The sequence below is a fragment of the Gigantopelta aegis genome, chromosome 3 (assembly GCF_016097555.1).
Source record: "Gigantopelta aegis isolate Gae_Host chromosome 3, Gae_host_genome, whole genome shotgun sequence".
Classification (NCBI taxonomy): Eukaryota; Metazoa; Mollusca; class Gastropoda; order Neomphalida; family Peltospiridae; genus Gigantopelta; species Gigantopelta aegis.
The window spans coordinates 10,790,998-10,863,086 of NC_054701.1; the positions used below are offsets into that span (position 1 = coordinate 10,790,998).

The 72,089-nt window shown below is 38.2% G+C and overlaps 2 protein-coding genes across 5 annotated transcripts in view; one reads left to right on the forward strand and one right to left on the reverse strand.

The window, feature by feature from the left end:
- Positions 1–21,506: 21,506 nt before the first annotated feature.
- LOC121367512 (39S ribosomal protein L18, mitochondrial-like) lies at positions 21,507–38,758 on the reverse strand (the record flags this gene model as incomplete). Its single annotated transcript, XM_041491732.1, has 6 exons — positions 21,507–21,766; positions 22,886–23,003; positions 24,426–24,539; positions 26,543–26,620; positions 27,822–27,918; positions 38,704–38,758. Coding segments are annotated over 6 exons (612 nt in total), but the record flags the coding sequence as incomplete, so codon positions are not given.
- A 9,390-nt stretch (positions 38,759–48,148) lies between these two features.
- The window catches only part of LOC121367514 (solute carrier family 13 member 5-like), a 35,174-nt gene continuing 11,233 nt past the window's right edge, over positions 48,149–72,089 (forward strand). Inside the window, exons 1-8 of one of the 4 annotated variants that reach the window (XM_041491736.1) lie at positions 48,463–48,561; positions 51,434–51,456; positions 60,238–60,387; positions 64,183–64,298; positions 64,963–65,099; positions 68,537–68,798; positions 69,927–70,085; positions 70,740–70,868. In XM_041491736.1, the coding sequence (XP_041347670.1) occupies positions 60,268–60,387; positions 64,183–64,298; positions 64,963–65,099; positions 68,537–68,798; positions 69,927–70,085; positions 70,740–70,868 (923 nt within the window). In that variant the 5' untranslated portion in view covers positions 48,463–48,561; positions 51,434–51,456; positions 60,238–60,267. Of the gene's footprint in view, positions 48,562–51,433; positions 51,457–60,237; positions 60,388–64,182; positions 64,299–64,962; positions 65,100–68,536; positions 68,799–69,926; positions 70,086–70,739; positions 70,869–72,089 lie in introns of all 4 variants that reach the window. The other 3 variants (XM_041491735.1, XM_041491733.1, XM_041491734.1) reach the window with 3 other exon arrangements.

A 72,089-nucleotide genomic window follows, 5' to 3' on the forward strand; every position in this document is an offset into this window, starting at 1 on the left:
TTAAATAGGTCAGTGACGTAGATACGCCTATGTCTGACAATGACGTAGTATTCAGCAAAATGCCGCGAAAAGTTATTTTGAAAAATTTGGCTATTGTCAATTATTTTATTATAATTTCATTGTGTATATATAAAACTGTTAAATTAGTATTAAATTGTTTAAATAGCTACAATCGTTCTGTCCGCTTTTAACCTAGTTTCAGAAAGCATAGATAACCTCCAAGGTGTATTGACAAACCGATTATCAGCTGAGTGATTGACATGTACATATATTCATACGTCATAACAAATTGTTACGTCCGAGCATTGGGGTTTTGTTTATTAATCATTTAAGTGAAAAATAAACAAAATTGACAGTGATATGATAAATAGAATTCGTCACTCGTATTTTTTAATATGGTAAATATCAACCTCGGCCTATTAATCTGTATTTGTCTCGCCAAAGGCTCGACAAATACAGATTAACGAAGCCTCGGTTGATATTTCCCATATTAAAAAATACTCGTGACGAATCCTCTCTCTCTATATATATATATAATATATAATATATATACAAACAAAATGAGCTAAGATTCGCCAAAGCAGGCACGGCGGACGAAAGTAGACATATTGGGGTTGGGGTGGGTGACAGATCGAAGACGCAATTCGCTCGAGTTTCTAGGGGGTTCAGGAGCAGTATTTGGCTAGGGTTAGGTTAGTATGCCTTTAGATTTACTACCAATAATATAATATACAAATGTGTAACAGGTAAACATGAATACAATATGAATGGAATGAAATGTTTATTTGTTTGTTTTTGTTTTGTTTGTTTTTGTTTTGTTTGTTGTTTGCTTTTTTTTAGAAACCGTCCATTTAGAGAGGGAAAATTCACAAGCGCATCCTCAAAAACTGTGAGCCAAATTTACAAAGCCTGTTTTAGACTTACACGTGTGTAACTACATTTATAATGCTTAAACACCTGTTTATGTCTTACACGTGTGTAACTACATACATTTATAATGCTTAAACACCTGTTTATGCCTTACACGCGTGTAACTACGTACATTTACAATGCTTAAACACCTGTTTATGTCTTACACGCGTGTAACTACAGACATTTACAATGCTTAAACACCTGTCTTACACGTGTGTAACTACATACATTTACAATGCTTAAACACCTGTTAATGTCTTACACGTGTGTAACTACTTACATTTACAATGCTTAAACACCAGTTTATGTCTTACACGTGTGCAACTACATACATTTACAATGCTTAAACACCTGTTAATGTCTTACACGTGTGTAACTACATACATTTACAATGCTTAAACACCTGTTTATGTCTTACACGCGTGTAACTACGTACACTTACAGCTTAAACACCTGTTTATGTCTTACACGCGTGTAACTACGTACACTTACAATGCTTAAACACCAGTTTATGTCTTACACGCGTGTAACTACGTACACTTACAATGCTTAAACACCAGTTTATGTCTTACACGCGTGTAACTACATACACTTACAATGCTTAAACACCCGCGTTTAAGACAAACAGGCTTCGTATATTCGGCCCTCTATATTTAACAATCACACGTAAAGACTAGTTACTGAGATAAAAACTACAACAATGGAACATTTTATTTACAGTTACATGGCGTCGGACATATGGTTATGGACCACACAGATATTGAGAGAGGAAACCTGCTGTCGCTACTTCATGGGCTACTCTTGTCGATTAGCAGCAAGGGATCTTTTATATGCACCATCCCACAGACAGGATAGTAGGGGAGACTGGGGCTGGTTGTCACACCTTTTATGTCGTTACATTTTTACAATTTATAAAATCTTATTGTCAACTGATTTTCTTGTAAAGTTGAATGAATGAATGAATGAATTTTTAACGACACCCCAGCACAAAAATACACATCGGCTATTGGGTGTTACAAATTTTAAGTATATGAAAATATTATTTATATATATTTATGTAAAACCACAGTGTAATGAACTGTGGGTGAAAGGTATAATACAATACATAAAATCAAGGTAAGTATATTTTAAAACTTTGTATAGAAGTCAAAGTGTTGTAAAAACTTGAAAATTAATTCTGGATGGAATTTAAAACATTTCAAAACATTTCTGTTGCCAAATATATCATTTCTCGTCGGCTTGAGATGATCACACTCCACCAAAATGTGGCGCACAGTCAGTGTACACTGACAATGTTCACATTGAGGAGGAGGGTCCTTCTTTAAAATAAATTAATGTGTCAAATATGTATGGCCGATGCGGGCACGGCACAAGACTACTTCATCCTTCCTGCATCGCCTGTAGGATGACTGCCACTCTCCCAGGACTGCCTGGACAGAATGAAGCGTGTTCGCAACCGCAGCGTCCCAATCGTTTTGCCAAGTCGAAAAGATATATTGGTTAATACGAAATTTAAAATCACTGTAAGGGACACCAACATGGACACGGGGCAAGTTCAAAGCAGATTTGGTAGCAACATCTGCCTTTTAGTTACCCAAAATGCCAACATGGCTGGGTACCCAACAAAATATAACATCTTTATTGGCAATTGATAAAAAGACACTTTCGTATCACCATCCCAACTAAGGGATGCTCCAATTTCATGTACTGTAGAGTTTGGAGACACAAAAGTGAGTCTGTAAAAATAATATATTTGGATGCACATGAATCCTTAATCTGTCCCAGGGCTTTAATGATTGCCCAAATTTCAGCAGTAAAGATTGATGCTGAATCGGGCAATCTCATGGAAATTATTGCATCTGATGGAAAAACTGTAGCACAAGCCACATAATTCCCATCCCGTGATCCGTCTGTGTAAAGAGGAATGTAATCACAATACCTCTCTTGGATTTCCATGAAATGTTGTTTATAAATAACTGCATCTGTGCGATCTTTCTTTAGATGCACAAGATCGAATACAACTTTTGGTGGTTTGATACACCAAGGTGGCAAAATAAAATATGAAGGCGTTTCCAAAATGTCTGTTAAATCAATGTTGGAAACTGATAAAAACTGCTTAATGCGAAGACCAAATGTTCGAATCGCATTCGGTTTCGCATCAAATAACTTCATATATTTGTTATCAAACACCGCATTATGTGCAGGATGTTTTGGCATTGATTTTATCTTTGCAGCATACTGCAGAGAAAGCTTTGCATGTCTAGCACCCAAACTATTCGTGTGCATCAACGTACAAGCTCTCCACGGGAGATGTTTTGAAAGCACCAAGACAAAGCCTAAGTCCCTGGTTGTGTATAGGATCTAGCATTTGCAAGTAAGACTTACATGCCGACCCATACACAATGCACCCATAATCAAGTTTACACCGAACTAAAGATCTATAAAGTTAGAGCATAACCTTTCGATCTGCTCCCCATTCAGTCTTGCCAATAACTTTTAAGATATTGAGGGCCTTTAAGCCCTTCTTTTTTACATACTGTAAATGAGGAACAAAAGATAGCCTCCTGTCAAAAATAACCCCCAGAAATTTGGTCTCCTCCACAACTGGAAATGGATTTTTGTCCAGAAGCAGCTGAGGATCTAAATGGTGACCTCTTTTCTGGCAGATATGCATACAGACGGTTTTTGACTTTGAGAATCGAAATCCATTGTCAGTTGCCCATTGTTGAACTTTATTCAAACAAAGCTGCAACTGACGTTCAATGATACTCATACTGGACGACCTGTAGCAAATCTGAAAATCGTCGACATATAACGAGCTATCAACGCCAGGTTTTAAACACTGGGTGATGCTGTTAATTTTCACGGAAAATAAAGTTACTGACAGGATGCTACCTTGAGGCACACCCATCTCTTGGGAGTGAGAATCGGATAACGTAGATCCCACTCGTACCTTGAAAGACCTATTCTGTAAGAAATTTGAGATAAAGTCAGGCATACGGCCTCTTAGGCCCATGCCATGGAGGTCTTTCAAAATCCCATACTTCCACGTGGTATCATAAGCTTTCTCGAGGCCAAAACAGACCGATACCAAATGTTGGTTATGGATGAAAGCATCCCTACAAAACGTTTCAAATCTAACAAGATGATCGACCGTGCTACGTCTAGACCTGAACCCACATTGCACATTAGTAAGCAATTTGTGGGACTCAAGATACCAAACAAGTCTACGGTTGATCATTCTTTCCATGGTTTTACAAATGCAACTTGTCAAAGCAATAGGGCGATAACTGGTAGGATTTGTTGGATCCTTACCAGGCTTAGGAATAGGAATGACAATGGCTTTTCTCCAATCAGAAGGAAAGTCACCAGAAATCCAGATTTTGTTAAAGATATTTATTAGAACCATCATGGATTATTCAGGTAAGTGTTTTAAGAGTTGATAATGTATTTCATCTGGTCCTACTGAAGTATCATGGGCTCTACGTAGAGCGTCCTGCAACCCCTCCGAAGAGAAGTGCCTGTTGTATACTTCAGCATTTGCAGATGAAAAGTTAATAGATTGCTTTTCAGCTTTATTTCTGACAGATGTAAAAGCATCTGTACTGAAAGAAGAAGAAGAGTTATGAGAGAAATTGTCTGCCAAAGCATTGGCAATGTCACGATGAGACGTCACATCCGTGTCATTGACAGACAAATGGCGAACTGTATTATTGGATTCTTTTCCCTTGATTTTACGTATCCTATTCCAGACAGATTTCACAGATGTTTGAGAACTCAACTTGGAGACATAATTTCTCCAAGATGATTTCTTACTCTGTCTGATAGCTTTACGAGCCTTTGCCCGAGCAATGTAATAACTATTCAGGTTATCCCCGGTAGGTTCGCGTTTGAACATCTCGAGGGTCCTGTTTCGCTCTTTGATTGCATCTTTGCATGTCTCATTGAACCATGGTTTATTGAAACGCTTCGGTACTGCCGAAGTCTTAGGAATAGTTTCCTCTGCAGTATCTTTCAAGATGGAGGTGAACAAAGACATGATCATCGGCACCAGTCATAGCAGTTTGTTGCAGTCGAGTGCTGCATAGATGCCGAAATTTCAAGTGATGGAGGTCCATCATTTTCCAAAATAATTGGAAAGTGGTCACTACCACAAGGGTCTGGACAAACCTTCCAGAAGAAATCAAGACACAGTGGCGGACTACAAAGGGTTAAATCAATGGATGTGAAAGAACCACTTGCAGGATGAAAGTATGTATGACTTTTATCATTAAGTGATATTAAGTCATTTTTGAGAATTAAGTCTTCTAATTGTTTACCTCTAGTATTTATGTCATCGCATCCCCACAAAGTGTGGTGAGCATTAAAATCTCCCATGATAATAAAGGGAGTAGGGAGTTCATCAAGAAGGCCTTGAAAGTCCCTAGGGTTAAAATTGTAATTGTTTCGAGGGGGTAAATAAACTGAACACAGAGTAATAGTTTTATGGGATGTGACCATTACAGCCACAGCTTGTAAATTTGATTTTAATATGACTTTATTCTGGGGAATTTTGGGCCTGCCTATGGCAATTTTTTTTAAAGTGACATTTGCAGCAAATAAACCTGACTGAAAGGCTATCTTGTTATATGTAGACATCTTTTAAATGTGCAAATGTTAATTATTGGCAAATAATGTACACCAGGGGTATACATTTCGCCATTGTTGAGGAGCTTTACCGACGGCACAAAAGTGCCATCGGTGATGCTCTCTACCTACGGCAATTTATATCTCAACGACGGCAATTGCCGTCGGTGCCGCCGTTAAGTTCGAGCCCTGCAATTATACTATATATATATAATGTATACTGCAATGACCAGGGAGGTGGAAATTTGAGGTCTCAGGGGTCCTTCATCTGTTACGGGAGATCTAGATGTAAGAAAAGGCTTCCCAAAGACAAATTTAGAATTGCAAGTGTTCAAATTCCGACATTTCCAGCCTTCTGCGCATAATGACGGGGGAAAGTGGGTGGGTGGGGTGGCCCCGTCCTTCCCCGTTCCGCGGCCTCTGAACCACGCTTCTAACAGGTTGGCCGATATGCAATGTATGTGGTTTAGTATGGGCTACACGGGGAATGTGTTGAAGGGGTGCGCACCCCTCCCGGAATTTCAAGCGCCCCGAAAAATCAAGTGGTTAACAGATGCATTTATTGTTTAGCGGGGATCTGTATTGATATTTCTGTGGAAAATTACTACGTATATAGGTATGCCTAATAGACGTCAGTGTACTTTTGTATACTGTAGATCTTTATAAACGTTGCATCCCCTCCTACAACTAAATTCTGTATCCGCCTTTGTAATATTGTTACTTAAATTATCGCGTGTGGATCAGTTTTCCTATAGCATTTATAACGGTTTATAAATACCATCCTTGTAACGATTCAGACGTTTAATAACTACGTTTCACTGGTACTGTTACAGTAATGACGGTTTCATAGCCGTTTGTTCCATCATTAACACGGCAGAATACTTCATTTACGCACAATGATTTTATAACTTATTTATGTAAACGGTCGCACAATGACATTTTACTTGTATAGATTGGGTTATAAACATGAGATAGTTCGAATCTCAGTCACGCTATGACGCAGTTAACATTGTCAAGAAGATATGTCACAGTTATTAATTAACAATATTTTTTCTTTATTTATGCATATATTCAGGATCAGATTCAAAGGGGTAGGAGTTGTTCTCTTTTGTCTTTGTGGCACTCGCACTCAACGAATATCGTGGCTCGTTCGTAAATAAAGGTGTTTTTTTTCCCAATAATATGACTTAATAAGATAATTTCTTAAATTATTATATAATGGACAGGTCAATATAAAATGAAATTCGTCTTCAATGTCATTATACCTCTTGAATTTTTATATTGATGTTGTTCATCACTTAATGTTTGCATTTACCATAGTTTGACACACAATAACCGATGTATTTTTCGTGCTGGGGTGTCATTAACCATTCATTCATTCAATCAATGTTATTAGCACATACACAACATATTATTTTCGTTTTATCAATATTTTCTTATCTGCCAGTTTCGCTGGCTAGACTGTGGGTTGACAATCGGTCTTTAGATATATTTATTCTAAAATCAAGGGGTCCAACCTAAACCTTATGACACATGCTTGAACTTCATAAGCCACTACCAAAATGGCGGATAAAGCTCGCTTCGCTACACGACAGTGAGTACATTTTGTCTTACAGCAGTATGCTAAATGTCTTTCTGATTAAAATAATATTGCGATACGGCTCTAGAAAGAATATTCTATACATCTGTTTACTTAATTCCCGATTTTGTTCAACCGAAAAAAAGCTACTGAAGAACAACCGCGTTGTTTTGACGGCCAAAACAAACACGATCAAATTTTTGTGTGTTATTTGAACGAAATGAGTTATATTTATATACTTGAAAAGTGTCATGATGAAAGTTTGTATACCATGGAAGCTAAATTATGCAAATACGTTTTGGAAAGTCACTCTATAATTATCCATCCAAGAATTTTCTTATAGTTTAGGCACATCTTCGTCTGCTCCCCCAGGTTTAGGACACCTAATCGTATGTTCCAATCTTTTATTTTTAGGTCAGTTTGTGAAGACTGCGGCCAACTATACTCTGGAAGGTCTGCCGTCCTCAAACATGTGGTTGTCCATCACGGCAGACCAGGCGGGCACCAGGACACTGCGTTTTCAGATTCATTGGAATGAATGATCTAGTTTTTATATATTGTTTAATAAATCGACATTATAATGCCATGTAGTATTAGTTTGTTATTAGTCCCCCACGGGACACCCAAAACACCAATCCTAATATATAGATACATGCCGTCTATCTCGAATAGGTCACTGTGACCTTGACTCTGACCCTTGACCTACATCTGGGGGTTTCAAATGTGTTTAGACAAAAATTAATGACAATATGACGTAAGTTGTATTGTGTACATAAAGGTTCCACAAAGAGTGACGGTTGATTATTGTATTTATTTTACTCTCGTTAATTAAGACATGGGCTTTAGTCTTAGGTGACGTTTTGTAAATTAACTAACGTGAGTGACATAAGTAAGATAGTCAACCGTCACGAATTGAGAAACCTATTGTATAAATGAGGCCGTCAAGGGACGGTTCATCTAAAACTTACACTCTGAGATGCGAATGACAAATTCTTCTTAAATCGCTTTTCTCCTTTTGTGATGATCTCTGTTGTGGTGGTATTGGAATTTTTTTGTTGAATGTAGGACTTACATCTATAGGTGTTGATATGGAAGATGATTTCTTAAATGGACTCGAGGAAACACATTTATTTGTGCAATTTGTAAAGTCTGAGGTACGACAATTACACAGCCTTTTGCCAGAACTGGATATCCTAGGTGTCAGACGGGAAACAACTTTCCTCTTTCGTGATTGGTAAAGGCCTAACTTAACTGGCCTCTTTTTGTATCTCCTCATTACTGAAAACAAAACACACACCTTAAGTTGAAATATATAATCATGATATTTTAGGGGTACAAATACAAATATAAATTTTTGAAGTAAACGAAATCTTGGCTTAAACCCGGGGCAGCAGACGAAGATGTGCCTAAACTATAAGAAATGTCTTGGATGAACAATTATAAAATGACTTTCTGAAACGTATTTACTTAATTTAGCTCTCGGGGTATACAAGCTTTCATCATGACACTTTCAAAGTATATAAATATAACTTGTTTCGTTAAAATAACACCAACAATTTTGATTATGTTTGTTTTGACCGTCAAAACAACGAGTTATTTCTTCAATAGCTTTTTTTCGGTTGAACAAAATCGAGAATTATGTAAACAGATGGATAGAGTATTCATTCTAGAGCCGTATCGCAATATTATTTTAATCAGAAAGGCATTTAGTATGCTGCTTAAGACAAAATTTACTCACCGTCGTGTATCGAAGAGAGCTTTATCCGCCATTTTGGTAGAGGTATACGAAGTTCAAGCACGTGTCATACGGTTTAGATTGGACCCCTTGAAAATGTACAGGAAAATATTTACTAATATCTATTAGGCCTATATATACTCTTCAAAAAAGTAGGGGAACTCTAATAAGAATTTACAACTGACAAAATTGTAAGGTATATTAGCTGTGGGGAATGGTTATATGATAATAGTGAATTAATTGGGCAAACATTACAACCGGTAGTTCAATATTACAGTAGGTTTTATGACCACCAAAGATCTTGGAGGACGATTGGGGTCAGAAGTGAAATTTGAAAGTTGATGGTTTTTGTCAGTAAATCGCAAATTCAAACAATAAAAATGACTAAAGACAAAAGAAAACAATAAAAATGTATGATCAACAGAATTAAAAAGATTGACAGAAATAATGTTCCACAGTGATTAATGGACCTTCTTGGAAATTGTCAAAATCGTGAATGACATCCCACGCACGTGTACGGGGCAACTGCATAATGCATGTGCAAACTATGGCATGTGTTTCGGTGTGTTGATAAACAGACCTGAACGTTCTTTACTAGGATGTCTGTGGTCTAGTTGATATTAATATTTCAGGTTCCCCTACGTTTTTTGAAGAGTATATATAGTAATCTTCCACAATTAAAGAAACCAGACAAAGATGTTCCTAGATATTTTTATCCGAGTTCGAAACACGAGCAGATACTCCATTGTAAAGTTCGTCTAGACATCAGCGATCTTAGTGGCCACAAATTATTTCGATATATCGGAGATGATCAAGTGTGGTCTTGTGCGCATCCTATTGAAGATACAGAGCATTTCCCGTCAAATTATTTACATCTAAATTATAAAAATATATGGGGAATCCAGAATTTAGTGAACAAGAAAATGAAATTATTAAATCAACTTTAAAATTCATTATTGCTACTAAATGGTTTTGCTAAAATTAAGACTTAAAAATTATAGGCCGAAGTTAAAGCCTGTTTATGTCTTACACACATGTCACTACACACATGTACAGTGCTTGAACCCCAAAACACGCTTTTTGGGGACGAGACGTAGCCTAGTGATAAAGCGCTCGCTTGATGCGCGGTCGGTCTGGGATCGATCCCAGTCAGTGGGCCCATTGGGCTATTTTTCGCTCCATCCAGTGCACCATGACTGGTAAATCCCGTCTGAGGGATGGTGCATATAAAAGATCCCTTGCAGCTAATCGAAAAGAGTAGCCCATGAAGTGGTGACAGCGGGTTTCCTCTTATTTTAAAATGTCCTTCCTTCCCAACACACGCTTCGTAAATTCGGCCCTCTATGTTTGGAATTATCCCAATCATTGCACAAGTTCTGACGTTTCCTATTCACTATATCCCCTCCTGTACTTCTTCACCCCCGTCTCTTTCTCTTCCCTTTTCTACCAGTATATTATGTAGGTATAACAATAATGTTATGTGTTCATATCTTGTAATGTGACCGCTTGTAAAATGTAGGCTAGTGAGTGATTTTAATATATACTGAAACACAATGAAAACGCAAAAACAACTTTTCATTGCAAATAACGACAAACTATTAATGAATTGATGGATAATGTAATATGACATTAATGACTGGTATTCATGAGATACATTCACATGGAAACATGGCCAGTTCGTAATCGAAAAGTTCAACACCCCCCCCCCCCCCCCCCCCACCCCCATCAAGGTCAGTATCTGGTGTGTCCACCATTGGCCCGTGAGCATACGTGAAGACGACGGGGAAAGGATTGGCACAAACATCTCAAATAAGCCACAGGAATGTTCCTCCACTCCTCCTGCAACGCCTGTGCAAGCTCAGCGACGTTACGCGATGGTGGCTGGCGGTGACGTACACGACGTCCCAACTCATCCCACATGTGTTCAATTGGGTTCAAATCCGGTGAAACAGCGAGCCAGTTCATAACGGTGACACCGACTTGTTGCAGGAATGCCTGGGTAATTCTTGCAGTATGTAGACGGGCATTGTCTTGTTGAAACAGAAGGGGACCTCCTAGTCTTCGGTGACGGCGCAAAAGTGGCTGGAGAACTGGTCTTAGAATAACGTCAACATAACACTGGGCTGTAAGGGCATCGTGGACAATGATGAGATCACTCCTGAAATCACAGTTGATTGCCCCCCACACCATCAGACAACCGCCGCCAAACCGATCACGTTCCCTCACACATCCGTCAGCGTACCGTTCATGGAGTCTCCTGTACACACGTGCTCTTCCATCGGCAAAGCAGACAGAGAAACGTGACTCATCTGAGAAAACAATGCTCCGGTAAAAGGCTGGTGGATGATTACCATTCTGGAGATCAAACTGTAGTCTCGCAGCACGATGTCGTGGTGTCATGATGTTACTGTTGTACGGGCGTCTGCATCTGAGTCCAGCCGTTCTGAATCGACATCGGATGGATAGGCCTTCCATGACGTCCTATCGTGTTGATTATCGTCGCAGTTCTGAACCGGTCACGGAGGTGGTGTCGTCGAATCTGCCGATCTTGGCATGGGGTCGTAACGGGACGTTGACCAGATCGAGGTCGATCACGGACACTCCCGGTCTGTTGGTGACTTTCAACAAGTCGTCCAATAGTTGATGGATGGACTCTGAAGGTCCTAGCAACTTGGCTTTGCGAAGTCCCCCCTTGAACCATGCCCAGCGCTCGCTCCCTTTGTTCTTCTCCAAGTCGTGGCATTCTTAATGTGATGAGGAATATGACACCGTTATGTGACCACATACTGGCATTTCACGTGCATTGCATGCAGCATGATTGAGCATGTAATGAATGCATTTCACACCATTTTGTGTGTTTCTGCTATTGTATGTGTAACGAGAACAAAACCAGGATTAAAACCCAGACAAAAGTACCAATCAATGGCTTCCTCTCATAAATTGTTATTTTAAGTCCAATAAATATATTTTTCATTAATCACAACAAAATATTGAAAAATATCAGTTTTGCATTTTCATTGTGTGTCTGTATAGGTCAAGCCCGTTGATCAATCCCATTGTAATGTCTTGTTGAATAAATATTGTTTAAACCTGTACACTGATGTATGATTTTGTTTGTTTGTTTTGTTTAACGATACCACTGGAGCACATCGATTAATTAATCATCGGCTATTGGATGTCAAACATTTGGTAATTCTGACTCGTAGTCATCAGAGAAAAACCGCTACATTTTGTTTTAATGCAGCAAGGGATCTTTTAATCTTTTATATGCACTTTCCAACAGACAGGAAAGCACAAACCACGGCCTCTGTCCAGTTGTGGTGTACTGGTTGGGACGAGAAAAAAATCAGCTGAATGGATCCACCGAGATGGTTCGATCCTGCGACGCAAGCACCTCAAGCGAGCACTCAACTGACTGAGTTAAATCCCGCCCCACTGCTGTATGACCTACGAACTTGAATGGGTCCGGCAGACAAAATGTCAAATGATTTTGACGTCTGGGTCTGTAGTTTTTCCGCATTATCGATGTATTATACTAACAACGTTAATATCTTTAGATATTTTTTTTTCTACTATAAACACTACCAACAATAATTATGAGAATCTCACATTTCTTAATATACATCTTTCCTCATATATGTTACCACCCCCCCCCCCCCAAAAAAAAAAATAATATATATATATATAAAAAAAATATAAAATAATTAATTAATTTAAAAAATCGAACATTGTGCAGCCGTTAAATATATATATCGTCTGTTGCCAGTGTATTTCATTTCAACTTATTTTCGTGCTTATATCCAATTAATTTAAGCACGCTGTCCTGGGTACACACCTCTGCTATCTGGGTTGTCTGTCCAGGCCAGAGGATTAGTTGTTAGTGGTTAGTTAAAAGATAGTAACGCAAAACAGGATCACAGTCGAACGATTTGGGGGGTCTTCATTTAAAAATATATATATATATTACACTTCAAACAGGATGCTTATGGTTTTACAATATCAATAAAGCTATTAAAGGAATGCTTAAGCAAAGCTTTTGGACTGGTATGCATATTCAGCGATATATAATGCACATTATTGCTTAATATCAACAAGTATAATCTTATATATAATTAATAAAACGGTTAAATGTGATGGCTATTATATATAACGGACGCAGCCATTTTGTACCATCCCAGTGAATACGCTCTCTGGCGAGCCGGTGGTTAAGTAATACTTAACGTGTCAAGTCAAGAATTAATCTTAGAACTAAAGAAACATGCGTACCTGATTTCTGCGGATGCATCGCAATGTTCTGTAATAAAATCCATCCCAGTAAGCCAGCAATAAGCATATATTATTTTTCAATACAAAATAAACCACCATTATCAAAGTGGCTACACAAGTCGAAATAATTGTACCATGTTTTGTCCATGCATTAACCTACGAACTGAAATGATACACGGAGTGTTTCTTAGTTAATTGGTATATTATGTTAGGTTCCTCTACCTGTGATTCCTGATTGGCAGGTGTATATGTGATAGGTAACCAGACGAGCCGATTAATTACCGCTGTCTAGACACATAAAATACATACCGGTATTGTGTAATAACCTGTCGCCCCTAAAATGGTAATGTACATGGTTTATTACTGTAAATAGTTCTGTAGAACTATTGATTAAGTAGACTTTCCCACCTAAAATCACAGAACTGACCAATTACGTAGTCCCACAGAAAAGAAAATTATCACTTGGGTATCGTGGGTTGTTGTTTTTGCTCCAAGGTAGCATACCAATAGGTCTAATAGTGTACATTTTCCCTTTCGATTACTTAACATAGAAAAATACTATAACCCTATTTCGTTCCGTTACGGCAACTTGAAATATATTTAGTTAAATAGTTTATTATATCATCACGTCATTTATGTTCTTGTACAAGTCAGGTTGATCAAAGAGATGCGCTTTGTCGTAAATTACTGATTTTGTTTACACTGCGCATACAGGAGTTGGTCGGAGCTGACGTCACTTTGCCCCAAGCTAGAGTACCGGACGCATCAAAAACAAAAGAAAATGGCTGCCCCCAGTTAGCAGGAATAATCACGTTTTTTTTTTTTTTATTAACTCTAAAGTACGAGTTTTTCAATTGTTAAAGTGTCAGTATGTGTTGGTGATCCGGGTATGCATCTTTCCAACACATGTTTGAGTTTACCCTTTAAAGATAGCATTAATGTCTATGTTTTAGGGGTAGATAACATTATTTGATAGGAAATCATGATTTTGTCAGTAATTTTATTAGTTTTGACATAAATGTGTAAAAAGGTGTCGTCAAAACAAATCTCTAATTATAGAGTGTACGCATGAATATATGCTAATTAACACAAACATGTGCTGATTCTGTCAACTTTACAGTTCAAGTTCTAATATTATTTATAGTGAATCTGGTGTTAACTCTCCATAACCAAATTGTTAGAACGCAACACAGCCCCACAGATTTAACGCAAATAAAATGATTTTAAAACCAGACGTTTCCATAGTGTTGTATAGAGAACACTTTTATTTATTTGTTCCACTCATTCCTTTTTTTTCTTTTGCATAAAAAAATTAGATTTTTGTAAAGATTTTTCCCTAAAACAAATAGCCAGAACTGGTATGTCAAAGAACATGGTATGTGATATTCTGATGCAAATAAAATATCCCTAGCTACAAATGGAAATAAGTAGCGGGTTCCCCCTCTAAGACTATAGGTTAAAATTACCAAATATTTCACATCCAATAGCCGGTGATTAATAAATCAGTGCTCTAGTAGTGTCTTTAAAAAACCCAAATTAAATTAAAAGGAGTATGAAGTAATATTTACAGGCTGTATTCTATCATTCGTAGGGCTTGTGTTGGGGTTGATGTCTCATTCGCAGAGTGCATATGGATTAAAACTATTTATTATCCAACAGTCACAGTGTACCAGTGGCAGAATTCCTTTATGAGGCATTCTAAACCGTTGTATCCAGTGCGCGGGTGTTAGAGTGGAGCAACCCCTTCATCTCTCAAATGCCTCTATATTTTTTTCTTCTTTCATTGGGAGATGTCTCTTGGGAAGATTCTCATACAAAATAATGAATCATTTTGAGAGTACTGCTAAAGCAATACATGTCCCCTACCTGACCCAACAGTTTTTCGTATCTCTTAATTTCAAGAGCCAAACCTCTGTAAAAAGTGAGTGAATCAGTATGAAGTCAAACTTGATCTGCAGCATTACAAGATAAAAAGCTATACACAAAATATTCAGGTTAATATCTCAAGGCCTTCTGAAAAAAAAAAAGTGTTCGGAAAACAAATTTCCACATCGCCTAAGTTCAAGGGCCATAATCTTGAAAGTCAAACTTGATATGTAACTGTACACAATAAAGTTGGACCGTTAGGGGACTAATAATGTGGGTGCCCTTGTTACAAGTTGGATACCCAACCTAGAAACATTCTGTATCTGCCCCCGAGTGGACTAAAACGGCCAGGGAAAACGGCCTGACGACGGACCGTGCTTGGTTTTTCACTGTTGAATAAAAAAAACACTGCTATATTGTCATATTAAAGTGCACGCAAGCAGTTAGGCTACGGGAGGTTCGAAGATCACATAATTTTACGTGTACTTCACGGGCACACGTAGACTTGCGACTACTTCGTGAATACTACACCAATCGTTAAGTGGTGCTTATGAGGAGCTTGCGTCCACGTCAACAGCTACGTGTGCTTTATGAATAACGCGGTCCATATGAAATAAAGGCGGGTGAGGTGTGGGGAGAACACTGTCTAGACGAGGGGCACAAGTCATGTTATCACCCGTTATATTTAAAATGGGGCAGGAAAAAAACCCCAACAAAAAAACAAAAAGTTCATTTTCGTCAAGAGGAGGGAGGAGGGTACAGCTCCACTCCTGGACCCGGTAACACACAGCACTCATAACACTTACGTCAGACGTACACCACACGTTATGTATGGTATAGGCCTACGTCTGACGTTACTGTTACGAGTGCTTTATGCTACCGGGCCCTGGTCTTACAGGTCTGGGAATAGCTAATCATGTGTGTGGTGGCAGTGCATTTTCCCCAGCTGTCCCGTGTAGAAATATCCATATGTTGACACCAAATAACCGGTTTAATATGGGCCCATGTGTTTTAACAAACGTTACTTTCCTTTAGTTACATGGTTACAACCAAAACAGTTTAAACTACATAGAAATATACTTTCACAAACATAGAACATGTCTTAATTCCTTATTGGGTTGAATCACGCTTTCAAAGATGAACATCCAATGGGTCCAATTAACCTGTAATTTGATTCATTATTAGACCGATTGCCTGGTCAAGGAATAACAACAGACCTACGTTAATGTTCATTAAGAACTGCCATCTAGAGTTCTATTAGGTTTAACACCATCGATAAGGATTAAGCTGTGTTATAGGACATTTCCACAAGGGATTTTCGACTCTACAAAATCAAGATATCTATTAAAGACGGGAATGCTTTTGATAGTAACAAAGGGGAAGTTAAAGGGACAGACCCTAGTTTTTAAACACTAAGATATATTTTTCATTATTAGAGCCGTTTATTAGGCCTATTACTGAAATCAAACTTTACTTGTATTTTATTGTTTAGATTATCCATTTCTGTACAATCGAAGTGTTCCTGGTCATCCTGGTGTTTCTAATAGCACAAAATGCAGTTTTATATTTTTAAAAACTCATGTGCGAAGTAACAGTAATGGAGTCGAGTTTTAGTCTTATTTTTAACGGTATTTCAACGTTTCAACTTCACAGATTCTTGTAACGTTATCCAAATGTGTTACAGTTTTGTAACTTAATCAAATTTAGTGTCCATTTTTACGGGTTGAAACTAGGGTCTGCCCCTTTAACACTCTCAACAAATTTTAAACAGAAATATATTCACCTACAAATGTACCACATAAGCACTTTCTAGAATTTGGATAACAAAAGTTTATTTTGTTTAACGACACCACTAGAGCACAGATTTATTCATCATCGCCTTTTGACAGTCATAGAGAAGGAACACACTACATTTTTCCATTAATAGCAAGGGATCTTTTAATATGCACCATCCCACAGACAGGATAGCACATACCATGGCCTTTGATATGCCATTTGTGGTGCATTGGCTGGAACAAGAAATAGCCAATGGGTCCTGGGCAGGGATCAATCCCAGACCGAGTGTGCATGCACTTTACCACTGGGCTATGTCCCGCCCCCTAATTTGGATCATGTTAAAACTCAAACAATCTCCATAGCCTCCATTTAGTTGTGGTTATCTATATTCTCAGATTGACCAGGTATATTCATGTTTTGTTTAATGACACCACTAGAGCACATTGATCTATTAATCATTGGCTATTGGATGTGAAACATTTGACAATTTTTGTCTACAGGAAACCTACTAGGGCAAGGCTAGCTGTGGCACTCAACAAATTCACCATGTTGATCTCAGGCTGTCCAGCACACCATTATGAACAAGAGTACCGGTGACGTACATGATACGCCCATCAGGAGTTTGATGGAAAACCATATCTATATTAAAGAATATGTTATGGGTAAGATTCAATTGTAACTCTGCGAAATTGCATTGGGATGGATGAACAGTTTGTTTTGGACCAATCACCATCTCAAATTGTTCCTACATGTGGTATGATGGTCCTGTAGGCATCTGTATTCAAGATATGATCTGGACAAGGATTTACTGTTATGTGCAGTAGACCGTGAAAAGTAAGTCACAGTGACCTAGTAATAGTATGTGACACACCACCATCCCAAGTTGTTCCTACATGTGAGGTTTGATGGTCCTGTATGTAAGATATGGTCCGAACATACATTTACTGTTATGTGTAGTAGACCGTAAAAAGTAGGTCGCAGTGACCTACAAATAGTACGCGACACACCGCCATCCCAAGTTGTTCCTACATGTGAGGTTTGATAGTCCTGTATGCATGTGTGTGCAAGATATGGTCCGGACAAGAAGAAGTTAACAGATGTACATATGGACAGACAGACAACCCCATACAATAAAACGACCCATAAATGGACGTATAAAATGTAGGATAAAAGTAGGAATGAAAATATATAAAAAAATAGGAAAATAGAAGGAAAAAGTAGGACTGAAACAGTATATGTAGCAACATTAATCATGCTCATACTGGGAAAACGAATGTGTTAAATCCAAAAAGTGGTATTACTGAGAACACATAAAAATATTTTTATGTTTAGCTCCTATTTTCAATTATATACAAAATAACATGAAAGTTATGTAACAGTCAGGTTACAGTTATTTGAAATATCTCAGATGGATGGATGGAGATGAAACCTGTTGTCTGAAATCCGTGACCTTTTGACCTTTGATGACCTACTTATTGACCCCAATTGAATACATCACTGGTGTGCGTGTACCTCTCCCCAATATCAATATGTGGAATGTCAGCTTGCTAGTAATATGCCCATTTTTATTCCCCCTTAGCTACAGCTACATTTTTGTTAACGTTAAAAATACGACCTTTTTCCATTTGTTACGCAAACACTACTTTGCAAAATAAATGAACACTAATACTTCGGATTTGTTACAAGCTATGTCCCCTACAGTTTTCAAGTTGTTAACACAAAAAAGAATTGATTATTAAGAGAATACTAATCAAATAAATGCTTATATTTAAGATTTTAAGCATTGCCTGACATCCGTGACCTTTTGACCTCTGATGACCTACCCATTGACCCCAATTGAATCTTTCACTGGTATGTGTGTACCTCTCCCCAATATCAATATGTTGACTGTCAGCTTGCTAAAGTGCTGTCGGAAATATAATAAATAGATTTTCGTCGATTATTTCTTACATATTAAACAGACAAGTAAATATTTTGTAAATATCTATTTAATTATTGTCTAAGTAATTTATCATTTACTTGTTTTGGCTCTCATTGATGTACAAGGTGGTGTTTACTCTTGAAATTAAAAGAAATAAGTCAGTAAACAGGTGATTTGTGCACTTTGTTGGAACAGACTATAACAAAGTTTGGTCAACATATGTCAATGTCATTGCTGTTACTATATGTGAGGGACTGTTTCTGATGATGGTTTACCCCTATTCCTCTCCTAAACTAAATATTTGTAGACATTTATAAGTAACTTTTGAGCAAAACTGTCAAGAACCATTTTGATTTTGTGACCTATTTTCCAGTATTAAAGGTGCTATCTCAAAGTTGCATAATGACAGCTATTACAAATCATGTTTTTATTAAATTTCACTTTAACATTTAAAGACTACACCTTTAACTATATGCCCATAAATGATTATAGGAAATGATTTTATCTACTAGTAGAAAATACATTTTAATTGGAGAATCTTTATCACAAACAGATGCTCATATATAACTTCTGATATAGCACCTTTAAGTGGTTGCAAGATGTGTAAATATAAATTTATATTCATTAAATATGCTGGTCAAAATTAATAATTTATGCTGCAATTCAAAATAACCAGTTATTTTGCAGTTTTAAATTAAAAGTTTGTTTAAGGGTAAATGAAATTGACACATATCCATCAAAATGTGTCATAGTCTGTTCCAATAAAGGTCACAATCTCCTGTTGACTAACATCTTTATTTTAATTTCAAGAGTAAACACCACCTTGTACATCAATGAGAGCCCAAACAAGTAAATGCTAAATTAGGTAGAGTATCATTAAATAGGTATTTACAAAATATTTACTTGTTAGTTTAATATGAAAGAAATAATTGACGAAAATCATTTTAATTCTATTTCCGACACTACTTTAGTAAACACTGATCTGGTTTAGAGATATGACCATTTTTGTTAACGTTAAAAATACGACCTTTTCCCCATTTGACCGGCCTCGGTGGCGTCGTGGTAGGCCGTCGGTCTACAGGCTGGTAGGTACTGGGTTCGGATCCCAGTCGAGGCATGGGATTTTTAATCCAGATACCGACTCCAAACCCCGAGTGAGTGCTCCGCAAGGCTCAATGGGTAGGTGTAAACCACTTGCACCGACCAGTGATCCATAACTGGTTCAACAAAGGCCATGGTTTGTGCTATCCTGCCTGTGGAAAGCGCAAATAAAAGATCCCTTGCTGCTCATCGGAAAGAGTAGCCCATGTAGTGGCGACAGCGGGTTTCCTCTCAAAATCTGTGTGGTCCTTAACCATATGTCTGACGCCATATAACCGTAAATAAAATGTGTTGAGTGCGTCGTTAAATAAAACATTTCTTTCTTTCTTTCTTTTTTCCCATTTGTCATGCAAAAACTACTTTGCAAAATAAATTAACACTAACACTTTGGATTTGTTGCAAGATGTGTCCCCTACAGCTTTCAAGTTGTTAACACCAAAATAATTGAATATTAAGAGAGTACTAATCAAATATATGCTTATATGCAAGGTGGGCCCCTTCAGCCCACGGACTAAAATAAAATCTAAAATAAAATCTCATCATAGAAAAAAATACCAAAAGCACAAATAATTCCCATAACTGTTGACTTACAATAACACACGGAATATGTACACTTTAGCAGCAATTGGCATTATTTTATAACAAAAAAGTAGGAAAAACTTAAGTATTTTGAAGAAAAAAAGACCAAAAAGTAGGAAAAAGACAAAAAAAGTAGAAAAAAACAACAAAAAGTAGGAAAAAGACCAAAAAAGTCGGATTGCTGATCAGCCTATCATCTACAACAGCAGAGAGGGCGGGATTTAGCTCAGTCGGTTGAGTGCTCACTTGAGGTGCTTGCATCGAACCACCTCAATGGATCCATTCAGCTCATCGGGTTTTTTCTCATTCCAACCAGTGCACCACAACTGGACAAAGGCTGTGGTATGTGTTTTCCTGTCTGTGGGAAAGTGCATATAAAAGATCCCTTCCTGCATTAGAAAATATGTAACAGGTTTACCAAAATTCAGAATTACCAAATGTTTGACATCCAATAGCCGATGATTAATGAATCAATATGCTCCAGTGGTGTCGTTAAACAAAACAAACTTCTTCTTCTACAGGACTAGCTCTGGAACTTGCCAAATTCGCCAATTGCGAATTTTATTTTAATTTGGCGAAATAATTTCATGTAATAATTGAATTTTGTGACCCTCCCTTTACAAAACCCTGGATCCACCCCTGTACGTATATGAAGTTAGTTTTCATCTGCAATTTCGTTTTTTGGTCTAAACATGTTTACTGTACATTTTAATACCAATACTGTATATGCAGTTTGTTATGACTGAAAAATTTATCGTTTGTAATGTTATGTTTATGTTCATTTTAATTTAGACAGTAGGTAACAGAATCTATGTACAGCTATGTATACAGACCTACCCACGCCGTTTGCCAATCCATGTCATTTACTGAATAAATATTGTTTAAAAATTCAACTTTAAGTTTCTTTTGTTCATACTAAATCTATTGCTGATAACAATCTAGCATATTTCAATCATTCCATGTTACAAAATGGAAACTAAATTGGTTCAAATAAATCTTATCATTTACAACATTAAATAAATTATTTAAAATAAACAACTAGAACAAAATCATTTCTGACATGAGGATTAGCACTGACTTGCTAAAATACTTGAAATGCTTATTATTCTGAATGTCTTAGTCTGAGTTAGCAACGACACAAAAAGTTCTTAAAATGTTTTATTTTTCTGAATGTCTGATCTAGGTTAGTCTGGGTCAGCACTGACACACACAAAACGTTCTTGAAATGTTTATTATTCTGAATGTCTGATCTAGGTTAGTCTGGCTGATAATCTTCCTTCCAACGTTTCTCTTCTGCGTAGCGATTCTTTCGGTCATAGTCTATCCCAGGCTGGTACTCCGGAATGATCTGTTCAGGTTCTTCAAGAGTTACCCCCTCTTGAAAAGCATCTAAGAATGCCTGCAGCTGTAATTTGTAAATAAAAATATCCCAATTAATAATCCAATATGGAATTATTAGAGCATACTTTAGTCCGATTGTATGAAAAGGGAACTAATGAATTGGCATATAAATATACATCAAATAATGCTAGGACTTGCATAAAAATATATCATAAAGTTTGAAACCATTACCAACTGTTTAAAACGGCAACAAAACATAACTGCCACAGTGGGCTAGACTTTCTGATTAGCAGAGATTTTTTTATAAGCATCATCCCACAGACAGGATGGTATATACCACAACATTTTGATACACCAGTTGTGGTGCACTGGTTGGAATGAGAAATAGCCCAATGGGGTTCGATTCTAGACCGACAGAACATCAGCCGAATGCTTTACATCCTGCAACCATTGACAACCTCAGCACACTGTTTAATTGCCAGTACAATTAACTATTGATCATACAGTATTTGTCAAACATGGTGTAGATAACAACATCAGCTATGGTCTGTTTGTATCAAAAAGAAACTGATAAATTGGCACGTCACTTTGCAATGAATAATGTTTAAACTGATATAAAACCATATTTATCACTGTTGGATAAAAGTGTGTGGTAAATCTCTATTTTAAATCCTACCTCTCACTGAGCTAAATTCCCTTATTGCATCAAACAACACCACTTAGGGGAGTAGTACTAGTCAGTTACCACATACAGGTAAGCTTATGATTTACGTAACATACTTTGCAAAAGATCTCAGTATAATAAAAAATGTTCTTAACAAATTTCTATCTTCATGTTAAAACTTCTTTTTTGATGAGGCCAACTGATGGAAAAACCAAGATAATGACCAGGTTCGAACTTAAAGACTTTTACTTCAAATTGTCATGGATGAAGAATATCAAGATATTCCTACACTCAACGACATGTTGAGGTGGAGCTCAGGCACTTCATACGCCTGTATATACACATGTATATATAAACCCATAATATTATAACAGTAGGCTTCCTCTCTCATTATCGGTGTTGCTCACAACCATGACACCATATAACCGTAATTCAATTTGCTTTGCATGTGTGTTGTTAAATAAAATATTTCTTCCTTCCTTCCTGCACCATCAGAGGTCTGAAAATATTTAATCTCACCCGTTCTGACTCATCACTTTCTTCAGCGTCGTCGTGGAATACGCGAGTTATTCCACACTCCTGACAGCGTCGTGCCAACACACGGCCGATGTTTTCAGCTGCACACACATCTCGAGTACTACAACAGTAGAAGAAACATGATTATAACAAGCATTCTGACAATACTACTAAAGCAATATATGACCATATTGGTCCAAAAAACATTTCATATATCCCAAGTTTAAGGGTCACAACTGTTTCAAAAATGGGTATATAACAATGGAAGTCAAACTTCATCTGTATATAATATGGCTACATGTATACACAAAAATGGGTATATAACAATGGAAGTCAAACTTGATCTGTACATAATATGGCTACATGTATACACAAAAATGGGTATAACAATGGAAGTCAAACTTGATCTGTATCTGTACATAATATGGCTACATGTATACACAAAAATGGGTGTATAACAATGGAAGTCAAACTTGATCTGTATCTGTACATAATATGGCTACATGTATACACAAAAATGGGTGTATAACAATGGAAGTCAAACTTGATCTGTATCTGTACATAATATGGCTACATGTATACACAAAAATGGGTATAACAATGGAAGTCAAACTTGATCTGTATCTGTACATAATATGGCTACATGTATACACAAAAATGGGTATAACAATGGAAGTCAAACTTGATCTGTATCTGTACATAATATGGCTACATGTATACACAAAAATGGGTGTATAACAATGGAAGTCAAACTTGATCTGTATCTGTACATAATATGGCTACATGTATACACAAAAATGGGTATAACAATGGAAGTCAAACTTATCTGTATCTGTACATAATATGGCTACATGTATACACAAAAATGGGTATAACAATAGAAGTCAAACTTGATCTGTATCTGTACATAATATAGCTACACAAAATTTCAGCTCAATATTTTGAGGCACTGCGGGAAAAAGTCCGAAAAACTATGTGTGGAACAGAAAGATAGACAGAAGGGTGGTGATGAAACCTATAATCCCCTCCACTTGGACTGGTAGGGGACTGAAAAAAGAAAGAGGTTTTGTATAACGAAACCACTAGAGCACATTCATTAATTAATAACACTGGCTATTGGATGTCAAATATTTGATAATTGTGATATACAATCTTCAGAGGAAACTTGCTATATATTTCCATTACCAGCAAAGTATCTTTTATATACAGTTTCCCACAGAAAGGGCAGCAGGGCTAGCCCAAAATGTTTTACTACATTGCAGCGCCAAGATAGCTTTGAAAATATGGGCCCTCATAACTAAGAAATCATTTGGTCCAGAGCCCTGTCAGTTTGGTCATATAATTACATAAAAGGACTGATGATGGATTTCAGACCAGCCTACATGTATTTTTAAACCATTGTACACCTGGGCCCTGTTCCGCGAAGCCATCTTAACACTAAGATCATCTTACGTGCATTAGGTAATTAGGCATTTAAGGTGATCTTAGCTCTAAGATCGCTTCCTGGAACGGGGCCCTGTATTGTAACCGATGAAGCCCATACCTGTAGAGATGTTCTTTAATGGCCCACTCAGTAGTGGATGCAGAAACCACCACAGACCCGGTCCAATGTTCAACCCAGGCCGATGTATTCCGGTGACTCTTCTTCAACACAACTCTGTAATTCACAATAAAAATACTCTGAACGTACACTGTGTATTAAGTTGATTATCAAAGCCTACTGTGTGAGTATGCATCACAAATGTATCACCTAATACATTTCAAATCTGTGATTTTATTTTGTAAAAAACGTACATTTCAAAGCAGGCCTAGCTCTGGCACTCTCCAAATTCGGCAAATTTTATTTCAATTTGCCGAAAACATTTCATGTAATAATTGACATTTTATATACAATAACTGTCGATTTGTGCAATTTTTCAAGTTTCATAGACAATTTGGAAAAATATTTTGCTCACCCAGAACTAGCCCTGCAAACTGTAATATTGCTCAGAAATATTCTGTAACAATGCTAGAACATACAAACTATATACATCTATGAAGAGTTAACTAGATTAGAATATATATGTTTATGAAAATTAGATTAGAACAGGGTTCATACACTTTATCACTAACCAAATTCCATGACTATTTCAAGGCATTTTCCATGACCTTTTCAAGGATATTTTTTACAATCCTCGTTTAAATCTATGGATTTTTTTTTTTAAAGAGAATAACTAAGTTTATTACATACCTATTCAATCTTACTATATAGTGATAAAGACATTTTGAAACTGTGTAATAAATTTATTTTGTATTGCACATTTGTGCAATATGGAACTGAACTTTTAAATGGAGAATTCCCTTTTTCTTTTTACTGCCTTTTATTTACTGACATCATATATGTTTACAAATGAGGTCACATAATAGATTTAACAAAGTGTTGTTATGACGTTAAATTAAAAACCGTTTTAATAAAACAAAAGAAGGTATGTAATAAATACAGAACTTCACTACGTTGTTTTCACTTCCTATTTATTGTACTTGTTTGTTTTGCGAAAGACATACCACTCAACCACTACACAGTCTCGTGGTATATATTCTTATGCAAAATAAACTTGTGCAATAAATAAGAAACGAAAATAACGTATGTGAAGTTCTGTATATGTATTAAGCATATATATAATACTTACCATGTGTGTATAACTTTTTTGTAATTGTCTTTTAATGTTCAGAAAGCTGTCTCCGAGTATAACAACTAAATGAACAAAACCACAGTGTTTTGAGGGGGATCAGGTGGATTAGCATTTTTTTATTATTACATTACTTTAAAATTTAAAGTAGCAAAAAATAAAGGATGTAAAGAGATTTTAATTTTCCATGACTTTCCATGATCAAAAGCAAAATTCCATGACCCGTACGAACCCTGTATAATAGATGTTTCACGACACCCCAGCTCGAAAAATACATCTGCTATTGGGTGTCAAACTAAGGTAAAGTTTATGAAGAAGTCTACAAATACAATGAAACAACAAAACCCTAAACAAAACTAGATCTCACCATGAAATGAAACTAGCGGAGTGATTAATATCTCCTCTAACTCAGCATCAATATTTAATCCTTATGTACTATATATTTTACTAAATTCACATGCTACGGGGAGCTAAAAATTACTCTCACTGAAACTGTCTCAGTGGAGGGGTGTGTGTGTGTGTGTGTGTGTGTGACAGCTCCACTTAAATGGTGAGGCCTGTCTTGTAAACACACCTGTATGTACAATATCAGGGCTCACCCTGCTCACTGCCAAATTAACCACTCGATAAATATTACACTTGTAAAGTGGTTACAACATTTACTTTTTGGCTAATAAAATGGTTTAAACAAATACCCTATATCACAAAATATTATACAAAGTGGTTACAACATTCAGTTTGTGGATAATAAAATGTTGCTGAAATGAGGTTTCTTTGAATAATTCTCATACAAATGCCCTGCAGCGTATCTCAAACTTTACTCAAACAAATTTCTTGTCAGTGAGACCCAGGGCTCATATTTTCAAAGCTATCTTACTGCTACAAACTCGCAAAACAATTGATGGTTGTGATGTCACAGTTTAAGATGGTTTTACGATTTCGAAGGTGAAGATTGCTTCCAAAATATGGCCCCAGACTGGTAAATACTTACTTGTTGTAGTAGTCTTTTCGCGGACTTTGCAAAGGCCATCCATCACGCTTTCGGGCTAAACCCAGAGTTTCTAGATTTCTGTTTTAAAAATATCAAAAATAAAATTAGTGTTTAATACAAACAGGGAGTAATGAAAGATATAAAAGCAGTAAGATCACAAATGGATAAACAGGTCTGATTTCACCATCCTAATACACACAGCACAAAGCTGTGCAGGCATCGAAATAAGCATTGTGTCATGTAACCCATTTACAGGTTACCACAAAATATAACCTGGTAACCTATAGGTTACCACAACTATATGAAAGTTAGAATTTAATTCCTGTTACTACTACTTTTAAAGCGAACGTTCTGAAATTGCATTGTTGCGCATAAACATCGGTCCGAGAAACAAAATCCGGAAGTAAATTTATCTAGTGGGCGCTGCTTAAATGCAGATTGCTGCAATTGCACAAGTGCGCACGAACATTGGTGCAATTTCGTACGAGAAAACAAAATGTGGAGGTAAATTGATTTTGTGGACTCTGCTTAAATGCGGAATGACTATAATTGCTTGAAATTGCATGCGAACATCGAATTCGATGCAATTCCTTACGAGAAAATGAAACACAGAAGTCTGGAATGCATTGCCTGGTTTACGTTCGGAAAAAAAACCCTCAAATTTTTGTCAAGAATGAAACACCGTTCTCAACTTTTCTTACATATGGTAACCTCCCAGTAACCTGAAAGACCGTTCTCAACTTATTTCGATGCCTGCCGTGATGCACTGGTAGCACCCAGAGCATCCAATATTCCCCGATGGTCAACCAGCCAAATGTAACCAGTGTTGCTAAATCAACCAGACACTTGTTAACAATAAACAATCTTTCTTTGACTACTATCTGCAATCATTAATATCAATCATTAGAAATCTACTTGTATAATGTGAAAAGCACAAAATTAATTTAATTGCAAGTGGGTGTTATTAACATGTTTAGCAGTGAACAATAAGAATGTTAGTTTTGTTTAACGACACCACTAGAGTACATATTTATTAATCATTGGCTATTGGATGTCAACCATTTGGTAATTTTAACATAGTCTTAGAGAGGAAACCATGTTAAATTTTTCCATTAGTAGCAGGAAATCTTTTATATACAATATCCCACAGACAGGAGAGCACATACCACGGCCTTTGATATACCAGTCATGATGCAATGGCTAGAATAAAAAATAAGAATTTCTAATTAGTTAACGTACTAGTATTACTTACTAGTTTGTAAGGTCATTATGGGATTACCTTGGATTCCTGTTTATGAACACAGGGCTGACAGTAACATCACTGTTGGGGCTGCCTTGATCTTGTTGGTACGTCTGTGGCGAGGTCCACAAGGAAGCTACAAAATATCAGTTGAAAACAATACAATACAGGAATGAAACTTTAATAGGGTAATAGCAACACTTATTCACTTTCACAATAAAAATGGATCAATAGTTGAGTATTTGAAAGAAAACAATAAAAATATTTAGTTATTGATGCAAAATGGTGAGTTGGCATGCCAAGTGTAGCATAAATACTATGTGACCAACTTACCAACAAATTCAGTTTAATTTGATGTATCGGACTAATATGATTATTAATGGATCATCTGAATGTAATGAGTTTGCATTATTACTTTTTTCATAAAAATAAATGGTCATTTATTAAGAAAGAAAGAAATGTTTTATTTAACAATGCTTGTTATTTACACAGTTGTGAACTGTAGAGAATAATATGTTGGAGATGACTCATCTTACAAGTGCTTTTCAAACTGATTATAACAAATTGTATATCATATATGTCTCTACATGTAATTAATACTGTACAATTTTTTTTAAAGGACATAATGATAATCAGGTGTGATGCAATGTACTCGCCAAAAACTGACAGACCTTTGGACGGTAATGATCACTATCTGCTGCCAGAGATAACTGTATATAGCAAAAATACTAAATGGCTGTCTACCACATGGTATGCAAAGATTCCCGCTCTGATACAACACAAATACTATGTTTGACACTAAATACCGTTACTTGATCACCAATAACAAATATTTCACATAGTAACCACTAATTAACACACTACAGGTATTTAGCATCAAGCATAGGATTTTTGTTGTATTAGAGCAGAAATCTTTGCGGAAGTTTGCCTAACCGTACCTAACGTGTGGCAGTCATTCCTATTTGCCCTACATCTCTGGCGACAGAGCGCGATCATAATCATCCAAATGTTCATCTAGGTCTCGAATGGCGGAGGGGTAGGAGTGCACATGCCAAACTTTTATATAATTTTATGCAGTACCAGAGTTCGACAAATCTGCTAGCCCGACGCCCATGGCTAGTGGTTTTTAAGTTCGGGCTAGTGAGAAATGCAAAACCACTAGCCCCCCTCACCTCGTCATCGTGGGTTTTTTTTCTCTCTTTCTTTCTTTTTCTCTCGGCTGAAATTTCGTTTAATAAATTTGATTATGACGTTTATCATCGAATAATATCAACAACGCAATCAGTATATAATAATAATCCACTTGAGCTAGGTTTGCAAACTGCAGTAACATGCTATCTCTACATCGTCACAGTTACAGCATGCATTGTTTACCTTTCCCTTTCAAGTTTCTGGCACAGGAAATAAAGTCTAAAGACATGCGTGTTTTGATTGGTTAGACACATCACGTGGTAGTTAATCTCGCACATGTTTTAGGCTAAGAACTTGGAAATCACCAACGCGACGACAGGTTAATCTCAATCAAGTAAACCCCAGCCATGCTTTGAATTTCAGTGTTTGTTTTATTTACCTATTGTTTTCTAATTTAACACTTCGCTAACATGTGGTTATCGGCAATCAGGAAAACAATTTACTTTAATGGTAACCGCATATGCAATGACTCGGCTTAGCCTATTACGTGTAGCGGTTTGGATAATACGTCACAGCTGCCGATACAAGATAATACCTTTTTTGTTCATCAATTAACAACAGATTAGATGTCGCCGTTATATTCTTTTGATATCGGTCTGACACGGGATAATGCCCTGTATTTGGCATCACCGTTCCTGGCGACATAAATAGTAGGCCCTAAATATATAACCAACTACCAAATACACTGAACCATCTATTACCGTGTGTCACACTGTCGACCCTCATTTAAATTTAATTATTTTGATAGTGTGTTTAGATACCAACCAAGAGTTTGCTCAATTATTTTTCCCCGGGGGAAGGGCAAAAAACGAAAACGGGACAATGACGATGGATCACACTTGACAAAAGTCAAAATGTACGACACGACAAAAAACTGAAAGTTACAACATGATTTAAGTGTTTGTTTTATTTTGCTGTTATACTCGTAAATGTGTAATGTTACAAAATTTATATAAAAATCCAGTTATAATTGATTAGGAATTTGGGCTAGTGCTTTATCTTGGTGGGCTAGTGGTTTTCAAAATACTTGTCATACTCTGGCAGTACTGAGTAGATGTCTGTGCCCTATCCCCTACCACGCCGCACGGCCAACTAACACCAGTGTGCAGTGACAGTGTCGTGGGTAACCGTCAGCATCAGGTTCCTACGGCGCTACATCAACTATATTATGCATCTTCAATGACAATACGTCAAAATTATTTACCTACACTTCTGTTACCATAAATGAAAAATACATTGCACGAAAAAGAACGCGTGTCGAGTAGCGCTGGAAAAATTCTACGGGAAAGTGAACGTGCTAACATTTTTCCAACATAGGTCGTCTAAACGGAAACGGAAGTATTTTATGTAAATCGTATCATATTTTCTGGTCACAAGCCAACAATCTCAGGACCATACTGAAGTTATTAGGTCTTGGCATACTATTATCTGAACAAGAACAAAGTTGTTGTGGAATATTAGGGAGGGGTATACCCACGCGTACCGAGTTTTCGTGGCATTAACGAAGAATTGGTTACTATTATAAACAAAGGAAACATACAGCTAATATTTTTTCACTTAGTTAAAATTCACTTACCCTACTATACTTTGCTACATAAAATCAATTCATCCCCGATGGAAATTGCCGACACATGATCACCGTCGAGGCCTCTGGAAAACCCGTCTGCATAATGACGTACCTATCAATTCGGGGTATACGTCATTCAGTCAATCTATGGCAGGCCAGTGATGGCAACCAAGTGGGAATTTCCGTAAAGAATCGAAGCACAAAATATGTTAGTCATTGTTATAATATAACTTATATTTAACATGTATCCAAACACACAAACGTCCAACGTAAATGTAACATATTTACAGGTCTGGTTTCTTCACACCTGCTCAAAGATACATGTATGTTTATTCTTCCTGCTTGCATGGCAAGCCATGACACGGGCAGAAAAACACGTCATGTCGTCGTAGACATCGTACATCACAGCAGTATTTTAAATGAACCCAGTGATTACAGTTTTGGAACATGCACTGTCCCCACATAGTAAATACCAGTGAAGTGCATCTTTTTAATTCAACTGGTTGAAAAAGCCCACAAACACAACACTTTTCGTCATCTTCAGTTTCCGATTCCGAGAAGTTGTCACTTGATATCAGCCCGTTATCAACTCCTGAAGGCCCTGGCTGCGGTGAATTAGATTTTTTTGATTGGTGCTACGGCTTTTGTTTTTCTTGAAGAAACAACTTTGGGTTTTTTAGAGGAAGAGACATATTCATACAGTTGGGATGATACATCTGGCTCTGTAATTGGTTTTCCACCAACAACCTTGTGAACTGAACGCCTGGGTTTAGACTGACTGGGTTTATCGTGGTGTACAACTGGCAGGTGACTTGAAAAGAAATTGTTAACAGTGTTTCTGTCTTGTGGTTGAGAAATATCGGCATTGTTACTCGCAGTTTCTGTAGATTGTTCAGCTCTTCTCTTTTTGGCATACTGAACAGGTTTCAACAGAGATGAATCAATTGCTTTTGGGTTAAATGGATAAATCCCACTCTTCCTGAAAGCACTCTGAAGATTCCTGGGAGTCAGCGAGATGTCGTAAGCTCGACATGCAATAGAGCAGACATTGTAGCGGGTGAGAGTTCCAGAATGAGAACGTTGCCATTTTCGAGATTCATCACTGAAAACTTTAGAAAACGGTCCAAAACTACCCACATCCATCGGCTGAAGGATATGGCTTGTATGAGGTGGTAGAACAAACAGGATGATTCCATTCCGCACTGCAAAGTCAACCAAATAAGGTGAAATATGGGATCTGTGACCATCATACAACAATAATGTCTTCTTATCTCCACCAACTTTTGCGTACTTCGCAAAATGATCTACAAGCCATGTTTGAAATATGTCTGAATTGGACCATCCTGACTTACTAACAGTGCCATTCGTACCAATGGTGGCTCCTTCTAATAGTTCTTGGCGCATTCGAGCCCCAGGAAAAATGAAATATGGTGGGATTTGTTGACCCAGTGCATTGCCACACCCTATCATAGTGACTGTGGATGATCTTTCTGGCGTTATTTCAATTGGAACCTCGTCTGTAGATCCTACAACATACGGAGGTGCGTGAGTCATACTAATTCCCTTCTCGTCCACGTTATATATGTTTTCAGGAGATGATTTGAGGTCATACTTTTCAAGAATTGTCTCCAGTTCATCAAAGTATTTCGTTATGCTTTCCTTTGAAGTAGCGTAGGCTCGAAGCTCTGACAAGGATTTGGGTCGTCTCAACTTTAATTCTGGCCATCTTCCCATGAACCCATAAAACCACTGTAGAGAAAGAGAGTTGCAATCGTGTGGCCGTTTGTTTAAATGGGTGGCATAGTCGGTTCCAAGATTTAAAACCTGCGCTCTTGTGTAGCCATAGCCAACAGACGCCATCAACTTCAAATGTTCTGCCAGTTTGTTTTCTTCTTCCAAGGAAAACATTAGACCAGGTCCGGACCTTGTCGTGTCTGGGGAAATAATCCCGCATATTCTGTCTCTGAGTGTTTGTTCAGGAACGGAATACATCCTGGCAGCCTTATATACAGAAGTTCCCTTTTCAGTGACATCTGCATATGCATTTTTAAGTTGAGTAGGGCTATATGATCGATAGCGCTTTTTATGACGTGACGTGAAATCCTAAAAAAACACAAGGAATCAGATATAAGAGATAGCCCTTATGCGATTCCATAGTTTCAAAAATTGGCGAAAGCCACGTCATATATGTCACGTGATTATAATTTACAATAACAAGGTGGAGCAGACGATGCATACATTTTCATGTTACAGGTCTTGTACTAACTTCGGTACTTTATTTTGCTCAATGGTATAAAATGCATTTTGGTAAGAACAATGTATTTTACTTGTTTGACAATGTAGTTTAATAATGCTTACATTAATTGATGCAATCTTGAACATTTTGTTCTCCGGTATCCAGGGACGCTTTCTCTTGAGAAACGTTCGCTAGGTGGCGCAGTACACATGAACTGTCGCGAGATATGACGTTTTTGGGAAATACCCCGAATTGGTGAGTACCACGAAATGGCAAGACGGGACGGTATATGTTGTCTTATCAATAACAACATGATTATTCCCAATATACGTCTGTGTAAAACGCATTTATGTCTGTTACTCCGTCATAACAAGACACAAGGATAACATGGTGCTACGTCATAACATGACATCATAAGAATAACAAGGTGCTACCTAGCTCGAGTACTCTGACTGTAAGAGAGCTAGACGGACATTTGGACATAAATACGCTCTCATTACAGTCAGAGACCAACCTATGTATATTTTTGGCAATTCCTGACTACCAAACGGTAGGCAAAGATTCCCGCTCTAATACCACAACAATCCTATGTTTGACGTCAAATACCTTTGCATCGATCATTTTCGAGTTAACTGATACAAAAAAAATGCACATATTAATCACTAATACACATACTACAGAAAGAAACCCTACAGCACCCACATTCAGCTACGCTTCGTGACACAAAGCTCGGCGATCTATTCCGAGACGTAGATCACGTGATCGCCACTGGGCGATTCCGCCTTGTGCAGCAGTTACAGGGGCCGTCCCTTACCAAGCGACGTTACAACATGGATTAGTTTCTTTTTGTGTTTCTGCGATGGAATGTGCATGCTGTAAAGAACGTTTCGAGGATAAAAGTGGACGGCTGTGTAGAACAGAAATTTGTACACGGCATTAGCCAAATCTTCCATGTTGTAACGTCGCTTGGTATGAGACGGCCCCTGTAACTGCTGCACAAGGCAGAATCGCCCAGTGTGCGATCACGTAATTTAATTTTAGGAATTTTTTTTTTTAACAGGAAACAAAATCAATGTGACTAAACAAAGTATAAAATTAAAAAGTATAGCAGTATATTAAGAAAAGTAGTGAACAATGTATTTAACTTTGATGATGTTATTTAATTTCTATTAGAAAGTTGCACAAAGCTACATATAAGATGACATGTGGAAGAAGGAAAATGCCTATGCTTTGCTAAAATTTGGGTTATAAAATAATGATGAAAAACAAAACTACTGTCTCCAAAAGAAAATCATATTTAGGGTAGGTAATAAAAACATAACAGATGTAAGTGCCTCATCTAGGTGGTTATGGGTTTGAAATGTTTTGAAATTAGGGTTAGGACATTATATTTCAAGCACATGACCATTTTTAAACAGCAGTTCTTTTACTATCATTTATCTGAACATTAAAAAATATATCTATTAATTTCCAAGATTTTTTTATTATTATTATTATTTTTTGGCTTCAAAACATTTCAGGTCCCTACATAAAATTTGCCTAATTTATAATTTTCCAGACAATACTTCCTTATCCCCCTAAAGCTCACAACCATATAGGTTACTCCCTCACTCCCCCCCCCCCCCCACACACACACAAAAGTACATACACAGACTCACGCCTACACACATGCAAACAAAAAGAAAAACTGCTAAGACTTTCAAACGTTCCAGCATGCTTGTTAATACTATCACTAACCCTAAACCTAACTTAACTGAATGCTGGAGCAACTTTTAAAAATAACTCGGATACTTCTAATTATTCAAAAAAAATTCAAATTAGAAAAATACAAGTTGAAAGAAGTAGCCCTATTCGGCATGTATCCGCTAACCAGAAAGATGACCTGCCGTATAATGCACCCTTTAAAATCCAGGAACTACTCGATGCTTTCTGTAAACGTAAGGGCACAGCTCCAGGCCCAGACAATTTTAGTTATATCTTTTTTCAACATTTACCTCCAGAAACACTTGAGTTGTTCCTGGAACTTTTTAATTTGATCTGGTCGGAAGGAATCCTCCCCCCAAGTTGGAAGCATGCAGAAGTGTTTGCTCTCCACAAGGCGGGTAAGGACCCAACCGACCCGACCAATTATAGACCAATATCACTAACATCTAGCGTCTGCAAAACCATGGAATACATGGTTAACCATCGCCTTAGCCACTTTCTGGAGTTGAACAATAAGTTGTCTATCTACCAGAGTGGTTTTAGGAAACACCGCTCAACCACTGACCACCTTGTTCGTCTTCAGTCTGAGATTAAAGATGCTTTCAGAAAGGAACAGAAGGTGGCTGGTGTGTTTGTGGATATTGAAAAGGCGTATGACATGGTTTGGAGACGCGGGCTGTTAATAAAAAATATTTCAGATGGGGATAAGAGGAGCAATGTTTAATTTTATTAATCAGTTTTTAACCAATAGAACATTTGCTGTAAACCTTAATGGTACCCTATCCCCTATAAATGTCTTGGAGAATGGTATACCTCAGGGCTCAGTGATAGCACCAACTCTTTTTTCTGTCTTTATTAATTCATTAGCTACGGTGCTATTTCGGGACTCAAATCAGGGGACTAATTTAAGTGTCGGCCTTTTTGCTGACGATACTGCGCTCTGAAGAGTAGGTAATAATTATTTAGATATTCAAAGAGATCTCCAGAACGATATAAATAATTTATATAAGTGGGCGGAGTCGATTGGTGTTACCATTTCCAAGGCAAAAACTAAATGTATTATATTTCAAAAAGCTCGTAATTTTAAAAGTATTTTTGAACTAAAGTTAAAATATAATGGTGTACTGATTAGCCAGGTGCAATCGGTCAAATTTCTGGGAGTTATTTTCGACCATGCCATTGCATTCGGTGAGCACATTGCGGAGGTGACTGACAGGTGTATTTATTACATTAATTTAATCCGGGTCTTGTCAGGCACACCATGGGGATCAGACAGGCAAACACTTCTTATGATCTTTGAAGCCTTCATAGTATCCAGACTCCAATATGGGGCCCTTGCCTTTGGGTGTGCCACTGATAATCAGCTTGATGGGATCTACTGTAGGGCCCTCAAAATTATAGTAGGAGGGACCGTATGTACCCCATATGAGAGTGTCTTGGCTGACTTGGGTGTGGTCCCGTTAGCTCTTAGGAGAATCAAGCAGGGGATCAGATATATGAGTAAAGTCAAAAATCTGGTCCCTGATTCTCCCATAAATAAAATTAAACCTATTCAAATAGCTTCTGTTAGAGATAAACACGTATCTATTATTCATATTTGTATAAGTTTGCAGTTGATTTCTGGATTGCGGGTCTGCCAATCTGAACTTTGAGTTCCCTTGGCAGATCGATACCCCCGAGGTCGGCTACCACATCCGCAAAGAAATTATACAAGTTAAAAATGATAATATTAAAAAAAATCTTTTTTCCGCTGTGGTTGGGGACTTGTACCCGGATGCTATACATGTGTATACAGATGGGTCCAAGGATCCAGCTACAGGCAGGACAGGGATGGCCTTTGTTATTTATAATAAAGATATTCAGGACAGACCCGTGGCTGTTAGGGCTAGACTCACGGATAACATCTCGGTCTATACTTCAGAATTAATGGCCATTCTCTGTACGTTGATGTGGATTGAAAATTACCATCGAAATCATAGCCCTGATAGATACGTGATTTTTTCGGACAGTCTTAGCTCCTTACAGGCAATATCAGGCTCTAATGGCGTCAGACCGGAAATAGTTAAACAAATTTATAAATTTTCAAATAAGTTAGTAGCCATTGGAGTAAAGGTCACCCTCGAATGGGTCCCAGCCCATGTGGGGATAGCCGGTAATGAGCTGGCTGATGAAAATGCCAAAAAGTCTCTCCAGGAGGTCAAGGTCGGGGTGACGACTAGTTACAACTACGCTGAGATATGTTCCCTGGCAGAGCCACACTTTGGTAAGTTGTGGCAGTTAGAATGGGATCACCATACCAGAGTGTGGCACTCCTATATTAAACCGAAGGTCACTACTCCTGGTCCAGTTTCATTTAATGTAAAAGCTACTAAAATTATTGCAAGATTAAGAATGGGTGTATCTTATGGTTTAAATGATACTAAATGTAAAGTCAGGAAATCCAATACACCCAACTGCTTGGTATGCAATAAAATTGATAATGTTAATCATTTTTTGATTGAGTGTACCAAGTATAAATTAATTAGACAGAAACTGGAAGACTTTTTCAAATCAAAAAATATTATCTTTAATTCCTATAATATTTTAAATCCTTTAGACAGTTATAAAGCAGTAATTGATAGACTTCTGGTGGCCTTCGTTTATCAATCTAGGGCACATATCTAATAGGTATGTTGTGATTAAAATTTACTATTTTTCTGCTTTGTATTGCTGTTCCAACTAACCAGTGTTTTTGTTGCTAATTAATTTTTGGATCTTCTACGTAAGGTTAAGACGTATGTTAGGGCCGGGCGCGGCTGTTGTTTATGGTTTGTCCTCCTCAGTCGTGTCCGGACCCATATACTGGATCCTATACTTTTTTCTTCTTTTTTACAGTTGGCCCCATTTTTATTGGGGCTGCTGGCATTATTGGTGTAGCTCAAATTACGCTTGTTGGTTGGTAATTTTGCCTGTATTGACTGTTTGCGTCATCTTTGGCGTTAGTTGCTTTTGTTCTAGCACGCTTTCTCACCGCTGAGGGCTGTCTTTCGCCGTCCGCGGATAGAGCGCGAAGCTTCGCGCTCTATCCGCTTTTAAAGAATTTTCTCTCGGCTTGTTTTAACAGTTTTAAATTTTATTTAATTATTTTTAAATGTTAGTTTGTATGGATGTGTGAATGTATGTTTATTTAGTTTAGTTTGGTCAGCTTCAGGTTTGTATAGGCTGGGGTCCATATCTGGCAATAATGCACTCCATCCTTCGCCGGCTTGTCCTTAACAATTTTAGGTTTTGTTATTTAAAAATTTATAATGTGTTTGGCGTTTTTTAACTTTAATTGTTTACTGGCGTGCTCTTTTTAATGTGTTTTGTTTTATCCAATTTTTTAAAATTTACTTTGTTTAAAAAAAAAGAAAAAAAGAAGGTTTTTGGGGTTAACTGAGAGGCGCAATGGGTCTTCGCGTCGACCGGGTGCATTTCCTCTACCACGATTTGCTAAACTTTAATTTTGTCTTAAGTATTTAATCTACTAAAGTAATTTTTCTGTAGCCAGGGCTGGGTTAATTACAGTGTCTTCCATCACTTGGGAGACCCCATCGCTGGTTTAGTATATTATTTGTTAGGGGAGTGGTGCTGGGTTCCGGCTGGGGGTGGTGGTTCGGGGTGGGTGGGGGAGGGGGGATGCCACCAGAAATTAGGGGTTAGACGCTTAGGCGTAGGCGTTTTGGATTTAGGGAGAGATAAGATTGTCTGGGGCCTTTCCCCGTCCCTCGCTCTCCCTGGTCCCCCCCCCCCCCCCTCGGCCACGCTGAAAATACAAATGGACCCGGTACCTCCCCATAAAGGTAAATTACTGTTAGTATTATATTTTAATATCAACCTCCTGTGACAACCTTCAATCAACAACCTCCAACCTCGTTCCAGATAGGGCTTAGAGTTTGTTGTATTATTTTAATTTAGAACGCCCATTTTTTTTAAATATAGTTAAATTTGTCCCCCTATATATATTTTTAATTTTTGAGTAAAAGTCAAAATTATCCCGTTAAATTGGCTATCCGGAACTCGACCCCGGGAAAGACATGCTTGAAACCTTCGTGGTATGGAAGCATGTGAATAAATACATGAATGAATGAATGACTGTGTATTGTTTAACGACGGATTCTTAAGACAATATATACATCGAAGACTGATTAAATGAGTCAGTAAATTCCATTACTTTGGAGGGAAAATGATTCTTAAACTCTTACCTTCGTAGAATTTATATATTAGTTGAATTTTGATGGATTTCGGCAAAACTTCACTTTCAATACCATGTGACAGGAAAACACTGATTTTATGTCAATCGTAGGCTCCGCATAGTTGTCATCGCTATTAACACTTGTCAGCAGAAGTATATGTTTACTATGATTATAATTCAGTTGGAGGAGACAATTATTTTAACTAATTTTAATGCTAACTATACAAAAACGTTACACATCGAAAAAAATTATATTGTCTAACCTAATGGCGTCCAATCAAATTTGGGCCCGCGGTTTTTGAACCGCGAAACATGATTGGTCCAGAGCGGTTGTCAATCACACCGTACGGAGGGGTCAATTATGGCGACGGAGTGTCACGAAGCGTAGCTGAATGTGAGTGCTGTCGGATTTCTTTCTGTAGTATGTGTATTAGTGATTAATATGTGGATTTTTTTTATCAGTTAACTCGAAAATGATCGATGTAAAGGTATTTGACGTCAAACATAGGATTGTTGTGGTATTAGAGCGGGAATCTTTGCCTACCGTTTGGTAGTCAGGAATTGCCAAAAATATACATAGGTTGGTCTCTGACTGTAATGAGAGCGTATTTATGTCCACATGTCCGTCTAGCTCTCTTACAGTCAGAGTACTCGGGCTAGGTGCTACCATTCAGCCAGAATGTTATATTGGGAGAAGGAAGGGGGCACCCTTTTTTAAAATTGAAATGAGCATAACTGTGACGTATAAAATTAACTATGCAATCACCCAATCTAATTAAAATTAGCTCCACTATTACATGTGGATCTAAAGACAGCCAGTTGGAGCTCATGTCCACCAATCAAAACCTTACTTGCAGAATCCTGCCAGTGATTTAAAAATAACAACACTGCGTAGTCCCCAATGTCCAGGTAACATTTCGTCTGTAAATAATAATTTAAATATTGACCAATCACACTTCGCCTTTTATAACGTTATTTGGGAGCATACAAATTCTAAAAATATCGGGCGAGTCTATTTTAGTGGCCGCAGTACAGCGAACCATACCAATACGTTATCAGTCTTCAATTTTACATTAAAAATTATTTATTTATTTATAAAAAACCCCAAACTAAATCAGTCTTCAGTTTTACATTACAAATTATTTATTTTATAAAATAAAACATGTTTTAAGGCATTCGTAATTCACACGAAACATGTCGTATACCCTCAGGATAATTCGGAATGTTTTCAAATTATTTTTAAATCACTGGCAGGATTCTGCAAGTAAGGTTTTGATTGGTGGACATGAGCTCCAACTGGCTGTCTTTAGATCCACATGTAATAGTGGAGCTAATTTTAATTAGATTGGCAATCACCAAAGTTAAAGTTGTAAAATATGTGTACATTTCTTTTCAACTAGGTTTTTGAGGATATGTAAGAAATAAAACATTTGGCCTACATTTGAGTCCGTTAATACCGACAATTTTACAACTCTTTTTGATACGTATTCAATACTCATCTTGATTTCGGGGCGGGACGTAGTCCTGTTGTAAAGCTCTCGCCCGATGCGTGGTCGGTCTAGGATTGATCCTCGTCGGTGGGCCCATTAGTCTGTTTCTCGTTCCAGCTAATGTTTCACAACTAGTCGTGGTATGTACTGTCCCGTTTCTTGGATGGTGCATATAAAAGACGACGGGGGGAGGGGGGGGGGTATCCCCAGCTGATCGAGGCCGGCACCTGTGCCCATGACAAGCCTGCGTTAAAACAGCTTGCTCTGAATGTGCACGTTAAGCCCTATGACCTGACCTGACCTGACCTGACGTAGCCCAGTGGCAAAGCGCTCGCTCGGTCTGGGGTCGATCCCCGTCGGTAGGCCCATATTAGGCTATTTCTCGTTCCAAAACAGATTAAGGATTCATGCGCATCCAAATATATTATTTTTACAGACTCACTTTCGTGTTTCCAGGCATTACAGTACACGAAGCTGGAGCATGGTGATACAAACGTGTGTCTTTTTATGAATTGCCAAAAAATATGTTGGCATTAAGGGCAATGAAAAGGCAGATTCTGCTGTCAAGTCTGCTTTGAATTTTCCCTATGCCTGTGCTGGTGTCCCCTACAGTGGTTTTAAATATTATATTAACCAGTATGTATTTTCGACTTGAAAAAGATGAATGGAACGTTACGATCGCGAACAAGTTTCATTCTGTCTAGCCAGTCCTAGGAGAGTGGCAGTCCTCTTACAGGCGGTGCAGGGAGGATGGACTGATCTTGTGTTGTGCTCGTATCGGCCATACATGTACATATTTAACACATTCATTTATTTTAAAGAAGGACCCTCCTCCTCAGTGTGAACACTGTTGGTGTAGGCTACACTAACTGTGCGCCACATTTTGGTGGAGTGTAATCATCTGAAGCCGACGAGAAACGATATATTTGGCAACAGAAATATTTTGGAATCTTTTAAATTTCACCCAGAATCTTGAATAATTAAAACATTTTGATTTATACGCAAAGTTTTAAAATATACTTACCTTGATTTTTGTGTTGTAAATATTTTTAAAGTATACTTACCTTTGTATTTTATTCCTTTGTACAATTCCCACAGCTCTTTACACTGTGTTTTACACAATTGTACAGTTTTAATTTTTAATGGAACTAATCATATTGATGTACTTAGGCTACCTTCGTTTGACACCCAATAGCCGATCTCTATTTGTGTGCTGGGGTGTCATTAAACATTCATCCATTCATTATTTGACACACATTTAATAAGGCATGTATACATGTGTGGTTCTAACACTCTTAGAATAAAATTCACATTTTATTGTATAGACATCGACATTTTAGGCGAAATCAGGTTCTGAGTTTGTACGTGTACCGAAACTAACCTAGTGATCAATGCTTTCTCCTGCAACCTCATTTAGGAGATAACCATATGGAGTTTTTAGATTTGCGGGTGTTATTGTCTATTTGATCCCGCAAATGTCATTTTTGACCGAAGGCGCTAGCCTGAGGTTAAAAAAGAAACATTTGCTGGCATCAAATACACAATACCCGCAAATCTAAAAACGCCATATGGTTATGTCCATTGTAAACAGAATCGTTTTTCTACGGAACTAACTGTGTATTTGGTATTTCCTGACAAAAATACCTGGCTACAAACTAACTGTAGACCCTTGAATCGTCAACTTCGCCTGTTCCAATTGCCAATGACGTCACTTTCTAATGGCGTCATTAGCTTTCCGGGTGTTATTTTCATTTGATCCCGGAAAAATCAGTTTACAATGTGTGTTTGTTGTATAGCAAATATAAAAAAACAAATTTTGTTTTTTAACGACACCACTAGAATACATTTATTTATTAAACATCGGCTATTGAATGTAAAACATTTGGTAATTTTGACAGTCTTAGAGAGGAAACCTGCTACATTTTTTTCCCCATTAGTAGTAAGGGATCTTTTATATGCACCATCCCACAGACAGGATAGCACATACCACATTTGATATACCAGTCTTTGTGCACTGGCTAGAACGAGAAATAGCCCAATGGGCTCAGCGACAGGGATCGAGCATATAGCAAGTTTCAGATGATAAAGATATAATTTTTTCATAACTATTTTTGCACGTCTGTTATTATGGTGATATTACATTTAACGTCCAGATGGTTTCTTCAGTCAAGAGCAGAACAATGGTTTGTGTAAATGCGACTGTAGAAAAGCATCACTCCATCATTCTTGACTTACTGGCAGCCCAAGGACTCACTGTATAATATCATACCGTTAACTATTTAGGCGATATTAGCTTATCTCTGGCAGAGGTCACAAATAAAGCCAAGTGGTTTACTTTAGTATGCTATGGCCCTTCACAGTGTTAGTTTATGACAAGCTAGTAACAAAATATGGTCGTCAAATGTTGGTCGAAGCATGACGTGAACAAAAGATTGCCTCACTTCCTCCGAGTCCAACTGGCGATGCCTTTGTGATAAAAACCAAATTCACCAGCATATGGTTGTAATGTTATAGTTGGTGTGAACAATGTTCGGCGTATGTGAAGGTCGCCAAGTTTGCTTCAGTGTTTGTGTCATATCTGCTTACAGATGTATAGCACATTGTTGATTTTCAACCTCCTTGGTGGCCATCTTTTTTGTTTTAAATTGCTCAATGGTGATGGTTTCACACCCACCTGAATATTATTATATGTGCCCCATAGGTAATAAACAGCACTACCACCCCAATAAAACTCTCCCCACAAAAAAAAAAAACCCGCAACAACAACCCCCTCCAAAAAACCCCAACCACAAACAAAACCACAACAAAAACAAACTAAACAAAGAAACAAACCTCACAAAACACACACACACAAAGAGAGAAAAAAACGATAACCAAACAAACAAACACATAACAAAAAACGACCTATAATCGATAATTTTTGTTTGGACTGAAAATGATTTCTCTGCTGCTGGGTTATAGATGGTGTCGGACTGTTGTTATCCGTGGTGTCCGTGCTGTGGTATTACTATACTGTACGTACACTAAATGATAATCAACACCACAATTGCATGTTATAAATGGTGTCGGACTGTTGTTACCCGTGGTGTCCGTGCTGTGGTATTACTATACTGTACGTACACTAAATGATAATCAACACCACAATAGCATGTTATAGATGGTGTCGGACTGTTGTTACCCGTGGTGTCCGTGCTATGGTATTACTATACTGTACGTACACCAAATGATAATCAACACCACAATAGCATGTTATAGATGGTGTCGGACTGTTGTTATCCGTGGTGTCCGTGCTATGGTATTACTATACTGTACGTACACCAAATGATAATCAACACCACAATAGCATGTTATAGATGGTGTCGGACTGTTGTTACCCGTGGTGTCCGTGCTATGGTATTACTATACTGTACGTACACCAAATGATAATCAACACCACAATAGCATGTTATAGATGGTGTCGGACTGTTGTTACCCGTGGTGTCCGTGCTATGGTATTACTATACTGTACGTACACCAAATGATAATCAACACCACAATAGCATGTTATAGATGGTGTCGGACTGTTGTTATCCGTGGTGTCCGTCCTGTGGTATTACTATACTGTACGTACACCAAATGATAATCAACACCACAATAGCATGTTATAGATGGTGTCGGACTGTTGTTATCCGTGGTGTCCGTGCTGTGGTATTACTATACTGTACGTACACCAAATGATAATCAACACCACAATAGCATGTTATAGATGGTGTCGGACTGTTGTTACCCGTGGTGTCCGTGCTATGGTATTACTATACTGTACGTACACCAAATGATAATCAACACCACAATAGCATGTTATAGATGGTGTCGGACTGTTGTTATCCGTGGTGTCCGTGCTATGGTATTACTATACTGTACGTACACCAAATGATAATCAACACCACAATAGCATGTTATAGATGGTGTCGGACTGCTGTTACCCGTGGTGTCCGTGCTATGGTATTACTATACTGTACGTACACCAAATGATAATCAACACCACAATAGCATGTTATAGATGGTGTCGGACTGTTGTTACCCGTGGTGTCCGTGCTATGGTATTACTATACTGTACGTACACCAAATGATAATCAACACCACAATAGCATGTTATAGATGGTGTCGGACTGTTGTTATCCGTGGTGTCCGTCCTGTGGTATTACTATACTGTACGTACACCAAATGATAATCAACACCACAATAGCATGTTATAGATGGTGTCGGACTGTTGTTATCCGTGGTGTCCGTCCTGTGGTATTACTATACTGTACGTACACCAAATGATAATCAACACCACAATAGCATGTTATAGATGGTGTCGGACTGTTGTTATCCGTGGTGTCCGTGCTGTGGTATTACTATACTGTACGTACACTAAATGATAATCAACACCACAATAGCATGTTATTGTTATATATTCAGTAAAATTTTCAAATTGATGTCGGACGTACACAATACAAGTAGCATACATGTAAAAACTGTGGATATAACAACACGTTCTCCTGTTAATAGTCTTTCCAACGACTACAAGTATACATTGAATACATTCTCTCGTTTAGGCCTTAAAGAGGAAACCCGCTACATTGTTTTCATTAGTAGCAAGGGATCTTTTATATGCACCATTCCACAGACAGGATAGTACATACCACGGCCTTTAATATACAAGTCGTGGTGCACTGGCTGGAACGAGAAATAGCCCAATGGGCCCACCAACGGGGATCGATCCCAAACCGACCGCACATCAAGCGAGCGCTTTACTACTAGGATACATCCCGCCGCCCCCCTCCCCCCTCCTAGCAATGTGGTACGTACGAAAACGTAAATAATAAGAAATGAAATTTCAGTTACTATCTTAATGACAACAAACTTAGAAGAAAAAAAGATTGGTTTCTTTAACGACCCCACTAGAGCACATAGATTTATTCATCATCGGCTATTGGATGTCAAACATTTGGTAATTTTGACATATAGTCTTAAAGAGGAAACCCGCTATATGTTTCCATTAGTAGCAAGGGGTATTTTATATGCACCATCCCACAGACATGATAGTAGGCCTACATACCACGGTCTTTGATATGTCAGTTGTGGTGCACTGGCTGGAGCGAGAAATAGCCCAATGGGCCCACCGGCGTGGATCGATCACAGACCGACCGCGGATCAGCATACTTAGTCGAAAATCTATGTCAGACATATGGTGAAGGATCACACAGATAATGAGATCGGAAACCTGCTGTCGCCACTCTTCTTGATTAGCAACACTATCCCACAGACAGGACAGTACATACCACGGTTTTCGCTACACCAGTTGTGGAGAACTGGCTGGAACGAGAAATTGCGAAATAACAAGAGTACCACATCAGTATTGTTCTGGTACATGCCACAAACCACGTGGATAATAAATTGTTATTTAGCACACAAATTACAATAATTTTAGTTCGCGAGCTGAACCTGTTATTACTGGTATTCAGAATTTTGTGATAGCGGTTTCGAATTTCAGACAACTCCTAAAGGCAGGTATTACGATCAACGACCGGTGTTGACCGAGGTGTAAAGTTGTATTACACTCAGCACAACAAAGCACCAGTAGATGTTTTCGGTAAATTACATAAATGCGCGACGAAATCCACATTTGTGCAATATTGTTCGGTGTATCATGGGTCAGATTTTACTGAAACAATGTTTACATGTCGTCTGTAATCAACACTTGATAACATAATATGAGATTAGCCGAGAATTACCAAGAGGGTCTACTAGCTCTTAATTAATGTCGTTGAGTATAATACAGTGACTAACGCGTCTGTAAACAGCAGCAGGTCCACTGGCTCCTTGACAAACAACTTCGTCCTGGTTCCTCTATCTCACTTTATTACACGGTGCCAGGTACCAAAGCAGAAAAGCAATAAAACATAATGTTTACATTGGGCTACATTTCCTGACAAGGCAAGAGGCCACTAATATGTTTATCGCTCCAGCCAGTGCACCACGATTGGTATATCAAAGGCAGTGGTATGTGTTGTACTGTCTATGGGATGGTGCATATAAAAGATCCCTTGCTACTAATGGAACAGTATAGCGTGTTTCCTCTCTAAGTCTATATTTTAGAATGAGTAAATGTTTGACATTCAATAGCCGATGATTAATAAATCAATGCGTTCTAGCGGTGTCGTTAAACAAAATAAACTTTAACCCCAACGTGGATGCCTCCCAATATAAAATACTGGCTATATTTTTATAACTATTTATAGTCCGTCCCATCATTCTATAAAAATGTGTTTTTTGTGTAAATAATTTCAGTTTGGTTTGACGTAAGAAAAAAGTAAAAGTGTTATAGAAGTAACTATAAAATACTATTTTTTTGTGTGCCATTTAGAAAACTTTGGGCTATAAATAAATAATTTGTAGTAAATTCTATAGTATGAAAAAAGGCGTTCCTGTGGGACGGAATATAGTAGCACATATATGTTATAATATACGTCCATTAATTAAATGCCTGCCTTGGTTTGCTTAAGCTGTCATATATACATATTACATAAGTACATATATATTTTTATAACTATTTATAGTCCGTCCCATCATTCTATAAAAATGTGATATTTTTTTGTGTAAATAATTTCAGTTTGGTTTGACGTAAGAAAAAAGTAAAAGTGTTATAGAAGTAACTATAAAATACTATTTTTTTGTGTGCCATTTAGAAAACTTTGGGCTATAAATAAATAATTTGTAGTAAATTCCATAGTATGAAAAAAGGCGTTCCTGTGGGACGGAATATAGTAGCACATATATGTTATAATATACGTCCATTAATTAAATGCCTGCCTTGGTCTGCTTAAGCTGTCATATACATATTATATAAGTACATATATATTATTTAAAGATACTTTGCCCTCATACTATTTTGAGCAATATTTCTGTGAAATACTTTTAGTTTCTTGCTTGAAATGTTATTATATGCATATCCGTGTTTGCATTCAGACGTCCCTTTGTTTACGGGAACTGGAAAGGTTTTTAACGCCGGTACTGGTGCGCGCTATAAAAGTTGCAGTGATCCTACAGACGCACTTGGAACCATATATCATAGTCATCATTACTAGTAGCTCTCCTCTGCAGTCAAGACACCTGGCTGTGAGTCAACGCTAATACCTTCACGTCTATGTCATAACGTCTTCTGAAGTCTTGAGCAGAGATACGGTATTGAGAATACTAAATATTTTGGTTTGTTTAACGACACCACTAGATATTAAGAAATATTATTGGTTCAAACTCTCGGTGTATAAAAGTGTACACTTATTATCTGTACAAAACAAAAACGAACTCTGTAATCTTAGTAAATATCTCAAACAGGCAACATATTTACGTTCTAAACTCATTTGAATGTCCATCCTCCTAATGCACAATTTCTCATGTATTTATTTCTGTTTATGTATCATTGTACATTTTATGCCTATGAGCCGTAAGGTTTAAAGCAAATACACTATACTGTACTAGAGCATATTGGTTAATTAATCATCGGCTATTGGATGTCAAACATTTGGCAATTCTCACACGTAGTCATCAGAGAAAACCCGCTATATTTTTCTTAATGCAGCAAGGGATTTTTAATATGCACTTTTCCACAGACAGAAAAGAACATACCACGGCCTTTGACCAGTTATGGTGCACTGGTTAGAACGAGAAAAAACCCCAATCAGTTGAATGGATCCTTCGAAGTGGTTCGATCCTGCGACACAAGCACCTCAAGCGAACATTCAACCGACTGAGCTAAATCTCGCTCCTTTTTCGGAAGAAAGACCTTTCTTTGGGGGACCAAGGTACCTTTAATGTGTCCAACAACTGGGATTATTCAGCTCCAGGTGCAACATAGATTTATGTAGGTCATGATGCGACAAACCGTAGCCGCTACTTAGAGTCTTTATGTGCATATTTCTGTGACACGCGGAGAAACGTTCAGGGTCAGTTGTATAACACTCGCAAAAATGTTGTTAGACCTGTTGTCATATTTGTAAAGTCACGTTTTGAATACATACATGCATTTAAAATTGAAAGAGCAGACTATCATTATCCTAGATGTGAATTCATTTGCATGGAGCTTGCATTGGATTGTGTAAATTCTTTCGAAAGTGTGAGACAGAAATCTAGGATTTCATACAGCTCGAGTTCTGTGTGAATTTGTATTGGAGTTAATATTAACAGTATTCTATCGCGTGAATTAGTATGAGAAAGTGAGACAGGAAGATTAAAAAATGGGATTCCACACAGTTCTCAGTGTTGTAACACAGATCTGGATTATTAGACCCCCTCTGGTATCGCTTCTAATTCTATGTGCAGCCTTGCCTCTTCCACTGCTTTACGGAACACCGGTAAGTTATTCGTTAGTACTTAAAGATATTTCATTGAACCAGCTGTAGTTATGGCTACGTTCGGTTTTAAAGTTTACAGCCACTGTACGATATTTCTGACTAACCAGTGGCGGGGGGGGGGGGGGGGGGGGGCTTAAAGGGAACAATGCCCCCCAAAGAAACCTTTTATTATTTATTTTTTTACTTTATTAAATTTTATAAAAATCATACATATATATGAGGGGCGGGGGTGGGGGGGGGGGGGTTAATTGGGTATCATGGTCTTCATGACCCCCAATCTGAGTAGATCAGAGCCTCCTCAATGGACTGTCTAGGCTCGTAGGAACCGGGGGGGGGGGGGAAATTGAAATGGGTGGTGGGGAGAAACGTGTGAGTGGGGATCATGGCCCTCATGACCCCCCAATCTGACTAGATCAGAGCCTCCTCGATGGTTTAATCTGTCTTCCTCCAAATCTCCAAATACAAATTAAAGCTGGATTTGGCGAATATATTTCTTTATTAAATCTAAATTAAAGTGGTGCCAGCGTCTGATGAATGGCATAACGTTCTGTTTCTCCAGGATTATGGAGAGGCGCCCCTGGACTTGGAATCGCCAGGATACGTTTTTATATTGCCAGACTCACCAGACGCTTAACTTTCCCTGTTTAAATACTTTAAAAAAAAAATATATATATTATTTATTATTATTATTATTATTTTTTTTTTTTTTTTTATTATTATTATTATTATTTTTTTTTTCCTTCTCTGGTAGAATCGTTGGCCCTTGGGCCTAATTTTTGATGGGGGCACCGAGACTGTAGGACACGACGGTTGGGTTGGCCGGGGGGGGTGCTGGGTGGGTGGGGATACTCCACCGGAAGATGGTTAGGGCGGTAGGCGTAGGCGGTTTTGGTCGTAAGAGTTGTTAGGTTTGTCCGGGGGACTGCCCCCCCCCCCCCGGAACCTTCCCCGGTTTCGGCCACACCGAAGTCCCCAATACGATGGGTGCCCCTAAGGATGGGGGCACCGAGACTGGAGGGCACGACGGTTGGGTTGGCCGTGGGGGTGCTGGGTGGGTGGGGGATACTCCACCGGAAGATGGTTAGGGCGGTAGGCGTAGGCGGTTTTGGCCGTAAGGGGTGTTAGGTTTGTCCGGGGGACTGCCCCCCCCCCCCCCCCCCCCCGGAGCCTTCCCCGGTTTCGGCCACACCGAAGTCCCCAATACGATGGGTGCCCCTAAGTAAAATATATTTCCCTATTAAAAAAACCTTTTTGTGGCTGAAGCCTAACCTCTTAGTCACCTGCCACCCCTATTTTGAGGGCTAATTAATATATTTAAAAAATTATTTTAAAATATATTTATATTTAGGACTGCCCGATCTAAATTTGCGTTACAAATTGTTAGTTGTTTGCTGTATATTAAATATTGTTTGGGCAAATAACGCACAAAATTATTTATTGTAAAGTCCTTTTTCCCTGTTTGTTTAAATATCAAAATTGCCCCAGTAATTGTTCTGTCCCAGGTTGGACTACTGGCATCCGGTGGCCGAACCTGGGATAGACATGCTCGAAACCTTCGTGGTATAGGAGCATGTAAATATTTTATTGATTGATTGATATTAAATCTCCAAATACAAATTAAAGGTGGATTTGGCGAATATATTTCTTTATTAAATCTCCAAATACAAATTAAAGCTGGATTTGGTGAATATATTTCTTTATTAAATCTCCAAATACAAATTAAAGCTGGATTTGGTGAATATATTTCTTTATTAAATCGCAAATACTCATTAAAGCTGGATTTGGTGAATATATTTCTTTATTAAATCGCAAATACACATTTAATTTGAACATGCAAGAAATACATTAATTTTGTCTGCAGATGTTCTTGCGAAATTCACCAAATTGCCAATACTATAATAGTATGAGGCCAGCTTAAGCTTGTATTATACAAAGTAAAATCCCAAAAGGGACAATGTTAACGTATGCAATTACTATTTGCAATGTATCAACCATGCAATGTATCAAAAAACTATGATCCATAAATAATGAATGAATGAATGAATGAAAGCATGAACGAATGAATGAATGTTTAACGACACCCCAGCACAAGACCCATAAATAATAATAATAATACCCCAACCCTTCTTTATTCACTGAAGAAAGTGGAACATTTCATGGTTTACAAACTCTCAGTTTTGCACAAAATTGTTGTACTTGCTTTTTCAGGTACCCTATACATGTTTTTGTTTTTTAAATTTATTATGTTCAACGACATCACTAGAGCACATTAATTTATGTGTTATCGGCTACTGGATGTCAAGCATTTGATAATTTTGACATATAGCCTTAGAGAAGAAACCTGATACATATTTCCATTAGGTCATAGGGTTTTACGTGCACATTCAGAACAAGCTGTTGTAGCGCACGCCTATTTCCATTAGTAACAAATAATCTTTTATATTACTCTTGGGGCTGGGGACTTTTGCATGCATGAGAGGTCCCCTAAATCACCCTCAATATTTGGTGAGGGGACCACCTGGGCCATCATAAACATCAGGGTGGACATTCTGATTCCTGGCAATAAGTGAGAAAGTTAATCTTATGTACAAAATTAACATGGTGAAAAAGTTACCAAACATTAGGGTAGGGGAAATTAAATTTGACATAACTTGGCGAGATAATAATATATCATAGCATTTTGCACACCAAAATGAAGCTTGTAGTTTCCCCCAAAATAAAATAAAATAAAGACGCTTTAGTTTGGACAATGTTCAAGGTCAACAGAGGTCAAATTACGACGTCATGAGGTTGTTTTCTTTAAATTACGACCCCAAAAACAATGTAATGGACCCTCAAAAGCTCAGAATAAAGATAGGCATTGTTTATTTAGTTTTCAGCAAGAAGACATTATAGGTAAGTTTTTGAAAACATAATCTTTGAAAAACTAACATATTAACCACTTACATGGCATTTGAACGTTTGACAAAATCGAAAAATTACTAGATTTTCGTTAAGAAGTCAAAACCTCCACAGAACTTGCAACAATAATGCCCCATTTGGTCAATTTTATTATCTACCAATACTAAAGTGCAAAGGGGTATCGGGAAAACGTTCTTGACGTTAGCTAACCTTGATGGTCGGATATGGGGTCAAAGGTCATCAAGATGCAACACTGTTTTTATCAGAATGACACATCATAAATAGTTGTCAAAACTATAGGCAATACACAATATTTAATGATACCTTTGTCTGCTATATATTCAGCTCCTTTACGGGACACAGTGGCGGATTCACAAAATCCACTGAAGGTGTGTAATGACACATGACCGAAGGCCATAAACGTTCCCGAATGGATTTCTCGTATTCTCTAACGTAAAAAAAGAGAAAATATGTACATGTGCATATATAACTGTTGCAAAATTTAGGGGGGGGGGGGGGGGGGCTCCTGGGGCTCCTTAAATCCGCAACTGGGATATCTGAAAAACGTTCATGCGTTAGCTGACCTTGATGGTCAAAGATCATCAAGGTGCAACACCGTTTTCATCAGAATGACAAAACATCACAAATTGTTGTCAAAACCATAGGTGATTCACAATATTTAATGACAAATGTGTTAGTAGGGCACTACCGTAAACCCAGCCGACACCCTTCACCCTTCATGTACCCCCAACAACACATACACTTCGCAAGTCGTTCAAAGGTGATCGAGATGTATGCATATATACCAAGTGACTCATGTCATAACATATATGTTAATTTAATAAGATACCACAGGTAGAGGGATAATATATCACACCGCGACTATGTTACGTCATTACGGCAGCGTTGCATGGCGAAAACATTATTAATAGACTAAACTGAATTGAAAACGCTTTAGGCAATCTACGATTTTTATTGCTTTTGCATGTGTAAAGTTTCTATAAAACACACAATAAGCCTAACCTCTGTATACAGAAATGATATATATTGAGTACCAGAGTATATGCGTCTATATAACATCAGTTAAAGTAATAGAACCTCGTTTTCAAAAACCACTGCGTAGTTTTCACCATCAGATCCGTTTTTCGATAGTTGAAGTCGGACATTACTTACATTTTATTATTTAGATTATTCATTTCCATAAATCCGTTTCTGGTTATCCTGGTGTTTGTAATAACGCAAAATGCTTGATTTTATAATTATAAAAACGCACGTACCTTTGAGAAGTAATGATTATGGAGACGAGCGCTAATATATGTTTAGAGGGAAGGTATTTCTCTGTTTTAACTTTATTCAGATGTGATCAATGTGCTCTAGTGGTGTCATTAAACAAAACAAACTTTAACTTTTAACTTTTATTCAGATTACCCTGACTATTTTCACGGGCTGAAACTAGAGTTTGCCACTTTAAACTAGGGTTTGCCACTTTAAATATCCTTTTTTTGCAACAACAAATCTGAGTGGTGCGTTTTTAGTGGAGTTCAGTATATATTACTGTCTATTACCAGGGGCGAGATTTAATTCAGTCGGTTGAGCGCTCGCCTGAGGTGCTTGCGTCACAGGATCGAATCACCTCGGTGGATCCATTCAAATGATTAGTTTTTCTTTCTCGTTCTAACCAGTGCACCACAACTGGACAAAGGCCGTGGTATGTGCTTTCTTGTCTGTGGTAAAGTGCATATAAAAGATCCCTTGCTGCATTAGGACAAATGTAGCGGGTTTCCCCATATGACTACGAGTCAGAATAACAAAATGTTTGACATCCAATAGCCGATGATTAATCAATCAGTGATGTCGTTAAACAAAACAAACTTTTTATTTATTACCACAACTACGGAAAACCAGTGCTTAGCTTTTGTAAAACCATGACGAGTGAAAAATCGCACACCTCAAAACGCTTAGGCGAGTGAAAAATCGCTTTCATCAAAATGATAAGGCGAGCGAAAACCAAGCATTATTAATTTATGAAGTAATTGGTACATATGTAAATGTAGAGAATATCGCAAAAATGAAACAATAAATCAAACTCTTCTAATTTTATGCTTGGTTCATTGGTGTAGTCTGATTTTTTTTTCCTTTTAGGAATGAAGTTATTCAAATTTTTCAGGTGCAGTACTATGGAAATATAATTATGACATACACTGATGCAGACAATTTGATTTTTTAATTACAATATGTTCTATTCAGATAATTATAGATACCTGTTCAGTGGTAGATGAACGTGCAGCTAAACATTTGTAGGAAATTTGGAATTAACTTGTCTTGAATCATTATTATGTACAAACGAACATGATTAGGATAGTTGGGATGGGAAAACCCCACTGGTTCCGCAAAGGTGGTTCAATTAGAACAACGACCCAAGCATCTCAGGTTTCCACTACCGACTGAATTAGATCCCTCATATTATTATTTTGATTTTTAAAAATAACTTGTTAAACGTAGGGCTACAATTAGTTCAATTGATAGTGTTGGTTGGGGCATTGATATTCACGTGACATTTTTAATTCAACAATTACGCAACCAGTCTCCCTCCCTCAACATTTTGTAACACGTCATTTCACCAACCACTACCAGTTACGAACGGCTCTGACATCTATGTCAAGCCAGCGTTACGTTATTGATCTAGAACGGACCCAGTGTTGTTGATAAAAAAATATACATAAACTCCAACAAAATCTGTCATTACAATTTTTTTACACCATCATAAATACGTAACAAGTTGTCAAGTAGACCAGCGTATGCGTGCAGCCAGCGTTCCAAGAGTAAAAACAATCTGACCCCGATAGTACATTAATTAGTTTCTGGCTGAAATACAAATATTTAAATGAAATTTTATTTGATTTTGTTTAAACATTTTTGTAAACGAGACCTAGGCTTATTCCTACATACCTATTATCATTTCTTTTCCTTCGTTTTATTATTCCGTCTACTTTTAAATTGTTTTTGTTTAATTTTTTTGTTTAATTTTTTTTTTTAAAGAAAGTAGAAAGTTACACGCTTGACATTTTCCGGACTTCACGTAAGCTGATTTCCGTAACGAGTTCATTTGTGCAGGCTACAGACTCCACTATTTAATTCAGTTTCTTTGTTTTTCAAAACTATATGAACAGTATAAATGAGTTAGCCTTATCAGATATTACTTTACAAAAGTGCTCTGTTTCTAATTAAAATAAATGATAAATAGGAAAAGGAGTTTTGATGGGATTGGTACGTCTTCGAAGATGTCTATTACAGGGTCTGTCCCGGGTTTGCAGCAATTGTATAAGATGTTTGCGATAACATCGCCTTGTTGGCGACTACTATTTCATAATACAAACCTATCCCGAATTACCCCTATGCTATTGGATGATGATTATATTCTAGGTAAAACTTCATTGAAGGTTTTACCACAGAAGTAAAACCTAGTCACAGGTTTTACCACAGAAGTAAAACCTCCAACGCAGGTTTTACCACAGAAGTAAAACCCCAGACTCTCAGATGAATCCAGCGCTTGACTCAAAACTAAATCTTCGCTTCGGTCCATGACAGTCCACTGCATTTGCGAATATGACCACGCGGTGTACCGCACGAGAAATTCCAGTGATAGTCACGTGACTTCTCTCGACACATGGAGGCTGACCCAACTCGTGCACGTGCATAGGTGAATTGGAAACTGTCGACTGTTCTATTCGACGAGGGAAAGATTGTTGGGGGTTTTTTTTCCAAATAAAAATTGCTTTATCATAAAACGCAGAATAAACAACACTTATTAACGATTTGTATGTTGGATAACGCACTTCTCCTTGGTTATGGTTGGGATAGTAAAACCCGAGGGAAGAAAGGTTTGTGAAAGTAAGACTTCGGGCTTCGCCCTCAGGTCTTACTTTCACAAACCTTTCTTCACTCGGGTTTTACTATCCCAACCATAACCTCGGAGCCGTGCGTTATCCTATACATAAATACTAGTGTCTGTATGACGAATGCGTTTGTTGTCGTATACTAACGTTTGTAGCAATCAGATTTTACTTTAATTCGTGTTAACTATTTTTTCGTACGTACGTTGAACTGTTACGGGTCCTAACTGGGTTATATCTGTACGCTTGTGTTAAGAACACACACAGTCCCTACGTCGGTTTCAAATATGATAGAAAAATCAACCTCCACTGGAACCATGACTCAGTACGAAAGTCCAACGCTCTACCAACTGAGCAAATAGGGAAATTCCCACTAGCTACTGCCAATAGGAGTATTTTATTCATTCAGTCAGTTATTCCAACTTATTTTCGATAGCTTATATCCAAATAAGGTCTAAGCACGCTGTCCTGGGCACACAGCTCAGCTAACTGGGCTGTCTTTCTAGAATAAGTTAGTTAGAGGGTTAGTGGTTAGTGAGAGAGTAGAGTGTGTAGTGGTCTTACCCATCGAGTCGTTAAAACTCGCTCTGGTGGGAGCCGGTACCGGGCCGCGAACCCAGTACCTACCAGCCTTATGTCCGATGGCTTAACCACGACACCACCGAAACCAATCTATTTTATTATACCAATACTACTATTTATACTTGCGTAAGTAAAAGCAAAAGTGTTCACATAATATTAATAGAGGTTCATACATTTTAACTATCCGTTTGTGTAGGACATAAGATAAATGGTTGTTATGCCAAAAAAGTAAGCTTAATAAAGTTCAGGGGTGCTGAAATGGAAAATATTTCATTAGCCCTCCGGACCAGAACCAACTAAAATGTACTGGCCCGCCAGTATTTCTACTAGTCTGCCAGCCCATAGATCAAAATATAATTGTTTAACAATATTATAATATAGACTTCAAATGATAGACATAAATTTGACAAAAACATTATTAATGACACTTTGTTGGCCAAGTGAACAACATCACATGGCAAACGAAAAAAAAACCCCAACCTCCCCCCACCCACCCCCACCCCCAAAAAACCCCTTGATTAACAAAATAATATATATTTTTAAATAGTCTGGAAAAAAAGGTTTACGTTCGCCAAAAAAAAGAAGACAGATCGCCAGTCGGACTAGTAGTTGTATTGTTTAAACTCGTTCGTCAGAATTTATACTCACATTTGGTGAGTGGGCGAGTACTTTCTGCACCCCTGTAAAGTATGTTCTACATTTGAAGTTGCACCGACTGTATTAAGAATGGTTTCATAATTTCTGAATGGACAGATCGATGGATATTGTTTTGAGTCTGTCACTTTGTGGTAAGCTGTCTTAAACCAAAGAAAAACTGTGTGGGCATCGACAATTATACGTGGATGTGTACATGCCAATGAAGCTAAAATAAATGTCCCAGATGGACAAATATGTTGGTGTTCCTAAGGATGATAAACTAAATTAAATCATAATTGAATTTTTGGATCAGAAGACGCCCATGAAGATTATTTGCATAGGAAAAGGCCGTACTCTCTGAGTCTGATGTTATAAAGAGAGTGTGTCGGAGTGATCATACCATATACCTTTTTAACGATATGGCTGGCATGGCTATGTGATGCCCGAGTTTTAAGACATTCCGATAACTTTTTCAAGGGTGTGAACGATTCCCTCTTTGCACATTGGCTAAAGAAATGATCCCACCATAACAAGGGACTTCTTACCTTAATTAGGTTGATGTTGTATACATGTATATACAAACAATCAAATGATGTAATGATGAACCGGAAGAGTCAAAGACAATGATGTTTGACAAGTATATGTCATTACGTTTGCAAATTAGAGACCCCGCAAAACACTCACGCACACACACACACACACACGTTTAGTCTATGATTATATGCTTTTCTGATAATGGTATGACCTTGAGATATAGTCATTCCTTCTGGTTAACAACATATCAGGATTCCTTCCCTCCTGCATCGATCTTTTGTTTCCATCTTGTATTTTTTCAGTTCTTTGCTTTCATTTCAACTTCGACCTTCTGTTTTTCTAACTGACGTTTCCTCATTAGCGGCCGAAAACCGCAACGTAACCTTTAGAATTTCAAGTGAATTGCAACATACTCATGTGTGCAGTTTTGCTAATAAAGGTTCACCCGACCAAACTGCATATCGAGCTTTTGCATGAACTTAGGACTAGGTGCAAATTTACTCCTGGAGTAATGTTACCCATATGAGCGCTAAATCCGTTCACATGACATATTTACTCATATGCGTATTTACTTATCTTAACTTACAGGAGTAATCTTTAAAAGCATAAAGTGTCAGTTGGCAAGATTAGAACCCACTGCACCGATTCTCATTTCACAGCCCGCGATCTTAACGGCTCGGCCATCGGGACTTCCAAAAATGGAAGCCCAATTAACCGTAGTTAAGAATGATTCCTATCAAACGCCCAGGACGAAACCAGTGCATACGTTTGGAGTAAAATATCGTGACGCTGAGAAACGCGTATAATTTGACCGATTATACGGAAACATAATTTAACTAATTGTGTCACATACACGGATACGTATTTTGACTGATTATGTCACGTGGAACCACTAACAACTAACCACTAACGACTGCTTAAGTTACGTGACGTATTGTGAAACAGTTCAACTGATTATGTCAAGTAATTGGACAGGCACTACCACAAAGCTACAGCCATCTCCGTTAGTTGATGTCGGTGTCAAAATGGTGTTTAGTTGGTACATGTTAAAAGCCGGACATCGGATACGATACATAGGCGTCGGAAGCCATAAAAACGTAACCTTAAAAAAGAAGAAAGAAAAAAGCAAACGAAAAATAAACAACAAAACAAAATATACAAGATAAAAACAAAATTCGATATTTGATTAGAGACCTCAACATGTGACTGTGAAATTTGAATGAATTGAACAAATGAATGAATGAATGAACGAACAAATGAATGAATGGATATATGGACGAATGAATGAATGGATGAATGGACGAATGCATGAACAGAAGCATGGGTGGAGGCCTGAACAGAAGAATGGGTGGATGAATGAATAACAATACCCCAAAACGAGGTGGCAAAATGGTAAACGTAAAGACAAACTATATCCTCTATGTTAAGCCAATCTAGGTGATGAATTTCATTATCTTTTTCAGTGACCATATTTGGACAAATGAAAGGAAATTATACATAGGTAGATAATTCAGTACTAGGTCAAACACCATCAAATGGAAACAACTCTTTACTTTTCCAAAAGTGTCTGTTATAAAACAAACTATGTATTTTTATTGATAATATTAATTCTGTATTTTTGAAGATATTTTTGAAACGCAGACATTTCGAATTATTGTATGTGTATTACACCATAAAATATATTATATTCTACTGTGCTGTAGTTGACAATGTATTATACTATTTTTGTATTTAAAAATCTAAATATTTTTTGAAAAGTAATTATTTCGAATTATTGTATGTACACGACACTATATAAGACCAGTTAAGATATTATGTTCTACTGGAGCCAATTTCACAAAACATCGCAAATGTACGTCTGCGACTAGCAGTTATACCAGCCAAACATTTACACGTGTTTGGCATCTATTTCACGCAGAAAATTACATCATTATGGAAGATGGAGGATTTTACGGACTAAAGAAAATGAAATACGTATGCTTCAAACTATATTAGTTGTATTGTTAGTAGTAATAAGAATTGTGTATTAGTCGTAAATTTACGTTTACGTGCAAAACTAGGCTTGTACGATGTTTTGTGAATTTGGGTTCATGTTCTATAGTTGCCAGTTTATTGTACAATTTTTGTTTTACTGCAGCTGCACAAAATGTTTTAAAATCGCCTCCAAGTATCGCCGTATGGTGATCTGAGTGTAAATAAAGTTTTGTTCTATTGGATATAAACATAACACTAGACTTTGTAATAACTATTGTGCGTTCTTGTAATATAGGGAGGTATTTTCTTTCTTTAAATATGTTAGTATGTATTTTATCACAGGAGGCTAAAACTGCCTACGTTCTGATTGTAATGGTACCTATTTTATCACAGGAGGCTAAAGCTGCCTACGTTCTGATTGCAATGGTACCTATTTTATCACAGGAGGCTAAAGCTGCCTACGTTCTGATTGCAATGGTACCTATTTTATCACAGGACGCTAAAACTGCCTACGTTCTGATTGCAATGGTACCTATTTTATCACAGGACGCTAAAACTGGCTGCGTTCTGATTGTAATGGTACCTATTTTATCACAGGACGCTAAAACTGGCTGCGTTCTGATTGTAATGGTACCTATTTTATCACAGGACGCTAAAACTGGCTGCGTTCTGATTGTAATGGTACCTATTTTATCACAGGACGCTAAAACTGCCTACGTTCTGATTGTAATGGTACCTATTTTATCACAGGAGGCTAAAACTGGCTACGTTCTGATTGTAATGGTATATATTTTATCACAGGACGCTAAAACTGCCTACGTTCTGACTGTAATGGTACATATTTTATCACAGGAGGCTAAAACTGGCTGCGTTCTGACTGTAATGGTACATATTATCACAGGAGGCTAAAACTGGCTGCGTTCTGACTGTAATGGTACATATTTTATCACAGGAGGCTAAAACTGGCTGCGTTCTGATTGTAATGGTACATATTTTATCACAGGAGGCTAAAACTGCCTACGTTCTGACTGTAATGGTACATATTTTATCACAGGAGGCTAAAACTGCCTACGTTCTGACTGTAATGGTACATATTTTATCACAGGAGGCTAAAACTGTCTACGTTCTGATTGTAATGGTACATATTTTATCACAGGAGGCTAAAACTGCCTACGTTCTGATTGTCATGGCTGTACTGTGGCTGACGGAAACGATCCCCATACCTGTGACCAGTCTCCTTCCCATCATCCTCCTTCCCGCAATGGGCGTGGCCAAAGCAGCAGACGTCAGTCAGAACTACATCAAGGTAAGCGTTCAACACCAGTAACGGATACAAGGGGATAAGGGTTTAATCCCTTACACACCGACCCAATACCCCTTCCCCGACACACATACCGTTCAGTGAGCTAAGTTAATCTGGAAGCACGGATATATGCTAACACCCCCCCCCCCCCCCCCTCCCCACCACCACCGCCACCACCTTCTGAAAATCGTTGATTCGCTCCGAGAACCACGTACCAAACACATCAGACAATCTATCACACATCACGGGCGGGACGTAGCCCAGTAGTAAAGCGCTCGCCTGATGCGCGGTCGGTTTGGGATCGATCCCCGTCGGTGGGCCTTTTGGGCTATTTCTCGTTCTAGCCAGTGCACCACGACTGGTATATCAGTATGTGCTATCCTGTCTGTGGGATGGTGCATATAAAAGATCCTTTGCTACTAATGTAAAACATGTAGAGGGTTCCTCTCTAAGACTATATGTGAAAATTACCAAATGTTTGACAACCAATAGCCGAAGATTAATAAATCAATGTGCTCCAGTGGTGTCGTTAAACAAAACAAACTTTAACTTTCTGTCACACCTCCGGCTCTCTACCATTAAGCTGACTTCGCGCTTCTTCTGAAACGCATATACTGCTGGAGCTGGGGACTTTTTGTATGCATAAGAGGTTCCCTAAATCACCCTCCATATTTGGTGAAGGAACCACCTGGGCCATCATAAACATCAGGGTGGACATTCTGATTCTTGGCAATAAGTGAGAAAGTTAACCTTATGTACAAAAGTAACATGGTGAAAAAGTGACCAAAAATTAGTGGTAGGGAAATTAAATTTGACATATCTTGGCAAAATATCAATATATCATAGCATTTTACACACCAAAATAAAGCTTGTAGTTTCCCCTATAAAATAAAATAAAGACGTTTTAGATTGGATAAGTTTCAAGGTCAACAGACGTCATATTATGACATCATGAGAGTGTCCGCCTTTAAATTACGACCCCCCTCCCCCCCAAAAAAAAAAATAAAATTAAAATAAATAAAATTTGTAATGGATCCACAAAAGCTCAGATTAAAGATAGGCATTGTTTATTTAGCTTTTCAGCAAGAAGACATCATAGGTAAGTTTTTAAAATCATAACCTTTGAAAAAAGTAACATGACATTTGAACTTTTGACAAAATCCAAAAATTACTAGATTTTCGATAAGAAGTCAGAAAGTCCACAGAACTTGCAACAGTAATGTTCCATTTGGTAAATTTCATCATCTACCAATACTAAAGTGCAAAGGGATATCTGAACAATATTCCTGACGTTAACTAACCTTGATGGTCGGATATGGGGGTCAAAGGTCATCAAAATACAACATTGTTTTCATCAGAATGACACAACATCATAAATAGTTGTCAAAACCATAGCCAATTCACAATATTTAATGATACACTTATCTGCTGTATATTCGGCTCCTTTGCGGTACACAGTGGCGGATCCTGAAAATCCATTGGAGTGTGTGTAATGACGGATGGCCGAAGGCCACAAACGTCATCCTCCAACGTAAAAGACGAATATATATATATAACTGTTGCAAAGTTGTTGTGTGTTTGTTTGTTTTTTGTTTTTTTTGTGGGTTTTTTGTTTTTTTTTTTGGGGGGGGGGGGGGGGGGGAGCGGCTCCTGGGACCCCATTTATATCCGCCACTGGGATATCTAAAAAACTTTCATGAAGTTAGCCGACGTTGTTGGTCAGATATGGGGTCAAAGGTCATCAAGGTGTAACACTGTTTTCATCAGAATGACAAAACATATATTGTTGTCAAAACCATAGGTAATTCACAATATTTAATGATAAATGTGTCTGCTGCATATTTAGCTCCTTTACGTCCACTGGGTTCTTCTACCCTTTATTTGCTACTCACAATCCGGACAACCTTTCATGTTCTTTGTTTTACGAGGACATCAGTTTGATGCACATGTTGTTCAATTTGCATGGCGTTGGAAAGGAGTATAGTACCAACAGTACAGTGCAACGGTTAGTAGGTTGCTTAATAGTACTGATCTGGACTTGGTAAATCAGCATCTTTAGGAGGTTTTTAAACTTGGATAGTCATGTAGTTTACTGGATGAACTGAGGTATTTTATTTACACCATAGTAAGAGAACTGTCAATGACCTGTTCTACCAAGTCCAGGTCAGTACTAACAAGATATTTTCCAAACTACTTAAAGTTCATTTCAAAATTCGCCTTTAGATATGTACATTTAGTTACAAACTTTGCTAATACTCTCACAGCCAGTTAAATGTAGTAAGGACTTTGCACAAATATCTGACGTAACTTGATATGGCATGGAAAGGAGTGTACTGGATTGTACTCCCAACAAAGTTCTTTCAGTACATCATATTAGAGGTTTGTCCAATAATATAAGGCTAACACAAGAACATATGTGTCATTGGATAGCAACATTACCATGTTTGAACCGCAATTAACTGCATAGAAGACATGCTGAATGAGTCTTGCAATATCTATGTTAATATGTAATACCAAGAGATTAGTGTTGTTCAATATGACCATATATAGTTCTATATTGGTCTTCCTTGAAAAGACAGTTCCATTAATCACTATATCTGGTTTGGAGATAGGGTTTTACATAATGAAATTCAGGCGTAATTGAAACCGGACAAATCATTCATATCAATGGGTGCACACCCGGTGAAAAGTGTACTGTGACATAAATTAGAAAGGAATTTGTCACCTGCTTCATGGAAACAATTAGGACGGTATTCTCATTGTTGATGTGATGAGATTCCTCTTACAAATGCAACTCATATCGTTTAAGACATGTGCGAATATTTGAAGAGTTAGACGGAATTACCCGTTTCATTGGACGCTTTCTGGGCATCATCCAACACGTTACTCTGGAATTTTATCGTGGAAAAGACCATAGCCAAGAAAGATATAGCGATTAGGCGAATTGATCCCGTGCTATTACCACATATTGACATATATGTAGATATCGAGAAAGCAGATGTACTGGTTGCAGGGGACGGGATCTAGCTTAGTCGGCAGAGCGCTTATCCGAGGTACTTTGGTTGTAACATAGAAACTCGTTAGTTGACCCACTCTTTGATTGCTTTTTCTGTCCCAACCAGTGCCCCACGACTGATATATGAAAGGCCATGGTAATGTGCTGTCCTCTCTATTGGAAAGTGCATATGAAAGATCCCTTGCTGATAATGGAAACGTTTAGCACTATTAGAGCACACTAATTAAATAATCATCGACTAATGGATGTCAAACAGTTGGTAATTCGTAATCATCAGAGGGAACCCGCTACATTTTTGCTAATGCAGCCAGGAATGTTTTATATGCACTTTCTCATAGACAGGAAAACATATACCACGGCTTTTGACCAGTTGTGGTGCACTGGTTCGATGCTGCGACGCAAGCAAATCAAGCGAGCACTCGACCGACTGAGCTAAATCCCGTCCCTAACGAGAGAACGCGGTCACCTTATACATCACAAAGCAATCAATTTCGGTATTGTTAATTTAATTGGCTGGTGTAGCTTTGACATCTGGTTTATCATAATGGGGCAGCCTGTGAAATGTCCTTAAACAGACAAGCCTACACGTGTGGGGGATCGCCATATGACACAAAAATATCTGTAAGAAAACTAGTTCCGTTCCTTTCTTTAAATTTCTCCAACTTTTAATACGTAGTGAGAGGAGTGGGTGGGTGGTTTATCTGTTGGATGAGAAGGTTCGCGCATCTTGTAAACTATTAGTACATGTATAAGTTGATGCTCCTTCCTTTCTTCCACTGAAGGACACGTCCATGCTGTTTATTGGTGGGCTGATGGTGGCGGTGGCGGTCGAGGAGTGGAATCTACACAAGCGTATTTCTCTTAGCGTCCTCAGGCTAGTCGGCTCCGATCCAAAGTGGTGAGATTGAATTTTTTTAACCGGCCTTGATGGTGTCGTGGTTAAGCCATCAGATATAAGGCTGGTAGGTACAGGGTTCGCACCCCGGCACTGGCTCCCACCCAGAGCGAGTGTTAACGACTCAATGTGTAGGTGTAAGAACACTACACCCTCTTTTTCTCTCGCTAACCACTAACAATTAACAACTAACCTACTGTCCTGGACAGACATCCAGGTAGCTGAGGTGTGTGCTCAGGACAGCGTGCTTGAAACTTAATTGAATATAATCACGAAAATAAGTTGAAATGAAAATGAATTTCTTTAAAATATTGTTTTGTATGTTTTAAAAATGTTTTTAAAACCCCCAACAAAAACAACAACAACAACATAGGAAAAAAGATGATGATGATGAACTAGCTAGAAATATTATCCTACCCATCAATGATTTAGATAGTTTACCAACAGGTGTAATATTGTTTTTGTTGTTATTGTTATCTTTGAACATAATTAATTCGGATATATGTGATTGATTGACTGATTGAACTATTGATTAGTTAATTGATTGATTGAACTATTGATTAGTTAATTGATTGATTGAACTATTGATTAGTTAATCGATTGATTCAACTATTGATTAGTTAATTGACTGATTGGTTGGTATTCCTCCCTCTATCTCTCGTTCCAGGATCATGGCCGGCCTGATGCTGCCCACGTGGTTTCTGTCGATGTGGATCAGCAACACTGCGACGACGTCAATGATGTTGCCGATTGTCGAGTCTGTGTTGGTGGAGATGAGGCTGGCGGGTTCCGGGAAAACAGAACGTAATAATAATATACTCTTCTAAATAAGCAGGGGATATTCGAAATAAGTTATGAATAATTACAGAACGATACAAGTTACAAATATAAAACTAGGCGCATTATGCATGACAACGTTTCCACTCAACGCATCCAACAAACGCAACCGTTCGTACAACAGCGAATCACGTGAGCACATATTGCACATCTTTGTTAACGCGCAGGTGCAGGGGAGGAGCATAATTCGACCCCCCCCCCCCCCCCTTCTATAAACTTCGCTCGCCATAGTCTAGACCCGCCCGTGCATAAATTCCAGCACACGACGTGCAATAGTTTGTGAATTCCATCTCAGTGGTAGAGCGCTCCGATGAGATGCGATAGGTTGCAGGATCGATCACCCATGATGGACACAGGGTTTTGGGGGGTTTTTTTCGCGTCCCAGCCAGTGACCTACGACTTCAAAGGCTATGGTATGTACAGTCAGTGGGAAAGTACATATTATACAAGTTTTTTCGGTAGCCGTAACCTATGTGGAGGCAATAAGTTTCCTCTCTTTCTCCCTCTCGACCAAGATTGTTGATATATACAGAATACTACAGGAGCAGCCGTTAAATACCGTTTATCTTACAACTCTGTATCGAACGGACACACATGTAGTATTCTATTTCTTACATATCTTCAAAAAACAGTTTTAAAATAGATTTAAACTTGTGCGTCACATCTAGTGATCAATTCGACCGTGCTTTTTTTTTTTCATTGGATGGTATGGCATTGGTGATCTAGGAGCAGCCATTCATATGTCTTTAAAATGTTATCGCACCTATGTGTTAACACTGTATATGTTATCAAGAAATACGGGTGTGTAAGAAAATTATGTTAGTGTCAGTGGCTAAGTTAACACAGGTTTCGAACAACCAGGTCCAGATAACTAGAATTTCAAATGTGCTGAGGTGTCGTTATATATACTACTCAAAAGAATTTAAGGGTCAGACGATATTTTCGACATTATTTTCTGAAAGTCAATTATATTAGCTAGACCATAATGTCACGCGCATGGTATTGTTCCATTTTGACGAAAGTGGGTCTAAGCAACCCATAAATGAATTAAAATCCACTGTTATTGACACTGTCGACTAGTTCTAATGGCGAAAACATGCTTACATTTGCACGTAAATTTGGGCGAAAGCGAAAGGTCTGCTAAGTGCCAATAACTTGCTTTTTCACAAAGCGCTTCATTTGCACGCTTTGCGCGTGTATTCCATGTTCCCAATGCTGAATTTCCGTATAATTGGAGCTTGCGTTCGTGTACGGTGCACACTCCAAATTCGACAATGGTACGATTTCAACTGACTATCGAAGATCGAGGAAGGGCTATTGCTTGGCTTCAGGATGGCAATACGCAAAGAAATGTTGCTCTGAGACGTGTCGTTAGCCGACTGTGGCAACGGTACCAAGCAACGAATTCTGTTCGAAATCGTCCACGTTCGGGAAGACCCCGAAGCACTACAAATAGAGAGGACCGCTACATCACCAATATGGCTCTATGTCAACGCACAACCACTTCACGCCGATTACGTGACAATCTGCGGACTGCGACTGGAACTCGAGTGTCTGATCAAACCATACGCAATCGTCTGAGAGCCAATAATCTACGCTGCCGTCGCCAGGCTGTTCGACCACCACTCCTACCACGTCACAGAACGGCCAGACGTCACTGGTGCACGCTTCATCTGCGGTGGCAGCGTGTTCAGTGGGGTCGAGTGATGTTCACTGAGTCCAGGTTTAGTCTCCAGTTCAACGACGGTCGGGTTCGTGTCTACAGACGTCCTGGGGAGCGCTTCGCTGACGTTAACGTTAGACAACGTCACCGGTTCGGTGGTGGCAGCGTCATGGTGTGGGGCGGCATCTCTATCCACCACAGGACCCCCCCCCCCCCCCTCTATGTGGTGGATGGCAATCTGAATGGAATCCGCTATCTGAATGAGATTATCCGGCCGTTGGTTCTCCCAGGCCTTCAGCAGATTGGCGGCGGGGCAGTTCTGCAGGATGACAATGCCAGACCCCACCGCGCCAGGGTGGTAACGGACTTTCTCAGACAACAAGGTATCGCCAGGATGGATTGGCCAGCATATTCGCCTGACTTGGCCCCAATAGAGGACGCCTGGGACGAATTAGGCAGGAGAGTTCGGGATAACCATGCCCCTCCGGCCAACCTTCATGATCTGGGTCAACTTCTTATGGCAGAGTGGCAGGCCATTCCCCAAGAGTTCTTCAGACGTCTGATCAACAGCATGAGGCAACGATGCGTTGGAGTGTATTCGCGCCAGGGGTGGATTCACACACTATTAAACGAATGTTCTAATGTGTAAAATCCATGTTTGACAACCTTCAACTTTGACAGCATGTCATGTGACTTTCTTGTATACAGTGACGTTTATTTGTGTTTTTTTGTAAATATGGAACAATAAATTAAAAATTTGGTGTAGTTTACATCATCAATCTAATACACTCTGAAACTTATTTGGTTATAAATTTTTGACCCTTAAATTCTTTTGAGTAGTATATATAATCAAACATTGCTTTTCTTTCCCGTTCGTTGAGAGTTGTAAGTTGGTAGTCGTATGATCAGTTCTCCTCGTTGAACCCAAATTGTTATTTTCCACTTCCAATTAGCGCTCTCTGACTGGTATATCACAGGCCGTGGTATTTGAAGTTTTGTCTTTTTAGGAAACTCGCATCAAAAACCTGCATATTGCTGGTATTCGGAAGGAATAGCCTATATACGTTTATGGACCGTGAGTTTCTTCGTCAACAAATTGGATTAACTTGGACAATGACCATATATAAACACTGAAAACTTGCAATTTTGTATGGGAACATTTATATGTTTCTGTTTAATATTTTTGTTTGTATTTGGACCTCCCTCCCTTCGTCTCTCTCTCTCTCTCTCTCTCTCTCTCTCTCTCTCTCTCTCTCTCTCTCTCTCTCTCTCTCTCTCTCTCTCTCTCTGAGTGTGTGTGTGCACGTGCTAGCGTGTGTTCGCATGTGTGTGCGTGTGTAAGTTCGTACACACGTTTTCCAACTCCTCCCCTTTATCACAGTAGCAACATTCCAAAGAAATTACAAAAAAAGGATGAGTACACAAAAAACAACAACATTTTAGGATGTACTGTACATTGTTGTCTTTGACAAAGCCTACATTCCTAGAGAGAGAAAATTTACCATAGCAGTTTAGCAGCTTTCTACTACTGCTACTACTAGCTACTGTGCTATCTGCATGTAATTAATTGTCGCTCTATTCCCCATTTTGACAGCTCCTATATAGTTTTCAACTACACACACAACATAGAGCAGTATATCAACAGTACCGTAGAAATTTTAAAGTTAGGTCCTTAGAAAACAGTAGATTTTTCTGTAATATTACCAACTGAAGTTTATTATGTTCTGTTATTATCTTTCAGTGGGTGCTATTAACGAAGCCTTCTCTATGGACTCTCTGGAATCTGCTGCACCTGATGGCGTCAGTCTGAAAAAATACAAAGTAAATCTCGACCAGAATGGTGAGAGCTCCCCAGCATCAGAACCAAATGAGAGTAGTGAGCAGACTCCTGGCGATAGCAAAGCGAATCGTTCTAGCCAGGATTTTTCAGACATTACGAACAATTCCGAGAGCATTTCGGAAAGTAAACTTGTCCGTGAAAACGTATCGGGCAGGCATTCCTGGTGTGTGGATTTTCCAGTTATTTTCTGTCCCTTCCTCTTCTTCTTTCCTTTATTTTCTTCTTCTTCTTCTTCTTCTTCTTCTTCTTCTTCTTCTTCTTCTTCTTCTTCTTCTTCTTCTTCTCCTTCTCCTCTACCGTTATAATCCTCTTTTGTATTCTTCTTCTTCTTGTTCCTTTTCTTCTTCTTTTTTCTTCTTCTTACCTCCTTCTCCTTAAGCCGAATGCATACGGCAGTGAAAAACATGTTTTCCAGAAACAAAAACACGTTTAGGTCGATTTTGTTTGCTGTGTGCGTTGTCGAAAAACAAGAAAATTGTTTCGTAACTATTTAGCAAAACGTGTTTCGCGAATCAAACTTGTTTCATTTCAAAAACACATTTAAGTATTTCGGCCCCCCCACCCCACCCCCCTAAATTTTGCGACCGTTATATTTTTATTGTATTTTTAAACAAAGTGTTGCGTTGGAGAATCCGAGGAATCCCTTCGGGAACGTTTGTAGCTTTCAGCCACATGTCACTGGCCCTCTCCCCCTAAATGGATTTTCTGGATCCACCACTGGTTAGTAATAGGCTCTCTCTGCAAACCTAGCTGTTCATGTTTAACGCCCTGTCTCATACCTCTACTCTACCTAAATTGGTTGTCACCGTGTTTTCAGTGTCCTTTATAAACAGGTTCGATTTTACTGCATTCTTGTATATATTCCAGCGGAGCATCCCTCAGTGAGGAAAGTGTCCTTTATAAACAAGTTCGACTGTACTGCATTCTTGTATTTCAGGGGGGCGTCCGTCAGTGAGGAAAGTGTCCTTTATAAACAGGTTTGACTGTACTGCATTCTTGTATTTCGGGGGGGGGGGGGGGGCGTCCCTCGGTGAGGAAAGTGTCCTTTATAAACAGGTTCGACTGTACTGCATTCTTGTATTTCTGGGGGCATCCGTCAGTGAGGAAAGTGCCCTTTATAAACAGGTTCGACTACTGCATTCTTGTATTTCAGGGGGCGTCCGTCAGTGAGGAAAGTGTCCTTTATAAACAGGTTCGACTGTACTGCATTCTTGTATTTCAGGGGGCGTCCCTCAGTGAGGAAAGTGTCCTTTATAAACAGGTTCGACTGTACTGCATTCTTGTATTTCAGGGGGTCGTCCCTCTGTGAGGTGGATAACGAGTATGACCAGGAATACAAACGGATGTGTAAAGGTCTGTCTCTGTGCATAGCGTACGCCGCTAACGTGGGCGGGATTGCCACACTCACAGGATCACCCCCCAACCTCGTGTTTAAGGGCCAAGCGGATTTGTGAGTTACCCCTTTTTATTGTTTTCTTTGCAAAATCATTTGAAAAGCGCTGTAAAATCCAACAGTGTATATAGCACTAATATTCTTTTCGAAAATCTGAAGTAACCTTCGCCTCTTGGCATGACTCTTGTGTAGCAGCCCAAATTGTCCCAACTGCTCAAAATGTTCCAGTTAGGACATGCTACATCCCTGCCTTTTTAACTGGATTGCCCAGTGTTCATTAGAATGAATGTATATATTCCACTTGTCCTTGTTATTGCGTCAGTAACGTATTTTATTTCTCGCTCCAGCCAGTGCACCACGACTGGTATACCAAAGGCCGTGGTATGTGTTATCATGTCTGTGGGATGGTGCATATAAAAGATCACTTGCTGCTAATCGAAAAGAGTAGCCCAAGTGGCGACAGCGGGCTTCCTCTCTCATTATCCGACGCCATATAACCGTAAATAAAATGTGCTGAGTGCGTCATTAAATAAAACATATCCTTCCAGTAACGTATTTTGGCCAAACTGGCTTGGGATGAAACCATTAAGCTGATTAACTTACATTGTTATGATATACATTATATAATTTTACTCTTCTTTTTTTTTTTTGGGGGGAGGGGAGGGGAGAAAATTAAAAATGCACAAGGTTTTTGTTTTTGTGATATTGCAGATTATTCGAAACATATGGCGGTAAATCAGGAATCAATTTTGCCAATTTCATGATGATAGCCCTACCGCTATCCGCCATGATGCTGATTCTATGTTGGACTTGGCTTTTTATCATCTTCATTCGATTCAAGTACGTATATTGACTATTACTAATGGTGTCAGTATTTGACGAGTCCTTCAATATAGACATAAATATCGTGAACAACTGGCTGATCGCCATTTTACTCCCTTTTTCAAGTATTTTTAACAAGACCATTAACAAAACAAATACTAGTAATTGTAAACAGATGGTTTTAAAATAGACGTATCTCTAGAATCGAACTTGGGGTCAAGTGGCCATTTTCAAAACGTAACCACCTACTCTACCAAAATATCTACAATCATCTCCCAAAATATTGCATATACTAGTAATACAAATTGACCTGTATTAGAAAAACAACTGTTTTAAGAAGATACTGTGTGGCATTCTGTTTTTGTATTTGGTCTAGGTGGTGCTATTTTTATATTTTGTCTAGGGGCTGTTTTTGTATTTTGTCTAGGGTCTGTTTTTTGTATTTTGTCTAGAGACTGCTGTTTTTATATTTTGTCTAGGGGCTGTTTTTGTATTTTGTCTAGGGGCTGTCTTTCTATTTTGTCTAGGGGCTGTCTTTGTATTTTGTCTAGGGGCTGTCTTTGTATTTTGTCTAGGGGCTGTCTTTCTATTTTGTCTAGGGGCTGTTTTTGTATTTTGTCTAGGGGCTGTCTATTTTGTCTAGGGGCTGTCTTTGTATTTTGTCTAGGGGCTGTTTTTGTATTTTGTCTAGGGGCTGTCTTTCTATTTTGACTAGGGGCTGTTTTTATATTTTGTCTAGGGGCTGTCTTTGTATTTTGTCTAGGGGCTGTTTTTATATTTTGACTAGGGGCTGTTTTTTGTATTTTGTCTAGAGACTGCTGTTTTTATATTTTGCCTAGGGGCTGTCTTTCTCTTTTGTCTAGGAGCTGTCTTTCTCTTTTGTCTAGGGGCTGTCTTTCTCTTTTGTCTAGGGACTGTCTTTCTCTTTTGTCTAGGAGCTGTCTTTCTCTTTTGTCTAGGGGCTGTCTTTCTCTTTTGTCTAGGGGCTGTCTTTCTCTTTTGTCTAGGGGCTGTCTTTCTTTTGTCTAGGAGCTGTCTTTCTTTTGTCTAGGAGCTGTCTTTCTCTTTTGTCTAGGAGCTGTCTTTCTCTTTTGTCTAGGAGCTGTCTTTCTCTTTTGTCTAGGGGCTGTCTTCCTATTTTGTCTAGGGGCTGTCTTTCTCTTTTGTCTAGGAGCTGTCTTTCTCTTTTGTCTAGGGGCTGTCTTTCTCTTTTGTCTAGGGGCTGTCTTTCTCTTTTGT